The sequence below is a fragment of the Scleropages formosus genome, chromosome 10 (genome assembly GCF_900964775.1).
Source record: "Scleropages formosus chromosome 10, fSclFor1.1, whole genome shotgun sequence".
Taxonomy (NCBI): domain Eukaryota; kingdom Metazoa; phylum Chordata; class Actinopteri; order Osteoglossiformes; family Osteoglossidae; genus Scleropages; species Scleropages formosus.
Window position 1 is genome coordinate 21,585,695 of NC_041815.1, and position 71,436 is coordinate 21,657,130.

General features: G+C 41.8%; 4 protein-coding genes across 13 annotated transcripts in view; 1 reads left to right on the forward strand and 3 right to left on the reverse strand.

Annotated features, from left to right (window-relative positions):
* Positions 1-5,044: 5,044 nt before the first annotated feature.
* Positions 5,045-19,942, reverse strand: fxyd6 (FXYD domain containing ion transport regulator 6). Of its 10 annotated transcripts, none has more exons than XM_018748821.2 (9): positions 19,362-19,942; positions 10,962-11,015; positions 8,572-8,595; positions 8,114-8,149; positions 7,946-8,020; positions 7,712-7,748; positions 7,546-7,595; positions 7,071-7,113; positions 5,045-5,057 (listed from the first exon to the last, which is right to left on the reverse strand). In XM_018748821.2, the coding sequence occupies exons 2-8, from the start codon at positions 11,008-11,010 to the stop codon at positions 7,085-7,087; spliced, it is 300 nt and encodes a 99-aa protein (XP_018604337.1). In that variant the 5' UTR covers positions 11,011-11,015; positions 19,362-19,942; the 3' UTR covers positions 5,045-5,057; positions 7,071-7,084. The 10 variants fall into 10 exon arrangements, with proteins under 10 accessions (XP_018604337.1, XP_018604332.1, XP_018604329.1 ...); XM_018748816.2 differs by lacking the exon at positions 5,045-5,057 and adding an exon at positions 6,076-6,516; XM_018748813.2 differs by lacking the exon at positions 5,045-5,057 and adding an exon at positions 6,076-6,516 and having other exon boundaries at positions 7,058-7,113; positions 19,362-19,941.
* Positions 19,943-20,346: 404 nt separating this feature from the next.
* Positions 20,347-35,489, reverse strand: tmprss13a (transmembrane serine protease 13a). Its single transcript, XM_018748904.2, has 13 exons — positions 35,355-35,489; positions 30,910-31,075; positions 30,236-30,346; positions 29,787-30,050; positions 29,567-29,687; positions 29,269-29,364; positions 28,787-28,830; positions 26,980-27,142; positions 25,699-25,877; positions 25,433-25,531; positions 25,050-25,192; positions 24,791-24,946; positions 20,347-21,249 (listed from the first exon to the last, which is right to left on the reverse strand). Exons 1-13 carry the CDS (start codon positions 35,370-35,372, stop codon positions 21,235-21,237), a joined length of 1,575 nt encoding a protein of 524 aa, XP_018604420.1. The 5' UTR covers positions 35,373-35,489; the 3' UTR covers positions 20,347-21,234.
* A 4,076-nt stretch (positions 35,490-39,565) lies between these two features.
* Positions 39,566-51,058, reverse strand: LOC108932467 (transmembrane protease serine 13-like). Its single transcript, XM_018748905.2, has 13 exons — positions 50,880-51,058; positions 45,722-45,896; positions 45,120-45,230; positions 44,768-44,932; positions 44,470-44,593; positions 44,174-44,269; positions 43,985-44,028; positions 43,454-43,616; positions 42,361-42,539; positions 42,132-42,230; positions 41,608-41,750; positions 40,693-40,848; positions 39,566-40,406 (listed from the first exon to the last, which is right to left on the reverse strand). The coding sequence occupies exons 1-13, from the start codon at positions 50,895-50,897 to the stop codon at positions 40,392-40,394; spliced, it is 1,488 nt and encodes a 495-aa protein (XP_018604421.2). The 5' UTR covers positions 50,898-51,058; the 3' UTR covers positions 39,566-40,391.
* Positions 51,059-65,701: 14,643 nt separating this feature from the next.
* Positions 65,702-71,436, forward strand: part of il10ra (interleukin 10 receptor, alpha) — a 6,943-nt gene continuing 1,208 nt past the window's right edge. Inside the window, exons 1-6 of the mRNA XM_018748524.1 lie at positions 65,702-66,057; positions 68,073-68,193; positions 69,250-69,425; positions 69,724-69,866; positions 70,103-70,274; positions 70,964-71,082. Coding sequence (XP_018604040.1) covers positions 65,988-66,057; positions 68,073-68,193; positions 69,250-69,425; positions 69,724-69,866; positions 70,103-70,274; positions 70,964-71,082 — 801 coding nt within the window. The 5' untranslated portion in view covers positions 65,702-65,987. The remainder of the gene's footprint in view (positions 66,058-68,072; positions 68,194-69,249; positions 69,426-69,723; positions 69,867-70,102; positions 70,275-70,963; positions 71,083-71,436) is intronic.

The following is a 71,436-nucleotide window of genomic DNA, read 5'->3' on the forward strand; positions in this document are numbered from 1 at the left end:
TTTAATGCAGGAATAGTCTAAATAAATATTTACAGAATTATTATTTTATATGTTATGCATGCCATGTGTAAAGGTGTATGCATGCTAATTTATATGCAAACTGCTATCCATGGCATGTTTTTTCCTACATACAGTACACATTCAATTTTAAATGATTTGTTTTAAAATCGTTACCATCTGGGGTTAAATGGTGCCCCATTCACTCAATCAGTTTATTTAAACAGATAATTCCTTGCCAGATAAGAATTGATTGAGGGCACAAAGTTCAGAGAAGCCCAGTACATTGTACTGTATGTCTCAGTCACCACCCTAAGTGAGGGGGGGAGCCAACAGTGACTGTAGAAGAAAACATTATGCATATTGGTGTACATATTTATTTCAAAGAGGCAGAGGCATGGAGCCATTGTGGCAATAAAAACATAACAGTGCAGTGTGTTTGCATTTAACCACTCCTGTCGTTGATCTCACCTTGGATTTCCCACATCTGCGGATGGAGTTGCCTTTGAAGGAAGAAAGTCTTCATGAGAACTGTATGCTGAATTAATGAATACACCACTTAATGGCTTAATGTGCCCAAAAGCATTATGCATGCATCATTGTGGGCAATTCTGATTCTATATCACTTAAAAAAAATAAAATATTCTTGTTTCATTACTAATGTAGCCTCTTGGTTCAAACATAGATATAATGTATCATTATAGAATTCAACTTAACCCTGTGTCATGAGACATACATAAGACTTACCAGCCAGCAGGAGGATGGACAGGAATACAATGACGCCAGCAAAGATCAGGCCTCCAATGCGCAGAGTGTGATAGTCTGAAAGGCGCAGATATCACACACACACACACACACACACACACACAAGTTTTCTGTGTTTCCTGATAATCACTGTCTGCATCGCTCCCTCTATTGGTGGAATGAGCTTTTGTTTACTCAAGAGTTGTGTAACTTTGGGGAAAAAAAAAAAAGCTCTACCAAATGAATAAATGTAAAAGAAAATGCAGAAAACCAGCGCCATCTCCCAGGGTCAAGTCCCTACTCAACTGATGTCTTCGGTAAATGGTTAGTAAACATGTTAGTAATGATAACTACTGCTTAGTATTGGAATTTAAAGCAGTTACCCCATAATTTCTGGCCCAGTCATAAGCCTGTAAAGTATATAGTGCTATATTCTTGCATATGTACAAAAAAAGCATGTAAATATTGGGGAGAGGAGGTGTTTTTGTAGTATTTCAACTATCATACTGCAGGGTTTTGCTTCTATTGCGCTTCTTTCTTACCATACACAAAATCTGCATCAGGGTCGACCTCAGGAGCTGAGGAGACACGGATGGATGAGTGAGACACCAGAACCTCAGTAAAATACAAAGTCTCCTTCTAGTCATCAGTACTAGACATTATAAAACTAACATGAGGTGTGTACAGATGAGATTTATGCCCAGTCGTATCAGTTAGAGGCAACCACCAGACACGATTAGACTGTCTCGTTTCTCTGGGCTGTGAACCTTGACACACAGATAAAATTCTGTAATGGAATGTGAACTTTACTCCTTTGATGTAAAGGAAAAAAAAAAAAAAAAAAAAAAAAACCGTTTTCATCCAATGATCATGAGTTTGATGGTGGATACAGTCAGGGGTACTCCGGTGATTCCTCTTTGAAGAAGTAAACACGCCAGTTCAAACGTCTTCTCAGCTCAAAATGTCCGCATTTACAAAAATGTTTCAACGTTGTACTCCACAGATCCCATTTTTAGGCTCACAGTGAGAGCGTCGTCCAGGTTTCACTAATTCAACACTGGCGCAGACATGTCGCTCGAGCCACCTCTCACGTGCAGTTACAAGGAGTCATCAAAATCTCCACCAATCAAAAAAAAAAAAAAAAAAAAAAAAAAAAAAAAAAAAAAAACCTGGCGTTTACATATCGACCAATTACAATCGAGTATTTATCAGCCTCCATAGGCGGTCGGCGGCTTTCTGCGTCGAGAAACCCATTGATTCAAGATTATTTTGTGTGAGCTTTTTTTTTTTTTTTTTAAGCCTCCCTGACTCCAGTTAGGAAATTTAAACAAAACTGCTGCCAAAAGAACAAGTAAATCTTGTCCTTCGGGGGGGAACAAATGCGCGCGCGGGCGCGCGCGAGATCGGGCGGTATGCGGATGTTGACGGCGATAATTTTCCGCGCACGCGCGCTTCTGCGCGTTTTGTTGACTACATCAAAACAAATCGGACCTGAATGTCCTAGGCTAATGTGTCTTCTGAACTGAATTTTTTTTTTGTTTTGTTTTTAATATTCTATCATTTATATATGTCAGCACCAAAGCTTGCAAGAAAACCCGTTACAGAATAGTTTGCAAAAAAAAAAAAAAAGTCCCTGAGCCATTTCTTTCCCTCTAAGCTGAGGTAAAAGGTGGAACTGAATGGGCTTATTCTGCTCTTCCTTCAGAGACCCAGTGGACACATGGCCCCAAACTGTCCCTCAGCACTGGGGCTCTTGGGCTAGTGGGAAAGTGTAACAGAAGCTCACTGTTGTACTCCACTCAACTGAAGCCTGAAGGATTGTAGAGATAGATGGCCACAGCTTCTTCGCGGTCGGACTGCTCCGCAGCGCTCCGAACACCAGCCCTTACTTGTAGGAACTCCTCATGATTTCGACAAGATCCTTTCTCATGTCTCTAAAAATGTCTATAATCACCTTGTTTGCCAAGTTTTCAAAAGTTAAAGCATCAATCTTTTATCATGTTATGGTACCATTTTTTAAGAAAAAAAAAAAATCTGTTGCATAAAGTGAGAACTCCTGGAAAATATAGTGATGCTGAATGGTTAAACTTCTGGCTTCATGAACAACGGAGCGGACCAGAGCAAATCTCACTAAATAATAAAATGGAACTGTTCAAAACTGAAAAATAAAATCCTTCACTGCTCTAGAGGCACTAGCCAGAAATTAATTCAGGTCTAAAAACATCTTAATATGTTCAAAACCAAAGAGCTAATTTTCACACATTGTACAAAACAGCCTTACATTTTAATACATAAATAAATAAAAAAATCAGTCCAATCAACAATTTCCCATACAACTAAAAAGTAGCCTCTGCAAGGTTTTCTGTATCAATCAGAGACCCACTCCTAGACTCACCTCCTCCAGAAGACATGTTGATCCTCCTGTGTGGCTGCAAGGACAAAATAACTGTTATCAACAAGGTCCGCACCTCTGTCACAGTCTGTGTCTCTACTAGCCTGAGCAGCAGTAAAACAGCATTGCAGCCAGTCTGCAAAGCCACACCCCCTTCCCCACCCCAGCAGCCACACTTAATCATAGGCTTGGTGGTCCAATCCGGCTCAGGTGGGGTTTGGTAAAGCTGGGGGGAAGTGGAGCGTACCAGAAAGGAGATGTGCCCATAAATTATTTCGGAGAGCTGCCAGATCCCAGGTAAACTGCTATACATTTGATCATGTATATTATAGCAAACAACAATGTTGAGAAAGTTTCAGATTATTTTTCTGACGTCTTCTGTTTTTGGTAGATTATGCTTATGTTTCAAAGTTTTTACTTGTCATTTACATGCTGGAACACCCCTGAGCTGGACACACCCTAGTGTGTCGCAGACACCATTTCTGTTCATTAATAACGAGATCTGCATTGGGGTGAGGGATAGTTATGAATTTGACATTAACCGTGGAAAAGGAATCTCCTCCTCGTTCAATGATTACCTAATTGCAGTGCAAGAGAGTGGTGGTTTTCCACCATTTAGACCTGTTTCACAAGTCAAACACCAGGTGCAATTACTTGCTGTCAGAATTTCAATTGCCTACTCAATTTCAGACGGACACAATACTTCCTGCAGAAGCCGAGAACCGAAACGTCATTCCTTAGTAAGCATGTGGCCTTATCAAAGCGCATTGATCCGTTCGAGGCACATAGAAACACACATGGGTTTAAGCATTTTCATGTTCAGAACAGCTTACACCAGCTTTAAATCTTCAGACCTTTGATGCTCATTTGCATAAAACGACCATGTGTCATCAACCTTCTAAACAACAGATGTTTTTCCAACAGCCATACTTTCATTGGCAACTTGTTCGTTTGCACTTTTTCCATGTTTTCGGTAGCCTCTCCCTTGCTCTCCTTCCCCAAAATCTAATGTCTGTCTGGCAGAATTTATACCCCTGATTACTTAGAGCGAAGAAAATTGGATCTCTGTTTTCCAGAAATAATTAATTGGACATAAATAGAAATGTGAAATAAAAATGCAGAATTAAACTTTCACGTGCCAGCTCTGGGTATATCCCATTTTAATAAGCAGGGTAATTATAGCTGTGCCAGAGAGCTCTACACCTTCAGTCCCTGGGGGGTGCCGACAGGCCACGCCCCTCTGTCCTCTGGCTGATCATCAATATGCTGAAGAGTCTCAGACAAAAGCTTCACCAAGCCCTCCAATGGCTCCCCTTTCCTTTTTCAAGGATGGTTATGTAAGTGCTCTCTGTCTGTGTGTTTAACTGGCGCATACACATCTGGGAGTGTGCGAGACTGGTGAAAATAGAAGCAATGAAGACATTCACTGAGAAAATCAAATATTTCAGGAAATAAGGCAATCGGTTCTGGAAAAAAGCTGGAAAAATATTTACCCTAAATGTGCCAAAAGCTATTGCGTCTCCTTGCTTAGAAACCGGTGGCGTTCCATAAAATAACACTGTTGCCTGTAAGTCAGCTCATGTGGATTTTGACTAAGCACATTCAAAAAAGATTCCTGTCATATACTGCTATAATGTTCAACCTATAAGATCTTTGATGTTGCTGCTGAACATGATAATTGTTGCTATTTAATGAAGTCATACACTTAAAATCACCAAGAATGAGCCATCAACTTACCTGCACTGCTGGAAGATTTCTCTGTGGTCTGCTTGCCTGTCCTCCGCTCCGTGTGTGTGTGTTCAGAAGGGCAAGGCGGACGTGATGTCTCCCCACCCACCAATCCGCTCGCTTCCTCTGTACAGTAAATCCATCAACTCCAGCACTGCCATTCCCAGCGCAAATGTATTGCCCAATAAAGAATGACCTTCAACACCAATAAAATGATTTTGACCTTTAGAACAGTTGCTTTATGGGAACATAACAGGAAAATGTATTATTTAAATGTATTCATTAGTGTGCATGCTACATTTCCATCTGAAAGAAGCACAGTGTTGACTGTTGCTGCAGTTAGAACTGATTATTTGGCCATATTACTGTCTTGAGCTGGGCTTTTAAGTCACAACTGTTGATGCTACTTGATGAACAAATGGAAGTGCGAACATCTGTGCATCGTCTGGTTCACAATCACCAAATCACAAAGGCAAAAAACACAGGAATCACTGAAGTGGACATATTTTATTGTTTGTGGAAAGCACACAAACTGATATAAGATTTTTTTATGACAGCAGAACACACAGTAAATGAACATCAAAATATGGTCACTGCTTATAAGCTTAAATTCTAAGAATTTCTCAAAATCTCTGACTTCGTAATTTGATATACCTAACATTTCTTTTGCTACCGTTTTTGTTTTCCAGTTTCTAGTTCTATTATTAGGTTGTGTTCAGTGTGGGAGCTGTGATCATTCGTCAGTCACGCACAGACACACTTGCGTGCACACGTATTGTAAGACACGACTGCAGTGCTACAGCAATCTCATAAGTGGAAAGAGGATTTAAGCTATTGTGGATTTTCCGATTAAACAGGCTTTTTCTGCATCACGGACTGTCGGCATTTCGTTGGAAAGTCGCTCACTAAGTCTTTGCCTCCGAGACTGACAAAAATCTCTGCAAACATCTGTCCTCAGCATTCCATGTGGAGGCGGAGACACGAGGACTGGCGCGCCAATCGCAGCCTGGAGCATCATAAGCACCGGAACTGCATGCACCGCTACGTGTAGTACTGAAAACACAGACAAGCTTGTGTTCATGTCTGTTCCACTTTTCGTTTGGTTTGGCGCTATGACAGCTGAGTTATGTCATGAAGCATTGTGGCACACAAATATACACATATTGTAGACGCACGCACGCACGCACATCTGTATTATAGACGTGAATAGATAAACTTGTGTTCTTAGAAATATTTGTGGTTTTCATGTTGAATATATAATTTCATAATATTCTATATTGCAAAATATAACAATTCTGACAACCATAGAAGTGAGGGTAACTGACAAAAGTACAAAATCAAAAGTAGCTGGAAATTAAATCACACAGGAGGTTAATCACAGTAAGAGGGTTTGCGAGCCTGAAGGTGAGAGACACTCTACTACATTGTCACTGGCTAACAAGGCAAACTGCAGACACACTGACGCACAGGGCACAGACAGGCGAACACGGTCACTGGTCACGGGACAGGTAGCTAGTTTATTTACATGGTACGCCTCCTGCCACCTCCATCCCCTGTCCCTCCACTATCAATGCACCGGCATCATCATCATCATCATCATCATCATCAATCCTGGTTCGATGTCAGACATATGCAGATATGTGCAGATCTTCAGTCTGGAAGATGACAGGCAGACAGAGTAACCAGTGAGGTTTTGATGATCAGCTTGGTCTGATGGGAGCTGCTGTTAAACCGCTTCGACACCAGTGCCACACAAACACGTCGCCTTCACCAAATTAAAGGCAGAATGGGGTTGAAATGGATCTTTGTCAAGATTGCGAGAGCCAAAAACAACCAACAACAACAGACAGACAGAAGAGCAGAAATGACAGAAGAAAAGACCTCCCTCAGGTGTCTCAACGGAAGCCAGCGGACCTGTCATTTTCAGTGAATGAGCGTGTGGTATGCAGGTTAAGGTAGTTTACTTATTCACAGTATCAAGGTTGCAAATTTCTGCTTCAAAGTAAAGACACTTCAAGCTGAACAAATGGTTAAAGTGATACTGGAAGGAATGCTCGCTAAGCAAATTTTGATCGAAGCTCATGTTTACATTGGCTAAATTCAATTAGAGATGCGTAGAAAATTGGAGGATCCCTCCATTCTGAGGCTGGTGTGTAGTAAAACTGGGTAAAAAAAACAAACGCCCAGTGAACTTACTTGGTTTTCTCACCTGTAGCAGTCACTTCAGTTCTCAGCTTTAGGAGCCTCTTTTGCTACATGGGGAGAGAGAAATGTGATAAGAAAACTACCGTTTCTTTTGCTCTTGTTTGCATTCTGAAGCTCCTGTGCTCTTTTAAGAATTCACCTCAACTAATGCAGCTGAGTGAGAAGCTAAGTGGCTAAAAAAAAACACAGCAGATATGGCTGGACTACAAAGTAGTGCAAGAGGATTGATATAAGTACATGAATACAAACAGTTTGAACAACTGTGGGAGCACTACAAACTGTGACACCAGAATTAAGAGAGAAGCTTGGAGGTCTTTTGACAACGTGGACTTTGGAGGTTCCTCGTTTCACGTGCAATGTTCTTCAGACCGACAGGTGGGACATTTGTGTGTTTGCGTCTTCAGCCATGTAGGGACACCGAGCCACGGTTGGGGTGGAGGTTAGATGGAAGTTTGGAGAGAAAGACAGTGTACTCTCACCTTTAGAGATGATAAGGTTCTCTGCCTGAGCTTCTTCATCCCCAGGGGTCCTGAAACAAACAAGGGTGCGATTAAGGGACGAAGGATGAGGCTGATATTTATCAACGCCTGACAATAGGGGTGAAATGTGTTAGTATTTATTTGTATGTGGTGTTACAGATTATACCTGGGCTTCTGGTTGAAACTGCAGCGGCACCTCCGACCTAGAAAGGACACAGTGATTTTACATTCAAACTACTGGCTTACTCTGTTTTTGACAATAGGCTACAAATGTGTTGGAGTTATCAACTTTGTTGTGTTTTATTCATTAAACAAGCCCTTTAATCCATTTTAGTTTGGAGTTTTATTTTCACTCTTTAGATTTTGGTGTCTGTGAACGGAATTGAGGTGGGGTGCCTACTGAGGATGAGGAGGACCCCTAAGGCGAAGAGCACCACAGCGAACACCAACCCTCCAATCCGAAGGCTCTCATAATCTACAGCGGGGAGGGTGAGAAAACACACATAAACAGATTATCCTGTACACACAGACATCAATGCTGCATAAGTTTTAATATTCAGGCTCTTACCATAATCAAATGGATTCACCTCCTTTTCTTTTCCATCTGCTTAAGACAATCAAATACAAAAAGGAAAAATAAAATCAAACTTTGGAGTGGCTGCATGACTGACATAATTTACACTTCAAGACCTTGTATACGCATTCTGCTTTTTTAAGCAACGTTAGTTATAAAGTTGTTCGTCAACAAAAACATTGCACTATTTTTTTTTTTTTTTTTTTTTTTTTTTAACTTTTACAGCTGTGTTTCTCTACATTTATTTTCACATAATTCCTGTTTCCCTCCATATTTTTTCACGACCGTTCCCCTCTGTGCTCCAGTTTGCTCTCAACATGCTGTCCATGCTGTCCTGCTTCCTTTGATTCTGCCAAAACTACTAATCCCTCTGCCAATTCCGTGGCACATCACTTCACTGAGCTGTGAAACTCCCATCGTCCAACAGCAGCTGCCCAAAGACAAAAACTCACCCTGTGCGTTGGGATCAGAACGCGCTAAGAAAGAGGGAAAAGCAGAAAGTAAAATTTCACCATGTCAATCAAATCACCACATGATCAGGAATCAATGAGTTAAAAGTCATGTGACAAGTACACACATTTGACACACTTTCAGTGAAGACGGGACAAACAGAGGACACACATGAGATGTGACAATGGCATCACAGACTTTTAAACCGTGTAAGCACCTACATCTATAATGAAGCATACAACTGATTATTTATGCTGAATCCTTACTTTTGTGTCCTTGAGCAAAATTCACTTTCTGAATTGCTCTGGTGAAAATACAGTTTCTATGTTCTCTGTACCTCTAAGATACATTCATTACCAGATAAATATTATGTAATGACCATATCAGTTAGGTTAAATGAGATGGTGCAGTAAGTAGCTCTGGTGCCATACGTGTTCTGGGCTGCGGTTCTGAGTCTGGGTTTGAGTAGGGTTTCTTCCCACAGTTCAAAGGTATGTGTGGAAGAAGGCAATGGTAAACTACACCTAAACCCTCCCCTATCTTGAAAACCATGCAAGTGGTTAGCATGTCAACTTTCACTTGATGGCTCTTACCCTGGCTGTTTAAATTTTAAGTCACCTATATATATTTTAAAGGTATATCAACAAACCTTAACAACTGCTTGTCTCAAGCAGGGCTGCAGCCAGCCAGAGCCTACCCAGCAGCACAAGGCCAAAGGCAGAGGAACACACCCAGGACAGGAGACCAGTACATTGCAAAGCGCCCCAAGCAGGGCTTGAACCTCAGACCCACCACACAGGAGGCACTGGCCAAACCTGCTGCACCACCACACCCCCTGAAGGGATATCCTACATTCTAAAGCTATCCCACCGAAACATAAGAATATAATGGATTCAAATACATAATAAACACACACACACACACATTTTCAGAACCGCTTGTCCCATACGGGGTCACGGGGAACCGGAGCCTACCCGGCAACACAGGGCGTAAGGCCGGAGGGGGAGAGGACACACCCAGGACGGGACGCCAGTCCGTCGCAAGGCACCCCAAGCAGGACTTGAATCCCAGACCCACTGAAGAGCAGGACCCGGTCCAACCCACTGCGCCACCGCGCACCCACATAATAAACAAAGAATACTAATAATTTGGTACCTACCGAAAACCTCCAGCCTTTTTACGGCTTATATTTTACAGAACAGTACTGAATTGCACTGAAAATCCTTCTGGCGAAAACCTGGAGAACCAAGTGCTTTGTGTGTGGTCTTGCTAATGGCACAGAGTTTGCTTCTGTATACTTATGTCCCCTTCCTTAGAAAACATTTTCTCTTTATCATCATAATTAGCAGTTTTCCCCTACAGAATGTAAGCCCTTAACTACTAGATGAAGAGTTATGATTCCAACTCTGTGTCAGTCAAGCTCCTCATGTGTATTATGAATGACTTACAGCTTTAGATGAGCTCACCTGTAGCACTAGAAATGAGTGTCAACTGAACAAGAACCAAAGTTTCAGTTCAAGCACTAGTTTAGCCCTAAGTATAAATAAAGGCACCTGTACCACTGCCTATTGCCGTTCTTTGCTTTTCTCCTCCCCTTCCTCCGTGTCAATTAATCCATACCAACATCCCTCTCCAGGCCAATACACAATTTCCAAGCCTCGGATCCTTCTGCTCTAGTTCGCAATTTCACAATCTGGTTTGTATTTAATTCAGCTTAAAAGATCATTTGTTAGCAGTGTATATGAAGAAGAAAGAAAGTGAGAGAAACAGATAATGGCAGATAATGACTGGGTTTATCTATTAAACAAGCACACACACACACACACACACACACACACACACACACACACACACACACACACACACACACAAAGTAAAGCTGAACAACTAAACTCGAGTGGGGTTTACTGAAAACAGACATGAAAAGCAAATAGGGTAAAGAACTAAAATGCAGTATGTGTAACAGCACATAAATAATGCAAAGTGGATACACAAGGATAAGAATATAGGCAGACACAGATGGATTGAGGAAAAACAAATGTATTAACAGACTATTTAGCTTCCCCAGACTATTTAGTTCCCCACCAGACAAATTATTTGTTTTGCTTCCATTCATGAATCCCAGTGTTCATAGGATGACAACCATTACATAACTGTAAAGTGGAAACTGATTTCAAAATGTAATATTTTAGCCTTTCTCCTAACACCCATTCAAAACATACAGATGCTGCCATACAAACCAAACAAACACACAGGTGTACAACATCTGCAATACAAACAACCCTTAGGCTATGGACCAATAAAAAGAGGATGTCTGCCGTTGTCCTCAGAAATGCCCACACAATGTTCGCCTTCTCTCAGACGGCGACGTATGGGCAGCACTGGCACTTACCCACAACATATACTAGGAGAGAACAGAGGAAGAGCAGAACGGTTTCCATGGCAACTGCAAAGACGTAGAGAGCACAGAATTAGTAAGCTACATGTTTACCAGTTCATTCATTCACATGCACGGATGCAGAAAAACACCTACATCTATGCACATCCTTTCTTGAGGCGTTTATACTATTTGACAAGTCGACATTTGTTTTCTGTGCCATCTTTCCTGCTATGTTTCTGATTTCCAGCTGAGAGGATGGGTACTTGGCCTACTTCCATGTTTGTCACGTACCCGGTGTGCTATTATTGGACCTTTTTCCACACACACACACACACACACACACACACACACACACACACACCACTAAGAGTTAATTGTCATCATTGCGGTCCTTGTGGAAAAGAACATTTATCTTAAATTAATTTTAAGTTTTTTTTTTTAACCCTTGATTAGCACACTTATGGATAAGTCATAAAGGTCATAAAGAATGAACTGGGAAACAGATTATTTACAGCATGCAGATGAAGATGTCAGTCTCCGTCTGTTGACCGTGGATTCGTAAGGGATGATCTTCCGTAAGACACCGTTCATTGATTAGTGTTCCCTCATTGAGACCAATCATGAGTTCATGTTTGTTTACATTAATATAACATGTTTGCTGAAAGTACAGTTGCTGTACAATATCCCCACTGCATTATGCTCCAAGAAGAGAAAACATCAAGTCACAACCAGAGCCCAGTGTTGGAAACTGTCACAGGTTAGGGGTCACAAAATATTGAAACATCTTCAGGTGTGTTCTCTGATATTACTGTTATCCAAAGTGAATTACATGGCATGAGTAGACAACATACTCACTGCATCAATACACAACTTATAAATTTTGATAGTATACACTTTATCCAGCACAGTAAATGATTATAATCACTGGACTGATCAGCATTACTGGAGATGGCAACACCATCATGTCACCTTGTTATTCATTAAGCCTCTTAAGTTTCTCTTAACAGGTTAAATTGTGTTATACCTTTAATTTGCATAGCTTTTCAATTTACAGAAAAGTTAATGAAAACTATTCAGAAAAACTGGAACTAAAAGGACTGAGTAACAGCAGACAATGCAGATGACTTTTTTTGATCTTGCTCTTTTCTCTGCTTCGGAAAAGTGAGGGTCTCCCCCCCAACGAACATATTCCTTGCCCTACTTGCGCTGAGGTTGATCATTTATTGATGCTTTTTACAGGATGTTGTTATGACTATATTTAGCCAGTGAGCTGCTTTGCAACAAGGCACAAGCCAGATACTTTGGACTACTGCCCTTGTGGTCTAGCTCAACACTTCAGGACTGCTTCTTCAAGGTTTGGTGCTATAGATGTCAGTCAATTCTTCACAATAGTGACTTCAGGCTCAAAATTGATAAAGTTTAAATCTTTTTATTTTTTCCTTAAAGAAGAGGACATACATAATCAGCACTATTTATCAAATATTTTTAAGTTATGTGACCCATTGTAAGTAGTGTATCTAGCCTTGGTGAATAAGGTGTGTGGGTTGATAACACCACGTAGTATCCATTGTAAGACACTTTGGGAAAAAAGCATCTGCTAAATAAATAAATGTAAATGTAAGTTGATGAAGATGATTGTTGTACTTTGAAGTGCTAGCACTGTGGTTGCATTAGTCCTTGTATTGAGTGATCTAATTCTTAAAATTCATTGTTATTCTTTATTAAAACAAAACTTCAGTACTGAAATGTGAGACTCGTGCCTCTTCCTCCAAACACAAGACCCATCTGCTTTGGCTGCCATACGATCCTTGACCTTGGAAAGTGATCAATTGTTTTGAAACAAGTAGTACATACTTAGACTCCGTACAACCAAAGCAAACTAAATTAAGCAATAAGAAGACAGCAGCGGACTTCAGCAAGCCTACTTTTACTTCCATTTTGAGTCAATGGTTTCCTCTGCTCTGTGAAAAGAATCAAGCACAATTCAGTGACCTTGACTCTTGGAGAGTAGCTCAGTTTTCAGAGTAAAAAAAGTTAACAACAAATAGCAGCACCAGAAGGGCAGAAGAGTCACCGAAACCTTGTCGAGCATCCATGTGGTGCACGCATTCTCCTAACATCCCGTTCTCCACTCAGTGATAGTCCAGTGCAATGTGAGTTGACAAGGGTGTGTGTGCATGGATTTCATATAGTCACATCTGAATACTAGTTTATCAAACACTGTCTTCAAACAAAACTTTCAGGTTTATTTGTCTGAGAAGTTCTGCTCATGCAAATAAGAGTAATTCCTTAGACCTATACTTTAAGCCTTCAAAATAAATTTTTTTGCCCCTCCTTCCTTCTTCTAGAGTGGCTATATTTAGCAAACCATAATTCTCTCCATCCTACCTGACAATTATGTGTTAAAAATTCTGTGTAGGTCCAAAACATAGTCACTGTTAGTCCACAGAACTAAAATTGCTTTTCTGTAATCAGCTCTTGTCTCAATCTGTTCTGCTGTCACTATGTAGGACGTCCTTTTTTTAATATGCACATACACACACTGCCCTTTGTACTGCTTTTGAGAAAACACCAAAACCCCTAAAGCAGCCATATTGGTGTGAGATGCTGCAAAGCACAGCTGGAAGATTACTTGTTGGAAATACCACACATCCTGGCTCCATGAAACTCAAGCCTCCCACACTCCTGTAGGTCTACCCTTTGTCTACCCAAGCTATCATTCTGGCTTGAGAGCACATCATTATCTGTGATGGCGTTAGGGTTAAATATAGACAGAAAGAGAAAAGGAGACGGCAGCTTTGACAGCCGGGGACAAGGAGACTGTTACACCCCACAATGTCCTGATAATGGAAGAGATAACATTAATGAAGACACAAGCTTTGTCAGTGTTCACTGCCACCATGGGGCTACACTGAGCTATGCAAAAGAGAACTTTGCCTCAACACCTCAGACTAGGGGATCTGCACAAATTTGTCTTTATTCCAAATGTTCAATACCCCTAGGTGCTGACCCCATGTTCTAGAATGCCATTCAGTCTGTACTGAGACACTGCTCATATGCCTCTGTGTTGCAGCAAAATTTAAACTAGTAAATTGTCCAGCATTGGTTTATACCACATTTTTTCTCCACCAAAGTAGTGACAGCTGTAGAGAAATGGAAGTCCTAAAAAACATCCCACTAATAAGTATCAGTCCTTTCTAGCTGGCCTTTTACCCAACATGAGTGTGTTCAACCAGATCCTATTTATTTTATCTGCTGATGAGATGCCAAATCTTTCCCCAACAGCATCCGCTGGCAGAAATTCACTCTGGTTGGGACACGGTTAAAGCAATTTGACTTGCACACATCACACAGATGGAAATGACTTGTGATAGAAAGTGTGAAAGAAAGGGCTCCTCATTGGATCCTAGTCTGGAATATAAAGTACAGAGACCAAATTGAACAACAGTGACATGATAGCAAGAGAGTGCACTCCATTAGTGATGGGGGGGAGGGGTGTGCAGCTTCTAGCCCACCCAAAGCTCTCGTTCAATTTGAAATTTCAAACAGAGCAACCCATTTCAGTGTTCATGCTTCGATAACCATGCTAATGTAAATTTTAAAGCCAAAATTCTGAAACCTGTTATAAGAGAATTCAGAGCTGTTATTCCTGCAAGAACCTCAGGAGGAAGAACAAAGGACGGAAGGAACTCATGAAGACGTCATGTTATTATCAGGGGTCAGAAAGAAAATCACTTTATTGATCCAGAATACGCTTTGTCTCAGAACCCAGCTTCGATGAATGGCTACTGAGAGACTAGTGTCATGTTACCTATGAGATCTGGCCAGGTCTTCCTTGGCAGAATGCAGACAACACTCACAAGATCTGGAGCTGCTAAGTGCCCCTGAAGAAAATGAGCAAAATACCCTTAGCAGCAGACATTGAACAGCCAAGGATGTCATAGTGAAGACAACCTGGTTCACTCCGCTCAGCCCTTCCCTATTCTTTTGATCTATTTTATCTTTATCTGGAGTGTCAGGATTGCTGACTGTTCTGCAGCCACTCCCATTTTCTGAAAGGGATCTGGCTGACAGGCATTTTGAAGGCATGCCAAGGGGGCTGATGTATAACCAAAGCCCAGAGGATACTAGATAAATGACAGCTGTGCATGGAAGATGGGAGGAGAGTGAAATCCACCTTGGCTGAGATGCAAATGCATTTCGCTTTGCACACGCTGCAGGCATGCCATGCGGGAGACCAGTCACAAAAGCATGGAAACGTGCCTACTTAATAAAACCGGAGACCCTTTCCGTGAATTTTCCTCATGATTTTTTGCAGTATTTCAGTCTGAAAAGGCTGTTAACAGGACAGCGTCCAGTTTAATGCCTGCACACAAATGAACACCAATGAAAAAGGTGAGGAAGCTGAAAAGGCATCAATTAGGATGAAGCACATCAATAATGCTTCCGGATATAAAAAACCTTTTCACTGCAACAGCTGCTGTTGCTTTCTTTCAAACTGGTGCTGATGGGAGATAATGGTGTGAATGCTTGGTTTGAGAGAAGTGTTTTGTGCACTGAGGGGTGGGAACTGTGAGGGGGGGGGAGCTGCTCCAGCCATCTGCAAGCCCAAGGACACTGAACAGCCCTCCCCACAGAGTCATGTAAAAAGTCTCCTCACTGTGATTAGCATGCCAGAGGACACCATCACCTTTTCCAACACTTTACTTCTTCCCTTAATCTGCTTTCTTCTTAATTTATCCTTCATTTATTATTAGTAAACGTTTATGCACTTAGGGTAATGGTAAACGAGAGCCTATCTCATTAATGGAAACAATAGTCCATTGCAACAAGTACGAATATCCATACAGCAGCCTAGGGTGGGATCACAGGACACTACAATGGAAGTATACAGAGAAACACATGTACACATATGGAAAACATATGCACAAACATTTAATTATCATTTATTCATTTACCTGACATTTTTCTCCAATGGAATCTATGTTAAATGTTGTATAACAAGTTGCTAAAAATTGTTTGCCTATTTATATTGCTGGGTATTTTTTTTACTGGAGCAGTTCAGAGCAAGCACCTTTACAATGAGCTCTATAGAAAATGTGGGAATTCAAACCTGAGCCCTCTGAACACAAGGCATTGGCTCTAACCACTAAACCACATGCTACCTCATGCCCCTATTTACATAGCAGGGACATTAATAGTAGCATATTCATCTCAACAGGATTTGTGAAGACTTGAAGGAGGGAAACTCACTAAAGAATAATTATACATGCAAACGTTGGACAAAATGAGGCCAAATGTGAACTCTAAACCATGCAGCTGTGAGGCTACAATGACACCCACTCTTCCATCTATATTCACTGGGCATAGCAGGTCATTTTCCATGAAGTAGCCTTTTCTGTACTCTCAAACAATGCAAATTTCTAAAATATCACTGAAATTTTGCACAGAACTGCCCTACTTCCATGTACCCTGTATGTACACACATTTCTTTTTTCTTATATTCGCTCTTTCTTCTATTATGTACGATTTTTATCTATTAAAACTCTTTTGATTTGCACAAGTACCAATTTCACCTGAAGATGTTAATTAACTGGTCTTCTTTTAGATAATTTTAATGTCTGAACTATATTCGATATCTAGACAAAAGCGACTGACAAACATTATCTGAAAAGCACATAGCCTAACACTTGTATTCTGATTATATACGGGCCCTACAGCGCCACAGATAATGGCACTGCAGCCCTACTGTTTGCATCCTAATACCAGGCCTAGAGCTGCAGATATGCTCAGGTTACAGGGCTGCATTATGGATACACAAATCATACTCCAGGATTCTTGATCAAGCCTTATTCATCAAGGCGATAGCTCAGTTTCTAATGATATCGAGACACCTTTACAGGAAAAAAAGAGGAAAAAAAAAAAAAAAACACCTGGGATGTTAAGAAATTAGGTTTAATAGATGTTTTAACTAGACATTCTTTTTTTGTATATAAATTCTCTATTCTAGGCAATGATTTGAGAATGTTCACAAATATATTTTGTGTACTTTACACAATTCTCATTCTGTGCTTGTAAACACCATCTGGTGCTGTTGCAGTGTAGTTGCCACTAGTATCAAGAGAGTTTTATTTAACAGCAACATTTTTATTGCAGATTAGAGTCATCCCTCCCACTAATTCAGCTGGAGACCCTTCCCCCTCCTGGCTGTACAAAAAATGTAATCGTTTGACAAGACCTGTCAAAAACCCTCAATACTATCTATCATTAAGTATACTGTGGACAAGGGGGTGGGTGTGGGCTTCTTGCCTGCAGTGTGAATCAAACCTGTAGTAACACCAGAGATGGCTGCAGCTTTGGCTGGTCAGGGAATACATTTCTTGTGGCGTTTGCATCAGTTCCACACGCCACATGACAAAAGGCGATCGCTGCACCCCTACAGTTCAATATGTTTTGTGTCCTTATTTCTGATGCATGCTTATTTATGGTCACCGGTCTTTGCCTTATCGTTCCCATCCATTCCAAAAGCTGTATTCTCTTTTTCTCTGTACCTGCCTTTTTCTTCTCTTGAATCAATATAACAAAGCGCTGATTTCAACTGTGATGTTTGCAGTTAATGTCAGACAAATGTGAATAAACCATTAATTTTTCCATGTTTAAACACAGTGCAGCGTTTTATGACAGTGTATACTGTAGAGCTAATTGTCCATTCAGTAAAACTGCTTGGTTAACAAAGACCCTACATCCAATAATGTTCAAGTCGCCAAACAATAAAATGTACCGTTTCAAATATCATTTAGCTGTGTTTAGGTGACATTTCTCCCATTTTCTGTTTCAGGAAGAATTTGTATGCATAATTAAATGCAAACAAACTGGAAATCTAGGACATAATACAAGTCATCTTTTCTGGGGCAAACCCTAGACAACCACCCTTGGAATCACATGAAGGGTGAGTAACCATGACAACGAAGCGTGCAGCGAGCGCCTCGTTAGACGTGCCTTCGCCTGGTGCCTTCGCTCGTACTCCGGGGTGTTTCCATGGCAACCCGCTCAGTCACCTGACCGCCGAGCGCTATTTTTTAATCAGGGTTGGGAGCTCTACGCGAAATAACAATTAAAATTGGCAAAAATGAAACAGAATGTGAAAAAAACGTTACAGCCATACCCAAAAGTAGGATTAAACTGAAGCTGAAAGACCGAAAAGCTTTCCGAGATTTGAACCATCGTTCCCCTTAAGCGGATGATTTATTGATTATTCGTGAAAATTGAAACACGGTTCGTATTACATTGAATAAAACCTTTGTCTACACCGAGCATAACATTAATGAATAACTCCGTCCTTTAAACAATAAATTATACGATACTATGTGAAAAAAAATCCAGTCATATTTATTATGGTTAGCATGATAATAGATGTTTTTTGAAACCAAGTTTAAGCACGAACAATAACGTTTCGGAAGTCATTTTCTTCCGTTTATGTCGCTGGTCGCGCTGTCGTCGGAAAACAGTTTCGTCGCCTGCTGTTGTAAATCGTCACCCGCGACACGCGCCTCTCACGCGCCACGGCGCCAATTCGAGGTGCGCGTCACGAGCGCCCGCGCTCGCGCCCTACCTGTGGACTCGCTGGGTTGCCTACGATATAGACTGTAAGAAAACGCCGCTTACGAGTTGAAACTCACACCTTTTCACAACCCTAACTCTGCAATTAAAAAAAAAAACAAAACAACAGAGTTTTGATATTATTTTTCCTATTTGTCAATTTGAGAAATATAAAGCATCATCGTCATTGTCATGAAAAAAAACGAAGGTCCCAGGCAATCATCGCTTGTCCAAGTGAAGAGACACGACGCTACACAGCGGACACACCCTCCCCCCCCCCCCCCGCACACACACAGGGTGCATCTGCCCTTTCCTCCTCGAACACACCTGCTGAAATGCCACTTGACTGCCTTTAAAACGGTCAAACGCGACGGCCAAACAAAACCACAAATAAACAAAAGTACGGACTGCACGTGTTACGTCGTGGCACGAAACAACAGCAGCCACGGCACGTCAATTCCCCACAGATCATTTGTGGCCAGAGATGGGACACACACAATGACACAGTGTCACACAGGTCCTGAAAGAGCACTGATCATGTTGCTGCGGCCAGTAGCGTCAGTGAGGACAGCGCGGATGGTCCGATGCCGATGGTGGACTGAGAGACCCCAGTCACGACCCCTCAGGCTCACCTCCCCACGAAGACGCTCCCCTTCCACAGACAACCAGCTCCTTTGTTCCCTCCCTGCCACACACACTGACTGAGGACCAGACCACTTCAGGAATTTAACGATAAAAAGACGAGCACCAGGCAGGCAGGCAGACCGATCCAACAATGACACCAAACTGAAAACTGACAAGTTCCTTTCTTACCTTTTCGTTTCTTCCCGGTGTTTCGGGGACGTCAGAAAAGAGGCAATAAATTGAACTGTCAATTAACACACGCTTTCAGTTAAAGACGCACAGCTACGCAAATACGTGTCTTTTTTTGTGTGTGTGTGCGTGCGTTTGTTAATAGTGATGATGCTATGTTCTCAGGGTGTTCCTGCACTCCTGCCCTTGCGGTCCACGCCCGTCTCCTCCACAAGTTCTCTGTCTAGACTGGCTCCTCACGCGGGACTTAGAGACACGCGCGTCCCTTCACCACGAAATTAGAATAAGACCTTATGTTTGCTGGGGACAAGGGAAACAAAAAAAAGAAGAAAAAAAAAAAAAAAAAAAAAACAAAGTTGCGTTTTCTGCGAAGGTCCAAAAAAAAGACAAAAGTGTGGTCGTGCGCGTGCCCCCGTTCCCCCTCGTTCGCGTGTCACTCTTCATGCGCGCGCCTCCGTGCCTCCACGCGACTCTCTCTCACTCGCACCCTGAAACGCCCGCCTCGCGCGCTGATGGACAGACCGAGGTCGTCCGTGGATGGACACTTGAATTTCATCGGCGCCTTCTTAACTCAGGCAACAGGCGAGCGATTGGTTTCATTGGGCTGGACCTGATGATGATGATGATGTTGATGATTGATGTTCATGTTGATGATGATGACGACGCCATGGCATGAAGAATATAATATAATAATACCTATTATTGTACTTTGATATGCACTGATGTTGAGCATGTAGACATAGTATTCTATAAAAAAAATTATATTCTTGGTTCTTAAATTGAAAGGCCAATAAGATATATTGTGGGGCATAGCATAGGCTCATGATTTTCTATCGATGGTGAGTCAAAATATGTCACTGTTGAAATGATAATCATGTAGAGTAATTACATTGAGGTCCCTGTGTCAATGGAAATCATAGAATGATTATGACTGTAAGAGAAACAGAGGAAGAAAAGGGTCAGTCTGAACTTTGAAGTTGTTCCATTTAATGTTTCAAATTAAAAGATTGCAGAGATCCTGTGTCCCAAAGACAGTCAGAGTTTTGATTTACTGTGCCATATAAATCAAGAAACACAAATCACAAGTGCTTTTTTTCCCCCCCCATTATTTTTGGATTACCACACTATGAAAAGATGTAAATACCCCCCGTTACGGTACTCTGAGTTGTGCGGTACGAAGACACAACCTATATATTGGAAACATGCTCTTCCAGCAAAAGCAGAACTGACCACCAGACAAATATGAAACATCCTTACTATATAATGGTGCAACAGTTATAAAAATACATCTAAACAATTCAGGACTACCAATGACAGATCAGGAAAATCAATCAAGATTATATTCTATTAATTGAAAAAATTAGTTATATTTACAAAATGAGAAGATGTAAAAGTAGTCCCGAAAAGGGAACACAGTGTAGTTTGCAATTACTTTTAAAGAACAATGTGGATTCTGTAATACATCAGTATATCAGTACAGCTAAGAGCTGTACCGGAAGAGCGTGGTATTCTATCAATCTCAGCCCCTGCTCACACGAGCAAAACCTTTTTGGTTAATTTGATTCTGCACGATCCCTGTGGGATCAAATAAAGTTGTCCTCATTTTGCTCTGCAGAAGTTGGCAGTGCTGAAGTAGTGGTAGGAGGTAAGAAGGTCAGTGGTCCGTGGTGATGTGAGTGGACTACTATGACAGCAGAGAATCCCACAGTCCCAAGTTAACATGTTTGATGCTGAAGTCTCCTCTTCCCAGCAGATCATTCGTCCGCCTCGGTCCTTGTTCATTAGAATGGGCAAAATTCCAGGTTGGTGACCAGATGAGGGACTTGGATAGAACTCCCGAACAGTAAAAGATCTTCAGAAGGCTGAGGAGAGGTTATGGCCTCTCTTCCTGCGTAGAGGCAATGGCACAAAGAGCTAGAGTCAGAGCTTAAAACAGGACTTATTTTTATGGGACATGAATTGTGAAATGGGGAAAACTGGAAGATGACAAAAAGGCAAATATCTACAAAGATTTTTTTTTTCTTCAGGGAGTGTGCAGTACAGTATTATGATTTTATGTTTTGACGTAAAACATTACAAGCCTTCAAGACTCTGTTCAACCTCTTGATATTTCATTGTGAATAGGTGTTTTGTATGACTAATCACACTTCTAGCAGCTCTGCTGCCTGGAATATAATTTTTTAATGAAAATATTAAGAAAGTTAATGTGTGCTGTGTAATACCTAAAATTTTAAACCTATTTTACACGATATTTTAAGCAATTATTTGCCGAGATATCGACCTGCAACTTGCAGAGCTGAACACAGGTGACATAGGATAGCACTCATCTGAATGTAGCCTGTTGAGCAACATTCAGAATACACAGGAAAAGATGTTATACCCTGTGTGTATTTTTCAACGGCTGCAAACAAGGACCTAGTCCACCCACCATCCTAAAATCAGAGAACACCACCCAGCATAGCCAACATACATCTTCATGCCCTGAAACCGAGACACTTAACTGACCTAACCCACCTACCAAACCAAAACTAATACCACCAACCAAAATCCAAACCAATAAACCAGATTTAATGCACTAACAAATAATCAAACCAAGCCTAACCAACTAATACAAAACACCAAGCCACACCCACCAACAACACACCTAAAGCAAGCCTAACCCAACAAACCAGCCATCCAGCCAACCCACTAATAATAAATCAACCACCAAACCACACCCAGCAAATCCAAACCTACAGACCACAGCACAACCACCAACAGAAACCAACCAAGGCTACTCCCACCAACAAAGAAACTAACCAACAACCCACACAGACCAGGTCTAACATCAACTGAGAACCATCCACCCATACCACCAGCAAAACCAAGCCAACAAACCAAGCCTAATAACCAACCATCAAACACACCCACCAAAAAACGACATCTGATCCACCACCCAACCAAGGCTAACCACCAACACAAAAAACACCATCAACCAACCCCAACAAAGCCAACTCACCAGACCAAGCCTAACTCACCAGTCAAACCAACAAACCACACCAGCCAGGCACCAACATAAGTATTTCATTGAGGTTATCAAGTGGACACCTCCCTTCATCGGTGTTTTGTTGACTTAGGCCCACGACACCTCTGGAAGGCTCAACAGTGCAATCTGGCATCCCAGACGCACTCCCCTCCACACACGTTTGATACCCTTCACCCTCAACAATTACTGCAACCCCGCCAACTCAACCAGCTAAACCACAGCTCTATACATACCTTCTAACCTTACCTCCATACCTGCCACCAAACCAACTGCAACTGTGCCACTCCACAGATTTAAACTAACCTACTTAACAAGGCCACACCTCCTTAATTATCACCAGCTGCCTCTCATTACTCACCTGCCACTAACTTTCCAGCATCACACACCTCCCTCCAGCCTGTAACCCCAACTACCCTGTTCTCTTTTCAATCACTGACTTGCCTTGTCAGCTGCCTCAGATAGCTCCTTCACCGCTGCCTTTAACGAGCGGCCTCTAATCTCAAACTCTCTCAACAATACTGTAGCTGATTTAGCCACAAACCCTCTAACACCAACTTCTACTGGCCTCACATGAGCCCACCAACCACGGTCCCTTGCCTCTGCCACCAGATCAGCATACTTTAACCGCTTGTATGCCTCCCCAATAGCACTCTCGAACGGCACTGTTAACTCTACAAAGTACATGGTACGCTCACCCTCCGAATACAACACCACGTCCGGCCACAGTGAAATAACAGCAATGACCTGCAGAGCCTGAAGCTGCTTGCCCACGTCAGCCAACAGCTTCCAATCCCGTGCGTTACCCCACCTACCAGGACACGTCTGCCCTTGCATAGTGCGACTCTCTCCTACCCGCACAAAACCAATTGCTCTAGCTAACTTGCCAACAGGCAGAGAATTAACAATTTGCCGCTTACTCTCAAACACACCTGCTAAACATCTAAGAACTTGATTATGGCGCCAAGTATAGCGCCCCTGCCCTAAACTAACCTTACACCCTGACAAAATGTGCCTCCGGGTCACCACACCACCACACAACTTACAAGAACCATCGCTGCCCATTGCTTAACATTCTGTGGTGTTGGTAACACGTCTTAAGTTGCTCCTACAATAAACTTAAGGCGACTCGCCTCCAGCGCAACTTCCTGTTCTCCACACCTTCCCAGTTCACCCACTGACCCTGCTTCACCAATGCGATGTCCTTTGCACGCCTCACCTCCTCTTCCTGCCCTCGGACCTGCTCAACAACCAACCGGTGTCTGTCTCCCTCCGGGGCAGCACTCCACAACCAACGCGAATGGCCAGAGCCAAACCCTGCCTTCCCTCTCTGCACGTGCCCAACCACGTCCAACAACATCAATGCCCCTTTTGGTGCTCTGAACAGAGTCTCTGGGGTTCCACCCCCTACCTGTCCTCACTGACGGCACCGCCTAGGATAGCGCTCATCTGAATGTAGCCTGTTGAGCAACATCATAGATATTTCAGCTCCAAATCATAATGATTTATTGAGGAATACATTCCACGTCACAGTTCTCTTAGCCAGCTGAGGTCAACAAAAAAATCTAACAGAACTGGAACGTGAGCAATCTGAAAAACGGTCCGTTTTCTTCCTCGTAACAGAGGACAGTTTGATTTCAGGTCAATGCGTACACATAGAATTTAATCATTTATCTTTGCACTACCAGTTTTGCATTTCAGATTTCAGGTCTCCTGCAATGATTTGATAGAAAAGTGCTTTATGAGTGAATCTAAATTAGCAGCTCTTTAGAAGCAGTAACCAGTCCTATCACCCACAGTACTTCCTGAGATGAATTATTATATAAATAACTTCTTAAAAATAGTACACACTGGTTTGTTGAACTTATTATAATTTTTATAAGTCACTTCAGTTTTTGTCCCAGTAATCAAGGATCACACACACACACACTGACTGAAGCTGCTAGTCCCCAGCAGGGTCACAGCGAACCGGAGCCCAACCTGGCAACACAGGGTGCAAGGCTGGAAGGGGAGAAGACACACCCAGGATGGGACACCAGTCTGCCGTAAGGCACCCCAACTGGGAGTCAAACCCCAGACCCACCAGAAAGGAGGCACAGGCCTAAAGTGCCACGTTACCGCGCCCCCCGATCAAGGCTCACTTAACATAAATTTTTATTTCCACTGACTTCCCAAGTTTAGCTATTTACAGAGCCCTTAATATTCTACGACACCCCATTAATATTGTACTTCATGGTCTGATGCCTGATTCTACAAAAGCAGGAAACAATGTATAACGTTTGATCTGTGTCTTTCTACAAAGCTTTTTTGAATATGTGATTCACAATTTTGTGCTATAGCAGATTCCATTTTTTAATACTGGCAGCCCTATGTAAATGAAGGAATTTTTTGGCTTGGGGTCTCTTACCTCCATTTTTCCATAGATCCAAGACAGTAGAGATTCCACATTGCTATAGACTACTGGCTTATTCTTCTTCCCACAACCCTCACCCCAGCTGGTCACTCCCGCTAAGTACCAGCGCTGGCCAGGTCCAGGGCAGACCAGTGGACCTCCACTGTCTCCCTATAGAACCAGAAAGGATACAAATCCAAGCTTTAATCTGAGTGGTGTTTGACTGTGTGAGTAAATAGGGACAGGTACAGTATAGTGGTTGCAAAGCACTCACCGTACAGGCATCCCTGCCCCCATTGAGATCTCCAGCACACACCATGTTACTGGTGATCAGGCTGGGGTACACAGTGCTGCTGTTGCACACCTTGGAGTCAATGATGTTCACACTGACATCCATCATGAGAGTGGAGACCTTTTCTGTTGGGGGCAAAATCAGACCATCAAAACAAAGTCAGACTTCACCACTCAGCCATCATTATAAACTCAGCAGAATACTCGAGTAAGCAAAGCTGTAAACCAATTTTTCAAAAGCTTATTTTTTAAAAATTCTGCATAGTGGGTACAGTCTTCAGTTCACACTATGCGTTCCATATTCTGCTCTGATTTGTTTTTCTTCTTCCGCTTTCACTAAGCACTGCAACCGAAAAGCATTCAAACCTATTCCTTGCTCTGTGGTCCCAAAGCCAGAGGTCCAGCACTTTGTCCCAGGCGGGAATATTTGGTTGAAGGTAGGCAGACAAAGCGGTTGAATGTCCTCTGCAGATCGGATCACATGCACGTTAGAAAAATGGAAATGACCATACCACTTCGTGTCACTAAGAAAGCAGATCCTCCATGGAGAACCTGATGCTTGCAGAATATTCCAAAGAACATAGTGAGAGCATTTTATATCAACTGTTAGTGAGATGCAGAGATGTACTCACTTGAGAACGTCACTGGATCATTCAGTTTCACCAAGGCAATATCATAGTCATGAGTGTGGGAGTTATAGTTTTCATGTATCATGATCTTTGAAATAAAGTATGGAGGAGGAAGATTGCTCTGCGAGATCATTCCTCCATAAATTTTCCAGTTAGAGGAGTTGAGGGTGGAGGGGTTCGACCTGACATGATGAACAGATTTAAGCCAAGGGTCAGCAGTCACACTGAAATGAAAGGTCTAGGGAGAACAGCACACATAACACACCTTAATCATCCAATTAATTTGGACAAATAAAAAAGTATTTCGGTCACCTCTGTTTCATTTCCCCATATTTCAAAGACCTACTGTTTAGATTAAAATGATTGAAATCTGCAGTCTATTTATTGGTGTGATGTTGGCACAGCAAGTAGCGCTGCTGTCTCACAGAGCCTGAGTGGTGCTAGAGGACATGGGTTTTGTCCCTGCTCCGTCTGCGTGGAGTTTGCTTGTTCTCCCCTTGTCTGGGTGTTTTTCCTCCGGGTGCTCTGGTTTCCTCTCACAGTTCAAAGACATGCTGTTCAGGTTCACCCATAGTGTGTGAGTGTCACAGAGAGAGTGTGTTCCACTGATGTATGGATGAGTGACCCAGTGTAAGTAGTGTATCTAGCAGTGTAAGTCAATTGGTGAATAAGGTGTGTGGGCTCATAACACTACATAGAGTTCATTGGAAGTTGCTTTGGAGAAAAACATCTGCTAAACAAATAAATGTAAATACTGTCCTCAGAGAGTAAATGTGTATGAACAAGTGGGCAGCAGCAGACCTGCAAACTGATCATAGTGCACAATTCTTCATTGTTCATACTTTGTAATACTGGTTCCAGAAATAGTACAGATTTCTTCTTTCTGCATTTTTTTTGTTATTTATAGCTGTAAATTGACTTAAAAGTATTTTTTTAGCCTAGAATGCCCTGGCAAGGTGGGTGGCCACTGGCACTTGGACCCCCAGAGGTTTTTTTTTCATTGACTTTCAGTTGAGAGTTTTTTCTTCCTTTCCTCCATGGCCAGTAGTCTTACTTACAGCTTTAATAATTGCATGTATATTGTAGTAATTTAATGTAGAGCCAACTGTAAATTTGCCTCATACCTCTGTTCAGTACTCTGTGTCACTATGTGAGAAGAGAGCTCTAGAAAAATAAATTAAATTGATTTGAATTGAATTTTTACATTTTCATTTGCTTCTATTTAAAAAAAAAAAAGCATGTTAAGTCCATAACCCCTGGGTGGAAGTATATTTTGGCACTCACCCGGAGAAGCAATGAGCAGCTGTCACCACGAAATCTGGAGCCACCAAGGATCCTCCACATATGTGTGAGCCTAGGTAGTGCATGCTGAGCTGCCAGGGCCACTGGCCCAGCTGTGCCGGAGTGCCTCCTATGATACGGGAGCTGACCTCTTGCCTGCCGCAGTCTATGGATACCACAAAGGGACAGGACACACATAAGCAAGAGTCAAGCAGCTTTCCAAAAGTGCTTCAACAGGACCTCCCCAGCGACCGAACCATTGACTTTTGCTGCCTTCTACGCTATGTGAAGAGCGATGGCGGTCTTCCAGTCCCATTTTGTCCTGCCAGTGTTTGTTTTCACTTATCTCTAGTAATGTGATATTTTTATATTGTGATACAACCATCGAAAAATATTGCTTACATTATCTTAATAGACCATTTGTTGCCTCTCTTTGTCTAATAAGCACAAGGTGAGTTTAAGAAAGGGGGGCGTGGTGGGGCAGTGGGATTTGCCGGGTCCTGCTCTCTGGCGGGTCTGGGGTTCGAGTCCTGCTTGAGGTCCCTTGGGATGGAGTGGCATCCCGTCCTGGGTGTGTCCCCTCCCCCTCCAGCCTTGCACCCTGTGTTGCAGGGTTAGGCTCCGGTTTGCCGCAACCCCGCTCAGGACAAGCAGTTTCAGCCAGTGTGTGTGTGAATTTAAGAAAAAACTCTTTCTCTAGGGTACAACCGAAGTGTTTCAGAAACCTTAAGCAGCAATATCAAATTATGAACATGAGTGCTAAATATTTCATACAACCATTAGACTACTAGTTGTCAGAAAATATAGCACAGTGGTGCATTGCAGTAACTTGGTATAATTTACTCCTAACCTTCTCAACAGACTGAGCTTAAATACTGTGAATTAAAACACAGATCAGGAATTCAAACACAGATCAGGTCTCCCACAGTTAATTTAGCTGTTACAAATAATATAACTGATCTTTTTGACGTGTTCTATATTGACTTCAACAGTTGTTTTAGAAAGTTCGGTTGTAATTGTGGCTTCCAATGTGTTGTTTGCAGTTCTAGGAAGATATTCTCTATATACAGAGAATTTAAAAAAGCAGCATTATAAGAATCTGTAAAATGTTTTTGAATACACAGTTAAAACGTCTGTGATAGTATATCTATGTGCATGGAAGTGCACACATAACCTGGTCTAATAAAATATCAATGTTTTTGTAGCTAATGTACAAGAAATATGCTTTTCAATAAACTTATTATTTTATTTTGTGCTGAGAATGCCTCTGCACTCTGGAACTGACATCTGTACAGCTGATGAGGCTGTCTTTTAATTTTTCAGAATTAGTCTAACAGCACCTGGGTGGTGCGAGAGGCTGTGGGTTCGATCCCTGCTCAGTCTGTGTGGAGTTTGTATCTTCTCCCTGTGTCTGTGGTAGTTTCTTCCCGAAGTCCAAAGACATGCTGTTCAGGTTCCCCCATAGTGTGTGAGTGACAGAGAAAGTGTGTTCCACTGGTGTATGGATGAGTGACTCATTATAAGTAGTGTATCAAGCAGTCTAAGTCTTTGGGTGCTCTGGTTTCCTCCCATAGTCCAAAGACATGCTGTTCAAGTTCACCCATCGTGTGTGAGTGACACAGAGAGAGTGTGTTCCACTGATGTATGGATGAGTGACCCAGTGTACGTAGTGCATCTAGCAGTGTAAATCACCTTGGTGAATAAGGTGTGTGGGCTGGTAACACTACATATAGTCCATTGGAAGTCATTTTGGACAAAAGTGTCTGCTAAATAAATAAATGTAAATGTAATTAAAAAAAAATACTCTTACCAGTACACATCAAAGAGACAATCTGCTGGCCAGGGCATACAGGGCTACAGAAAAAATGGAAAAAAGATGGAATATGCTATGACATTATATCCTCAGTCCAGTATTTTCCATGTATGTCAGTCATCCAGTGTACAATAAATTCAAATTCAAGTGTAAACCTGTTGCACTCACCACATAAATGATTAAGTTATGCATGATGATGAGGATTTTATGTAAAAATACACACACACACACATTTTCAGAACTGCTTGTTCCATACAGGGTCGCAGGGAGCCAGAGCCTAACCCGGCAACACAGGGCATAAGGCCGGAGGGGGAGGGGACACACCCAGGATGGGACGCCAGTCCATCGCAAGGCACCCCAAGCAGGACTCGAACCCCAGACCCACTGGAGAGCAGGACCGTGGTTCAACCCACTGCGCCACCGCACCCCCCTGTAAAAATACAGATTTCTGTAAATGCGGACTGTGTCCAGGGATGTACCTGACTGTGCCTTGGCCCTGGATGAACTCTGAAGATACGTTGGTCACTATTATGCCACTTGTTACCTCACCATCTATTGGTGTGCTTTGGAAGCTCCTACAAAACACAGAGAGGCAATCGGATATTAAATCCAGTGGTCACCTACAGAGCAGAGAATAACTATGAGCTGAAGTTGAAGCTGTTATACAACAAAGAACACGTAAAGCAACAACTGAAGTATATAGCTACAGGAATTAGCTATAATAAATGAAGGAAGAAAGGAAGGAATTAGTATTTTGAAAATAAGCAGAATGTTTACTTTCTGAAGCCCATCTGAGCACAGGTCTTGTCAGCGAGAAATTGGCTCCAACCTTGGGCGCAGACAGGAAGAAAACTGTTGTTGATCCTGATCTGCAGGGCATCATTGGCCCCAAGCCTCACTGCAGTGGGAAAACAGAGATTGGGAATGCAAGGGACAAGGTGAGAAAGGGGAAAGAGGATTTCAAAAACTGTGCTTTTCTGCTTGCCCGCCTGCTTACCGCAGTCCATCTCATCGCTGCCCGAGGGGCAGTCCTGATACCCATCGCACTGTTCAGCCAAGTTGTCACAGGGGTCCTGAGCCAATGTTGTTAACAGCTGGCCTAATCGGTTGTGTCCATCTTCATGGCTTCCACCACCATCAGAGTAGGCTCCTTCATTATCATCTCCACCATGACCTTCACTGCCACCCCCACTGGTGCAGCCATCATCATGGTCTCCACCTGCACAGCCATTTCCACTGTGGCTCCTGGTGCCATAGTAAACTGATCCCAGAGACGGGATGGGTGGAGCAGAAGAGAATACCAGCAGGGGAATTTCAGATTCAATGGTATACACATATAAACAGACAATTAAAGAAAAGGAGAAGGAGAGAAAGAATTACAAGAATGTTACTAGGGGCACAGAGGTGTATTATAGAGATATGGTTATCTGTGAAGCAGCTGCTCACCTCCCAGCCCAATGGAGAGGCCAAGGATGATGACTACAACCAGGAGAATCCCAATTACCAGCAAACAGCATCTGCTTTTCCGGTAGGTCACCTTTGTCACGTGTATTGTGGCTGTCAAAGACAGATATAAATGAAATACAGAAGAATCACAGTCGAATACATCTAAGGAATTGTAACCATTTCTCTTTTTGGACATTTTCATGCAGCAGTTGCGGTTAAGTCAGTTCTATAAGCGTACAGCAGCAGTAGATTTGAATGTTATTCATTTATTCTGTAATTCTGTGTTAGTTTTTTGTAGTCGGTAAGTACCGGAAGCATAGAAGCACAGCAAATTCCTTGTGTGCATCAGCACACTTGGTCAATAAAACTCATTCTGATTCTAACTTTCAGGTTAAAAGTCCATGTCTTTAACCACCTGCACCATGTGCTGTAATTACTGTCACTAGAGGTGGTACCTTATTTACTGTCCAGACCAGTTTCCTGACCTTTATTTTCATCTTTTGGGAATGTCATTCATGTTAGTCATGTGAAGAAGGAATGAGAAGCTTGTGGAGGAGTGTCAGGCTGTGACATGAGAGCATAAGAGCATCAGAAGGCTGCAGATGTATAGTAAAGGTGAAGAGATGGAGTACAGCAACAGAGACAGGAAGGAGCCTAGAAGGCACTATGCTTACTAGATTTTTGGATGATTTCAGGTGCAGGCACTGGAGGGTCCTTCTGGGGAATGTAGTACGGTGGGCTGGGTAGGGGATTATCTCCTTTTCCGTAACGCACCTCATGGTTAGGCTGGAAGGGGGGCGGAGACTGCACAGCCTCGTAGTATGAAGGAGGGAGGTCTCCCTTTTAGAGGAAGTGAATGGTCATGAATACAAGCGCACTGTGAGAGACAAACTGTCAACAAGTGTTTCAAGGGGAAAAATTGTAGAGGAATTCATTACAAAACAAGTGTCTCATCCAAAACAGGAAGCCAAGCACATCTGGGGAGAAGGGGAATGAAGGGTGTCTGAGCTGGTGGCCAGTGATTCATAGGTAGGGGTCAGTAGGAACCTTGATGAACAGCTACCCACTGCCCTACCTTAACAGGTTAACGATGACTAGCGACTGGCGGTTGAAACCTCATCAGGGAGAACTTACTAAGGCAGCTGGCAGGAGAAGAGAGGGACGGTCTTAGGGGAAGTCTTGCAGTGAGCAGGTGGGCTTCCAAGGGTAGGCCCAGGTTGTTATTACAATGGTCATTTTTATTGCAATGTTTTTTTTTTGTCTGAGGTGGTGAGCATGGTGAATAATGAATTTACAGTGTTTATTAGGCATTTGGGACACAAATTACCTAGAAAAACATCCACGTAGCACATACTTTTCTCCTTGACTCTGTAATCCTTCATCCTATTGGTCCTCTGGCTCATTTATCCTAATAAGCCCCTCCCCAGCCTTCAGTTAATAATGGGAGTGTGGCCAAGGACACTCCATGTATTAAACACTGTTTAATCATTATCAGTGCTATATTAAGGGTGAATCCAGTATTTTGGCCTGCTGTCTGTGCATCTGTGTTTATTTGTATTGATATTTTTTACAGTATATTTTTTCCAGCCTGCCCATACTATGGCTTTGGGTCATGTGTTAATAATGGGGAACGTGTGATGGTTTTATGTTGCATTCAATGGAACGTTGAGTTGTCATGAGTTGTGTTTAGTTACAAAGAGGCAGTGTGTGAATCACGCAAACTTTAAATGTTTTATGTCTTCCCAAAAAGCACAATTTTCTGCTGCCTGCCTCTTTAGAAGCAGCAAACGCAGGACAATTTTTCCTTTTGAGATATTTATAAGCTTAACACACCTTGAAGGATTTAACATTTATTCATTTACCTGATACTTCTTTTCAAAGTGAATTACACTGTTAAGTTACCTTCAGCAATTTATCCATTTATACAGATGGGTAGTTTTTACCAGTACAGGTTAAGCTAAGTACACAGCTCAAGAGTACTACAGCAGTAGGTGACATTTAAGGGGGCAACTTTTGACTCCAAAGGAAGCAGCATTAACCACTGTGCTATTAGTTGCCCACTCTTTTCAATTAAAGGTTCAGTCAAAGGCAAGTAATTAATTCTATGAAGTAATTTAGCATCTCGGTGTAATATGAACCCAAACAGCTACCAACAGCACAACTTCCACTATCCCAAGGGCTCTGAGAGGTCAATGACATGAATGTAACCTGACTTGTCTGGTGAGTGTGGAAAGGAACGGGATAAAAATAGTATCAGTCAAATTAATCAGTTGAAATACTTTGACAAAGTATAGGTACAATAATTACTGTTGGTATGATGTTTGGCAGTTACTAAATTTATTTGAAAACAAATGCATTGTCACGATTCTGACAGTAATTCAAATATAGATTTTTAAATTTAGTCTTCCCCCACCTTATGAAGCCAATGCATTCCCAAAAACCCTTTAGAAGGTCCATTCTAATAACTCAAAGATGTAATTACCATTTGTTTCAAGGGGAAAAGATTTTATTTGTTTCTGAGCCCAAAAATCACACCCATTTATACTAAAATACTACCAAATTCCATTTAAAATTAACACAACTCCTTCAATAGCTAACATTAGTTACCACTACACAATGTAATAAGGCAGAAATCCTTCATTATTACTCTGTGATACTGCGTGGCTGTCTAACCACAGTCCTTCAGCTCTTTCATACCTTTTACATACTGTACAAATAATAACGCCTGGACTTCCTCAAGGTGATCCAGTTTCCTCCCACCATCCAAAGACATGTGTTTCAGGTAAACTGGTTGTTCTACACTGCCCATAATGTTTGAATTGCTGTGTGTCTATGACATTGTTCTGCTGCATAAATGTGTGAATGACTGTAGGGAATTCAGTGAACCCAACTTTTCAATTTCTTTTTATTAAGAAATCCCATATTTTCTGATAATATTTTGTGTCCATTGCAAGGTTTCAGATCCTACAAGCGTTCATATTCTCTCTCACATACACAAAGGGCAATTTAGAGACATCAGCTGACTTGTTTCTTGAGTATCCGTGAGAGCAATGGCTGAACTGACAGCTCTACTAGCTACGCCTCTATGAGCCTGAGAAACTTTTCTTTTCTCTACCAAGCCGACCTAAGAAACTCTTGGGCTGGTATTCACCCCAGCACCATCACACACAGTCCCCTCAGGTGCAAAACTGGGTACTTACATTACACAACTATTGACAGCTCATTCCCCACCTCTACCCCGGGAGAGCCCTTGACCAGTGAGCTCATTATTATTATTACATTAAGATATTATGGTTTCAAAAAGCAAATGTTACATTATTATTATATTAAGACTGTATACAGCACTAAGTTACTTAAGAATTATTTTATTTAAACATTCACAAACATAAAAGCCTATTTTGTGAAATAATGCCAGGCCACAGAAACAGTTATAACTGTGACTTTTCAAAAGCTGATAAAAAGTAAAATTGTATTCTTTTTAAATTCATTTCAACACTTAAATAATTAAAACTCAATACATCTTTCTCATCAAAAAAGAAAAAATGGTAACTGATGGAAAATTTTTATTGCTCAAAAGCCTATTCAGCTGCAACACAGTAAAATTGTTAATCATAATAACCTTTGATATATGGCTGTTAAATACTGACATAAACAAAGCACACATTTTTATATGTTCTTCTAGAAAAGCAATTCTTCAGTAGCATACTTTGCTTTATGCATGTCATGATAGCATTTAAAAAAAGAATGCATGCCAGCCTTCATTTGTTGCTAAGTAACAGGAAACCTAGCAATAGAGCAGATCAAACAACAAAACAAAGAAGGTGGATTAGGACAAACCATACTGCATTTAAAGCCAAAAACATATCTATGAATTGCCAGTCCTTTTTATTCTGGCTGACAGTGGCAGCCCTGGAGACCTTCTTTTTTGCCAGACAAGTTTCAGTATATTTAATTCTGTTATGCAGAAGTAATGTTTGTGTTTTCAGAAATGTGTTCCAGCTCAGTGCCTGCGGTGTTTCATACCTCACTGACGTAATGAGCACAGTCTATAGGATATAATAACAATGACTAATGGAAACGAGGCCATGGTAGAAAACATTATATATTGAAGGGGATCCATTTAAAGTGAGAATTATATATTTTATCCTACTGTATTAAATGAAACAGAGAACAAAGATATTGCACAGATGTGTAGAGGAAAGACAGCATATCTACAGTGTTGTTCCATGTCAGTGCTTCACTATGTAAAATCTTTCTTTTTAATTATGTTTGGAGTCAGTTCAGTTTACCGAGATGCACCAGACCAGTCAAATAATACAACCAGGAAAGAAAGAACACAATAAAGAAAATAAGATGAGAGTTTCTTGACCTCTGCAGCTGTTGGAATTATTGTTTCAAAAGCATAGTAGTTAAAGTTAAATTTGCACAATGCAAAAATATGTGCATGCTTTGTCATTCATCTAACTCCAGATTAATCAAAACTGGTTTTCTTGCTTTTTTAAGCTTAAAATAAATCAGATGCTGTAGTTGTGAAACTGGTTTAATACTGATCAAAAATAATTGTTTCTGATGTCAGACTTAATAACCCACCAGTCTTGTAATTCAAACAAATCTGAGGACTTTAGACAATAAAGCTGATGCTAAGAGCTAAAACAATTTAATTAATAGTTATATTAAAAAATTAGACCACTACCTTTTTTACAATGTGGTGTGCAAAACTTATGTATTTTTTAATTACAATTTCTTTAAAGTTTTTAATTACAAGACTGCAACTTAGATCTTCATTAATGTAAAGAAAGGAAACACATAACCTCAGATGTAAAGAAAAGTTTGTCAGACATCTCCTCAGCTCTGAATTGAACAAACCCTCCAAACTTTAAATCCATCCCAACAAGAGAAAGTATGTTCTACTTGTGCTTCTTAAAAGTTCCTTAGAAAAACAAGAAAGAAATTAATGAGACCAGTTATTTCTGATCAACTTTTAAGCCACAGTTCTGCATAGCAGCCAAATATACAACTTGATTAAATTTTGATTTTCCACATTTAAAATTTTATTGTGGCCAGTTCCAGTAGAAATGCGTATCAAGAAACCATGTCCAAGAGTGGCAATGGAACCTACCGGGTCGTACTGTGCCATGGGAACTTGAGGAACTGGGAGGTTAGGGAGTTGTGAACACACCTTCGATCACAGCGTTCTGGAGTCTGAAATGTCTTCACGCTGCTCTCTCAGTTCTGCCTGTCTCCATCTCATCAAATCCTCAGCAGAGGGGGAGGATCTTTAACTTCTCCTTTCTTTCTACTGCAGCTTCACTGCTCACGTGCCACCATCCTTACTGCCAGACCGGTTCCCCGGCGATCAAGATCCGAAACAGAATATTTTCAGTTTTTGGTGTGGCTCATGCGTCACAGTCCTGCTAATATTTCCTTCTGTAATCCTTTGCAAAATGAAACCTTTACCTTGACGAAAACTTGGCCACTACACTGTTGGGGTGTGTCCACCCAATTTACTGCAAAATGCGTATATACACTGCCATTGATATATATATCAGTGTAAACGTACATCTAAGCCCTGTTGTAAGGTGTTTCTTATGCAAACGTAGTATCAAGGTTGTTTGGAAACTACCTCACGTTCTTCTGGAAGCTGAATGTTGCAGAGCCCTGTTGCCTCTATGCTTGTAGAAGATGTTTTTTATGTCGTAGATGTACTGCAGATGTCAGCAATAGTAGAGTATGCCACACCAGCATCAAATTTCAAAGCCACTTGAACTTGTGATGGTGGTGGTAGGAGCAGGTTAAGCTGGACAGACCACAGTTTCATGTCTGTAGCAAAAGTCTCCTGGGGGACAGTCCTTTTGGGTATGTTGGTGTGGGGAAGACATGAGTCAGTTATATTTTTTGAAGCCAGAAAGGGATTGTTATGGGAAAGACTTTGTCTTGACAATGTATTTTATGTAATAGTTGTTTAGTAACTTTGTTGACCAACTGTAGAAAAATGGTGTTGGGTTTGTTTGATTGTGGATTTTAATATATTGTTTTAGTTGTGTATTATTGATAACTTTATCAAATAACGCTTGATAAAAAAAAAAAGTCTCTTGGGGGACCCCTAGCATTACCAGGGTGACATTGGAAATGTAATCTCTCCATTGTCCATTGTGTCTTGGGTCAACCCCAGGGGTCTTACAACAGTGCATGGTCGGTGTATGTCATCTGGAGGCATCCTGAGGCATTCTAACAAGATCCCCAAACCACCTCAACTGGCTCTTCCCAGTCTGTAGGAACTGCAGCTCAAATTGGCTCTTTTATTATTCCTAATCTCCCCACCCTCTCAGAGAGCTTGACCCCAGCACCTCGCAGAGGAACCTCATTTCTGAAGCTTGTATCCATAATCTTTTTTTTGAGTCATTACCTACACTTTGAAAGCATGAACAAGAATGAGAACATAATCCAAAGAGAAAAATTTACATGAATATAAAAGACATTCACAAAATCAAAGACTTCTAAGAATGTACAACACAGGTACTGGTACCACACCCAGATTTGGTTTACCAGGACCAACCCGTGGAGTCAAGATTAGGGGTGGTGTTGACCAACAAATTCACGGTGTTTGATTGACCTGCATATTCATGGATGATTGAGCCCAAAAAGACTACATAGGCCTCATGAACTCAACACCCAAAATAGCTGTTGAGTCGCCTAGCATAGAAAGGTCACATCTAAATGGCTTAGCAAAAAAATAAAATGGGAAACTAATCCGCAGACAGTTCAAATAGTTGTTTGCTACGATCTCTATATAGCTAACCTACCTGAAGGTAAACAAATTCAGTTGCAACAGATTATAATTAAATTTGCCAGCTGTTTTACTCTTTTTTTAATAATATGCTAATTAAATATGTAAATTATTCTTATTTTCAATAACCTTGTTTAATCTTGTATTGGTTTTATTCTCATTCAGTGTGTCACTCTGGTGAGAAGAGTGCCAAATGAAAATAAATTGAACTGTACTGAAATTGATGATAGTAAATAGCATGTACATGGTGTTGGACATAAGTAAAGGAAATCCAGTTTGCTGATTTTTTTCTTTTTTTAGCAATTTTTCACCTAGCTCCTGAGGGCTTTTTTTTTTTAACCCTCAGACAGTGAAAGGAATTCCAACCATTGTAAAAATGAAGGAAACAAAGGATGTTTCATTTGTTAAGTGTTTGGCTGCTGTGAATCTATAGCCTAGGCATATTGAAAGGACATTTCTTGGACAGGGAAACCTGTACTGCTTCCCTAAGGGCACTTATCACACATTCCACCACGGATCATACTTAAATAAGAAACAGGCCATGAATGTTGTTGACGTCATATCATGATCCACTGCAAGTCTTCATGATGCTGGAAAACCCAGAGATAGTTCTATAATAGCCAGGTGTAACAGTGGGATGAACTGTAAACTATTTTCAATACAATTGCTGCCTATCCAAATAATAATAAGTGGTTTTCTTTTTTGTCAGTACTGTACTGCTGTCAAGAAAGGTATAATTTATCTCCGTCTCCATCAGAACTGCAGAAACTCTGTTAACATTCAAGAATGGTCTGAAAACTCATCTTTTACGGACTCACTTCGCCCAAGATCTCTCCAGATCATGTATGGTGTGAATGTTCAGGCACCATAACTTTATGATCATCCCCAGATAACCCTTTACAGAGCCGCTACTCCTGTATTGTATTTAAATGTGTACCTTTTAATAATTTTTAAAAAAACTGTAGGATGATGATCAGGATTCGTCTACCCTGTGTTTTGTGCACCTACTCGAGCGATCAACATTGTTGCATCAAGTGAAAAGAAACAAACTAGGGTTACTTAAGAATCACATGTCTGCAGCCATGTCTCTTTCTCTTAATGTAATGCACAAATTGTATTTTGCTGAGATGTACGTCGCTTTGGAGAAAAGTGCCTGCTAAATGAATAAATGTAAATGTCTCAAACCTGCTTTCACCAATGGATGCAAATGCCAATATATTTTCCTGAATTTATTGTATAAGTACACAGGTTTTTGATCAAATTTTACTGATTTCCAAAGAAGTACACTTTGTAAATTTGCGTCAGTTTCTTTGCCACATCACAAGAGTTCATACAGTCAGATATTCCAGATTTTGTATCCATTTAGAATTTTTTCTAATTAGCTCAGCAATGTCCCCTTTGACAGATTTATCCCTGAGTAACTTCCGACGTGTGACAGAAGCTGCAGTGTTTCCCACGATACACCCAGAAAGAAATTAAATTATACTGAAAGTGAAACAGATTTAGATGTAAAATTTGAAGTTCATAAGCTAAGGTGTACAAGACTTAGCAGAATGGTTCACAACTTGATAATTTGTTACCACTGATTCTGTTTCCTGATCAAAACCTAGACATCTGCAACTCATACACACACACACGCACACACTGACTGAAGCTGCTCAACCCAAGCGGGCTCGCAGCAAGCCGGAGCCCAACCCAGCAACACAGGGGGCAGGGCTGGAGGGGGAGGGGACACACCCAGGAGGGGATGCCAGTCCATCACAAGGCACCCCAAGCAGGACTTGAACCCCAGACCCACCAGAGAGCAGGCACAGGTCAAACCCACTGCACCACCGCACCCCCCATAGAGCAGAAACTCATGATCAATTTTATGTTCAACTACTAATATTTTTAAAATTATAAGCATTCTTTCATTTTTCATAGTTCAGTCTTTAGCAGTTTCTCTAGTTATTCTCTATGTATTTCCTGTAGCTCCTATTTGTTTTCATACATTCTTTCTAAGCTTGTATGAATAAAGAAATTGGTGCTGACACTGCACTTGAAAATTTCCTATGAAAGGGCCTAGATAAGATTTGATCTAAAATATGAATTTGATTTAAAAAAGCAGGACAATTTCCCATGATGACTTGTGTTAAATAAGGATGAAATGTTCCGCAGGTTGAAGTTTCCAGCTCTGATCTTGGCAAACTTTTTGTTCCAGCTGAGCTTTTACTTAGACTGGACGGAGCTGTTTACTGAATGCACTACGCTATTTAAATAATGTCAAATCAAATGTGCTAGCCGAAGTTTTAAAAAATGTTGCTGTCTTGAATCACATTACAGGGAATGGCTTTAATAATGAAAAGACTGGCATGCTACTTTTTCTCCCTCAAAATGAGTAATACAATTATAATTGTTTTGATTGAATATATTATTATTATTATTATTATTATTATTATTATTGAGTTTTATATAGCACACTTTCCTGTTGTTAGTAACTAAGGCATTAATTAATCATACAGTCGAGTCTTCAGCAGTAATATATTTAATTTTGCTTAAGTTTTAAGAATGGTTGCATAAACTGGAATCTTTTTTTCTAGCACTGACTATAATAATTTTGATACAAAAATACAATTCTGTTTTATCTGATTGAAAAGTATACATAAATCCTTTGTCTGGTTCAATGCAGTTTGAATAAAACACTTTATTTAGTCAACAGCTCCCACCCGTTCAGTAAGGTGATTTTTTTTTTTTGTAGAATCAACAGCACAAAGATCAGCATTGGAACCTGCACAAAGGATAAAAATTAATACATTTTACAGTACAACCAGTTCAAAAGTCATCAAGGGAAATGGGGTTATTCTTTGGTCATGTCAAGTCTTTAGCTTTGAAAAATTATAAATACATGATGTATAGTGTACACAAAGACAGTGTGTGCTGTTCAGAATTCTATCCACAAAATTATGAATAGGGTGGAAGTTAATATTGCACAGTCAACACCATTTACTAGTTTAGGCAATGAGTACAAACAGAAAAAAATCACTCTTATTCTTGTGCAGAACATAGATGGTATATAGATGGCCCAATTTATATGAGGCACATTAAAGCTTTTGACCTTGTATCATAGTGGTTCTGAGGAACTGCAAGTGGTTCAACAGTTCCCTGGGCCTTAAGTGAACTAATCCTGGTTTGTAACAGCAGGAATGCACCAGTCCCAAGATAAAGTGCATAATATTCAAGCTTGCTGTTCCCAGAAGATGTTCATTTGTCCTCCAGGGTAAAATGTAGTTTCAATAGAATAGACATGTTTCAGGACTGAGGGTCAGATGAGGTTTGAGCTGGGTTAGAGCACCCATTGAGGGAAGAACCTTCAGAGCAGCTGAAGGGAGATTATGGCTTCTCTTCCTGGGGAGAGACAATAACAGGGATCTGTTCAATCTGTCACACTGGTGTCAGACTTTAGCAGTTCTGCAATGACTCTAAGAGGAAAAAAAGGGGTTTGGAGGAAAGCTGGCAAACTGAAAAAATGAAGACAGACGATGTAGATGTAAAATTCAGAATCATCTTTGGTACTTGTAAGAAATATTGTTGGAGCACTGGAGCTTGATGTACAACAATGATTTAAATGACTTATTTTATGCTGGAATGGCACAGTGTGTATGAGAGGAAGGTATGGGCACATATCACACACCTGCATTTGGCTATAGATCCAAGGCAATAGAGACACCACGTTACTGTAGACTCCTGGCTTGTTTTTTCGCCCACAGCCCATCCCCCAGCTAGTCACACCTGCCAAGTACCAGCGCTGGTCAGATCCTTGGCAGACCAGCGGACCTCCACTGTCTCCCTGTACAAAGAGATAAGGGTGATTCTGAATGGTTCTTCACCATAATGTCCACAAGGGGTCATGGTCACATCTATATACCTCCTATAGCACAACCTACTGGTCAGTGCTAAACCAACAGCTACAGTCATACTTTAATTCATATTATTCCATAATGCCCACATGGGACAGCAGGCAATGTGATGGTTAAGGAGATATTTTGGTATCCAGTGGCCAATTTAAATCCCACTGCCTACTGTGCTTAGGACAAGCATCTGAACAAAGCCCTTATCCTGCATTACTCCAGTAAAAAAACCTGTCTATACAAATGGGTCAAATATTGCAAGTTACTTTCAGTGAAACTCTGAGCTAAAGAAAGTGTCAGTAACTGATACTCCATAGTGTTATACTAACTCTAAATGGTCTGTTAGTCTGAAATTGTAGCAGTACAGTTTTACAGTATCCCTCAGGATGATCATATGTGCTGACTCATGCTTACCCTTGTTTTGCTCCTCTTAAAATAGAACTTGCGTATGCTTTGCTAATAATCATGTTAAATGCCACAATGTGATTTTTTTTTTTTCAGGATTCACAAATTCATTTCCAAATCTAGGAGGTTCACTGGAAAATATCTGGCATCCAAGATAATTCTTATGTAAAAACAACTGTACAAAAGAAGCTGCCATTGGCAAGCCAAAACAGGGTTTAGAAGCAAATCTTGGGTGAGACCATAGAGGTGCTCAATGGGTCCAGCAGAGCTATAGAGCAGTGAAGATCACGTACTTGACAAGAGTCCTTCCCTCCATTCAGGTCTCCGGCACACAACATGTGGGTGGTGATCATGCCTCCGTACACGATGTTGCTGTTGCACACCTGGGAGCTGATTATGTTCACAGCCACTTGCATCATTTTGATGGAGGCCTGTGCTGTACAGAACAGACACAGTTTAAGAAGATTATTGCTTTGTTACAAAAGATTCCATGTAGGGTCTGATTCCTTCAAGCTCATTCCTAACTTATGGAGAATGTTTACTAAATATTGTACAGCACATTGAAATAGGACGCAAGGTTCATCTTTGCGGAAAGGGCATTGTATCAAAATTTTATCTTCTTTTACACGTGTTTCAATAAATCTTTGATAACATGCTTTGGGTTTCCATTAGCACTGACTCTTACTTCATCCTTCTCTTTCTCACTACCCACAGTAATGTCTCTTTTCCATGATAGCCCAGAGATCTGCTTCTTCCTCTTCCTCTTCCTGATTCCCCCACTCTCTTCAGCTCCCTCCAGATTATGATGTTTACTAACCTGCTCCCTCCATTGTAGTGCCAAAGCCAGAAGTCCAGCACTGTATCCCAGGCATGAACACCTGGTTAAAGGCAGGAAGACAGACTGGCTGGACAGTACCTAAACACAAACATTGTGACAAAGAAATTGATCATGCCACATACAGACCCCTCACGAAAACTGTAATGTGTGCCAAACTGAAAAAAATGAGTGTACATTGCATCAGCTGGAGAATACACACTCTACTCACTTGAGAAGGCCACTGGTGCAGTGAGTTTCAACAAAGCAATATCATTGTCATTGGTGTCAGAGCTGTAGTTCTGATTTATGATTATTTTTGCAACATAGTATGGGGGAGGAAGGCTGTTCTGTGTGATGGTTCCTCCATATACTTCCCAATTTGTGGGATCAAGATAACTGGATGAGGACCTTAAGTGGGCAACATATGGAAGAAAAATGGAAGAAAAGAGTCATACAATTGAATAATTTGAATTTCACTAAATGAACTTCCTTCCAAGGTTTCTCTTCTTCATATTGTTCACGTTAATAGAAAACTTTATACCCTAAGTGAATGTGTGTATGTGTGCGCGTTCTGTCATAGACTACTGTCCTGCCCAAGAAGCTCAGTGTCTTAAGCACCACTCTTCCAAAATCGGCTCCAGATGACCTTAAGTGAACATGCAGAAATTGCAGATGGTCTGGGAAATTGAGTTGTGTTATGATCGCAGAGTTGTGAGTCATCTTAAGCCATCTTTCAGTCTACTGTTCCCTTTTCCCATCACTCATGAACAAGACCCAAAGACACTTGAACACCACCCAAAAAAACCCAGCAGCAAATTTCATCATCTGCGTGGACACTTAGTGTCGTCTCTGAAACACAGTTCTCATTTAAACTCCATCTACTCTGCCATGAAGACCTGCTTTGGTCCCCGGAGAAATATGTGAAAATTAAAGTATTTTCTTTCTCGTTTTGACATTGTAAAGTTAGCTCATGCTTTTATCATTTACCAGCAGGCTTTATTACTGCAGCTTATTGTTGTTCAGCAATCCAGTTTGCATGATTTCCCCCTACAACTGGTCTAAACCACAGCAATCAGAATTGTCACCAGCACTAAAAAATATTGTTGTTACTCTAATTCATTATTTTGTATGCTGGCTGCATGTGTCATACAGATGCAATTTCAAAACACTTCTTACAAAGTACTCAGGTAGCCACTAGCACTTAGATGTCCAGAGGTTTATTTTTTTCCCTCTTTTTGCTGTTGCAAATTTTCTGTTTTCTTCTCCTTGGCTCCCTGTTTTGAGCCTCAAAAGCCTACATAGCAGCACATCTTTGCACCGACCTGGGGAAGCAGTGAGCAGCTGTCACCACGAAATCTGGAGCCACCAAGGACCCTCCACACATGTGTGAGCCTAGGTAGTGCATGCTGAGCTGCCAGGGCCACTGGCCCAGCTGTGCCGGAGTGCCTCCTATGATACGGGAGTTGACCTGTGGCCTGCCGCAGTCTATGAATAGCACAGAGGGACAGGACAGAGTCAGAAAAAACAGAAACAAGAATTTTAGCCCAAGGTCACAAAGTAAATTATTATATGTAGAATATAGTTTTAACATTCAATCATAATTAGGAAATTAACAAGGATTGTAATTTGATATGGTAAGACTCTTCTGGAGAACTACATGGGCAGATGTAAATATTCAAAACTTTATAAACAGCAATCCATTTGTAATACAATTAAAATTAAGTGAATAAACAGCTAAATGACATATTTGTTATACATGAAAGTAAAGAGGAATGTTATAGAAAGTAAACCTCTGTTCTGTACTACAGGCTTTTGAGGAATTGATAAATGCCCCATGTAAAGACAGTCCTTACCAGTGCACTGCAACGAGATGGTCTGTTGATTAGGACATGAGGCACTGTGCAAAAAAATACATTGAATACGCAAATATAGACTTCTGTGTGCTTTACATAAAGCAATGCTGCATTTTAGAGACAAACTGATATGTATATGCACTTCTGAAGGTGTGTACAGTATGAGCTTTCAGGTGCCCAAGGTCCTACCTGAGGGCCACGTGTCCTTGAATAAAGTTTGAAGGGTTGTTGGTCACTGTGAAAGCTGGAGATTCTTCACCTTGGATGTCTGTACTCTGGTAACTCCTGCAAAAGACAAGCACACACACACAGATAAAATAAACAGGCGCATTTTCTTATGCATGTGCACCAACTACAGTTGGTGCCAGCAGGTGGCAGTCAGAATTAACAGAAACTCTTTTTTTTTTTTAACTAGAAAAAGCCATGTAAAGCTAGTAATATCCCATCTCTAAAGGTTGAAAACTGACCACGAACAGAATATTTACTTTCTAAAACCAAGCTGAGCGCAGGTCTGATCGGCAAAACTCTGGACCCATCCTTGGGCACAGACAGGGAGGAAACTGTTGTTGGAGGTCCTGATCTGGAGGGAACCGTTGACTCCAAACCTCACTGTGATGTAGAGGAGCCCGGGGTCAGCAAGGGGCAAGGTGACAATGGGGAGAGAGGGAAAGGGTTTCGTTAGGTTCAGGATTACTTTTAAAATGCTGAGTAATCCATATAGAGGGCGGCATGCAGATGTCCATGTCTACCAGCTCTCACCCCATTGCTGGTCTTTCCACTTACCACAGTCTGTCTCATCGCTGCCAAGCAGGCAGTTCTGCTTCCCATCACACAGGACTGTGGTGTTGGGACACGAGTCCCACGTCTCTGAGTTTAGTTGGTATGAAGATGGGGGGCCGCCATCCCCACTGTCAGATGCAGATGTCATCCACCTGGAGCTGTAGTGTACTACACTCAGAGAAGCAGGGTAAATTAAAAGCAGCAATGGACAGAGATACAAAGACAGTCAATATCAAGTAGGAGGAAAAGAGGAGGAGATGGAGGTACAAAGAAGGAGAGACAAGAGTGTTACTATAAAGAGACAAGGTTTTACTGCAGGTCAAAAAGCTTGTATGGATGTGGAGCAGTTCCTTACATCCCACCCAGATGGCGATGGCGAGCAGGGCAAGAAAGATGAGGGTCCCTCCCGATCCCCCGAAACAGCGGGCCTTGTTTCTGAATGATGATGCCTCCCTCTGTGTGGAAGCTAGGAAAAGACAAGCAGAACCTGCGTGAAACATACCATGACCTTAAAATTTCCAAAGCATGCTGTCCCACAGTGTTGAGGAAATACAGCCCAATACGGGCATCCAGTTGCAGGACTTCTCCACGTAACATTACAGACAGTTTCTGCTGCTATCATTCACTCATTCAGCTGATGCTTTTGTCCAAAGCCACTTACATGTTAGGTTTATGTATTAAGTTAGAATAATTTACCCATTCATATAGCTGGGTTAGGGTTATGAGAGTAATTAAATGACTTGCTCAAGGGTGCGACAGAAGGAGTGGGGATTTGAACCTGGATCTGACCCATATGAGGTGAGGACACTAACCACTAAACTACCTGCTCTTCTATATGCCAGCTATGGTGCTACAGTTTATATTTTGCTCAGGTCAATGTTCTTGTAGTTTATTCTGGTCCTTCTGGATACATCAGCAATACTCTTGGAGGTTGCACTTAGAAGTCAAGGTGCTTACGAGGGTTTTCCTGGGTGATGATCGGCGGCGGCACGGGCTGGATTTGCTGGTTAATGTAATAGGGTTGGCTGGATATGCCTGCATTTCCCCCCATTCCATAAACAGCTTCCTCGTAGGATTGCAGCGGTGGCTGGGGATCCAATGCCACAGTGTAGTATGGAGGCGGGGGGTCTTTCTGCCAGAGAAAATCACTGTGAGAAACGTCACCTAGTCTCTCAAAACCTACAATATACTTTTACAACAAGTACTATTTAAAAACATAACAGAGCTTTAAAGGTTGTGTAACCATAAAGCATGTGGTGTGGAGATGGGCAGCAGGACAAAAAACCGAGGGTGATGCGTTCTGTACTCTTCAGATTATGAGCACGTCCCTGATAGCGTTCAGTAGGTGCAACAAAGCGTTTATATTTCAGCATCATTATTTGTCTATTGAGTTCACATTTCTTTCCAAAGACACTTGCACTGTTAAGATACTACTTACAATTACTCGCTTCAGTTCTTGTCAGAGTCACGGCAGTACAGAACCTATCCCAGGATCACTGGGTGCTAGGCTAGAACGGGCTCACCCCAGGTGGGACGTCAGTCCCTTGCACGGTAACCTACACACACACCCACACAACAGACAATTTCGAGTTACCAATTAACCTGAAAGGTGTGTCTTTGAACTCTAGGAGGAAAACACACTGAGACAAAGGGAGAAGATGCAGTCTTGACGCACTATGCTAGATTCCCGCCTCTACCTATATGGCCCAGATGATTTTCAGGCTACACTCAATCTACACCCAAACAGCCGAAGCTCCTTACTGTGCTGCCATACATGCAATTAGTAGCATCAAAACACTGGGTAAATTTTACTGCATCAACTGAGGGTACATGCCTTGTTCAAGGGCATTGCAGTGGTGATGGGATTCAAACCTGGGTCCTTCAAGCACATGGGCAGCAAAAAGTTGAATGAGAAAGATATGGAATTGTAACTTTAGAGTTGTTACTCCAAGTCCTTTTATTTTACCATTGTGGAAAGTACAGTATGAAAAATCTTCCATTATACGTCATATATTCAACTAGTTACAGAAGAAAAATGCTGCTCAACTGTATTGCTTTTCACCATAATGAAACCACTCATAGTGTCACGCCCACGAACTCGGCGACAAGCAACACCGGCAGCTAATCAGGCAGCCTGGACCTTAGGAAGCTGCTGAACCTTGCTTCAGCCTCGTGACTCACTTGCACTCCTAGCAATTGCTCCTCGTCCTGCTCCTCGTGATTAACTCCCTGGTCTGCCTCGACTCCTTGCCTGTCTTTGAATTACACCTCTCCGATTCTCCTTTCGGACTACGTGCGCACATCGGTTACCCTTGACTGCCTCCTCGACCATGTCTTACGGATCGCCCCTTGAACCAGCTTCCCCTGCTCCGCGCTTGGGTTTGACGCACCCGCCCCGGGGAAACACCGTGACACATAGAAGACTGTGATTTTCCATCTTATTTACTACATAACCGGTCCAAATTTATAAAAGCAAAATTCTTACTATGGTGATAGAGGGAGTGTGCGATGTTTAGTGTTGTATTCTATTCAAAGATATAAAATGAGGCTTTATGCACTTAGAATGTGTTAAAGAAATTTCCCAATGCTCTCTTACTAGTACCAAATTTCTGCAAATTAACACTTATTTTTGGGCCTCTGGGACACTTTGCAAACCATTGCCAAAGTCTGGGATTTTGCGGCCTTGTCCTTTGAAAACCCTGTGAGTGATTGTTTTCGTCGCATCTGAGCTCTTAATTAACGTGCTTCTATAGCTGTTGATTGAATGACTCATACAACAGAAATCCTGTTGAACCAAACTTATAGGTGGAGGACTTAATGTGTTATATCAGTTCTTCCAAATAAAGCTGGGTTTGGTCTGTTGAAGGTGCGTCAAAAAAATAACAGTGTGGACATTATTAAATACATTTATTAGTCTGAGACACTAATATATCAGGAATTCTTTTCATTAATCAGGTATTAAAAACAATTTCCAGGCTTTCTCGATCTTTTCACCATTTCAGGTATTCCACCAATTATTAATTAACATTACCTGAATTGTTGTATGTATCCAGTTAACAACACAGTCAAGCATAATGACACACAATCTATCCTCGCAATCCGTGTGTTCAGTGTTCGCAGGTCCACTCATTCACTTGAAATAAAGTGTAACTCATTTATCACCAGCCACGGACACCTCGTGGCTATTCAAGGCCATGCACAGCAGGCAACGAATTTTTAGACGCCTACGGCGCACCGTCACAGATGGGTTCCAGTAAAGACAGACTGCCTCCACGTTCTCGTGACTTTCATATTAACACGTGTGTTTGTCGAGCATCTTATGATCCACGTTTATGCAGTTTTACACAGTTTTTGCTTATTTATTTTAATTAAAAATGGGAAGCCTAATGCAAGAGTGAGTGAAAGTATGCTGGCAAGTGTGCCCAAGTGAAAAAAAGGCTGTAGTGAGTCTCACTGATAAAATACTGGCGTTAGGTAAACTGTGTTCTGGGATGTCTGTAGCATCCGTAGGCTCTGAAATCAGTGTTACTGAATCCACAATTTGGTGATCCAGAATGAGGAGAAAGATTTTACTATTCCACAGAGAACGGTGCATAAAATACATTTATAAAATGAACTATATAATAAGTAAGCTGTGTTTTACATGAAGGGTACACAATATAACGAGTTTAACCCCCTTTCCTTATAGGATCAATGGGTCCATACTTGTGTTTTCCGTATTTACAAAGTTTTCTAGGAACCTAACCCCCATGAATAGTGAAGCCTGAGTGTATTTCCTGGAATGGATAAAACTAGTATACAGAGAGGGTCTACCAGTAGCAAGGTTTAAAACCCCACGTAAGACCTGAAGAACACATTCTTATATATATTTATTCATTTAGCAGACACTTTTCTCCAAAGCAACTTCCAGTGTCAAGCAACTGACAGTTATTTACCAATTTATACAACTGGGTCATTTTACTGGAGCAAGTGAAGGTAAGTACCTGGCTCAAGGGTACTGCTGCTACAAGTGAGACTCAAACTTATGATCTTTAGGTCCAAAAACAGCAAATTTAACCTTTATGCTACCAGCTGCCCTCGTTTGAACCTACAGCTAAATGACTGAATTTTGAGAAAGCAGGTATTTAATTTTGTGAAGTAAAGATGAGTTCTTTTGTAATGTGAACCATAAATTATTGTGCCTCTTGCTCCTCCCTCATGGGCTGAACACAATACCTGTGTTCTGAAAAATGCAAGAGTCAATCATTCACATTGTATTTGTCTGATGCATTTCTTCAAAACAGGTTACAAAGTTTAAATACCTACATTTAATTACCCTTTTGTACAGCCTGGTAATTTTTACCAGAGCAACTGAGAGTAGGTATCTTACTCAAAGGTACTTCAGGAGGTGGAATTTGAACCTGTAACCTGTGAGTCCAAAGGCACCACCTTCCACCTCTAGTAGTCCAACAAATGTATATATTATACTGCGTAAGATGCTCCCTTCCGGGTTTTGAATTTTCTCATGAAGAGAGAAACAACAGTAGCCTTCATTGTGTTTCACCTGAGTGATAACCATTGCACGTGTGAGGTCAACACCCACAGCTGACCATTGCAAGACAGAATGAGCCATTGTTCCTGGAAAGAGGATGAGCTGAATGCAACCCATCTCGTATGGCAAGTAGGGGACAGGCAAAGTAAATGCTCACAAACTGCAGTTGTCACAGTTATCACCATACTGGTTTGGTTTGATTTAAGACAATATACTGCATATTTGCATGAACTGGATTTCGTAAGGCTGGATCCACATATTTAAACTTTTTTTTTTCAATAAAGTTTTTAAATTAATCCTGGGTGAAAAGCAACAGAGGGGGCAGAGGTGTATCCCATTGGCCAAGGTGGAGTAGTGACTCCTGTTTTTGATTCACCAGCATCATAAATAAGGCAAACAAAATCTTAGAAAAAACTGTGACTATCTGAACATTATGGAAGGAAAGTGAAGACAAAAAATTTCCACATTCTGAAATTGCACAGAGAAACGAACGAGACGGCGCTTGAAAATATGATGAAATTGTCCTGAAAACAAAGGCGACTGATGTCATATCCTCTTTTTGTAATTCTTCAGAACCAAAGTGAAGCAACTGAAACTGAATCAAAGTCAAATAGACTGCTTCTGTTATAATTCTGGGCAGGCCGTGGGAGCGCAGTGGGTTTGGCCAGGACGTGCCATGCAATGGGTCTGGGGTTTGAGCCCTGGTTGGGGTGCCTTGCAGCAGACTGGCATCCCCTCTGGGGTGCCTCCTTGTGCCCTGTGTTGCCAGGTCAGGCTCCGGTTCACCACAACCCCACTTGGGACAAACGGTTTTAGACAACATGTCCATGTGTGCTATAATTTACAATATGTCTTTATATAGAGGCCCTTTCTCGATGTGGTAAACCAAAAATCTTTCCACCCCTTAATCGAGAGTCCACAACTAATCAAGATTGGTGGCCATAAGTGGTAATCAACACATCGCCATGCATCAGTGTCATCTTCTATTTTGAGATTCTGAGATTTCTGAGATAAAGATTTAATATTTATTAAGATATTTATTTATGTTTATTTTTATAGAGCGCTCTTCTCATGCAGTGACACAGAACGCTTTAACACAGGCATACAGCAAGAAAAATTGATACAAACAAGGAAGACGGTCAACTAATGGCTACCATAATGAAGAACTTATTATAGAGCTATAAGTATACCTACTGGCCACCAGGGAAAGGTCCCTAGAGATTTTAGGACCCAATCAATAAAATCTCTTTGAAAAACCATCTCAAAAGACAAAAAAAACACTCTTCACATTTTCCTCACCACTTTAAAAGTCAAACGGGGATTTGTGTTTCACACCATTATTTCCGAGTTCTGCACTGTATCTCCTGCAATATATATAGTCTTTCATAACACAGACCTTTGAGAAAAGTTATCAAATTGAAGTCACATTTACAAATCTAAGCATTAATTCTGCATAAACGCCAGCAGATAAACCTCGAGGTGCCCATAACTAATCGAAACAGGTGTCTTGCGAAAGAGTTCTCTGCATACAGAAAACAAGGCCCAAAAACACACTGCTCGGCATAAGGTGGCGACGGAACGTACCGGATCATATTGTGCCATGGGAGCTCAAGGAATTGAGAGGTCAGGGAGCAGTCCTATCGCAAGCAGCTGTGAATGAACCTGTGCCTTGGAGGAGAAATCATAGCGTGCTGGAGCCGAAAGTGACCCCACTCTGTCCTCCTTGCTCTGCCTACTTGTGGCCCTCGTCTCTGTCTCCGACACAGGTGGGAGTGCCTTTCATCTCCCCCCCTTCTTGTTTTCTCATTCCCACGTGGTGCAAAAACTGCAAAAACCTGCTGTTGTCAAACCGGTTCCTCAACTGACACAGGCTGCCTGCATTGAGACTTACTCCTGGTAGGATGGGTAACCCATGAAGGTGAAACTCCAAAGTCCTGGGTGTGGAAGTATTAAAGCTGTCTGACGTCAACCATCTCTGTTATGCCCAACACAGAGGTTCGAACAGATGGGAGAAATTTCAAAACAAGCAGCCTTAAAGCATGTACTGTATATTATGGGGATCAAGTCCTTCTATGTTAAAACAGCCACTGTGAATTAGTGATTCCACCCCCAACACCATTGTTCATTTGTTTGCTTGTATCTCATCTATATTTGTTTTCATCATGCTGTTTTTTAAACCTTTGCCTAGTTATTTAGTTATTTTGAACTCTGCCTTTCCCAGTTTTATTTGTTATTTTATTCTGGAGGTTCCACCTGTGGTCTCTAAGTTTGGGGTGAGCTGAGAAAATTATGTTTGTTGTTTGTTGTTTTCCAAAATAGATCGGAAAAAAAAAATAACAGCAGTAGATTATTGACTATTGAAATTGTTTTCTAATATTTTGGCATAGCAAAATTAAATTATTGACCCCCCCCAACTGTTAAGGCCCTGATTTTATTGTTTTCTTAGTCCATTCTTGCTCAGCTCCTATTTCTGTCCAACAGTTAGCCTTATACCCCACGGACACATTGAAACCCACATTTTTTGTGTCTCATCTCCTGAGAGCACTCAGGACAACAGCCATGTGTTTTTCTCCCAGCTACAGTTCCATTTGTAGCCCTGTCATTCAAATCATTTTGAGGTGCAAATATCTGCACACACCTGGACAAAGGTAATATGTAAAAGAGAGGACATAAGAAACCAAGGACACTGCAAAAGCCTTTATAAACTGACCTAAAATGTGAGCTTTTGTTTTTTGTTTTGCTTGACTTCTTGTCTCACAGGAGAATGTCTTTCTGATCACTTCCAACATGGACTGTGAAAACTTGCGTGTTATCTTCTGCTTTCCCAATGACTGAGAAATCTACAACACAGGCATGTTTAGAGTCCCTCTAGTTATAGTGCCATTTTCACTGTTTAAAAGTATATAATACATTTATATAAGAAAGTTAAATCCAAAAGCAGAGTTTTTTCCCAGTACATCAATTGTCTATGTTTTAGTCACGAGTCCATTATTTCAGTGCTGCTGAGTTTTTAAGTATTTTTAGAAACAGTAAGCAAAAGACGTAGAAGAAAACTCCTGTCACTGGATCAGAAAGTGAAGAATGTCAATTGCTGTTGCAGTTCTGAAAGTCCTGTAACTGTTAACAGTTCATTTCATGTAAGGAGTTTTCTCTTAAGTTCGACAACAGTGGAAAGTTTGATGTCAGTTAATGTGATGACAGGACAGCCAGTAATGTAGTGATTAGAGCTGCTGTCTTTGCACCCGAAGGTCGGCGATTCGGTCCCCACTTCTGGCTGTAGTACCCTTCATCAAGGTACTTAACTGGAATTGCTCTAGTATCTTTGCCCAGTTGCATGAATGGGTAATTAATTATGAGTCAGTTTGGAGGAAAGTGTCATCTAAACGAATAAAGGTGGATGACCGGTCACTGAAGAGTTCAAATCTCGTCTGCCTGCTTCTAAATTTTGTAGAATGGAATAAAGTATTTCAGTGGGTTTAGAATTGTGTGTCCAAAGATCATTTCCTGTAACTTTTCAGACAAATTTCATAATCATAATAATATTCTAACAAATCACTGTGAAGTTTAAAACCCTTTTTTCGCATTGAGGTTGGACTGCAGACCTTTCTGGTTCTCAGTGTTTTGAGAAGTTCGTGAGTCTCCTCTCATCCAATCAGTTTTGTCACCTTTGGCTTTTATCCTTTTTAATGTGTTTCTCATGGTGACAGTGGCCATTTGTTCACTTGACTATTCTGTGTGTAGATCATGGATTATTCTTGGTTTTCAGTAGGGTATTGGTTCCACATGACTCTCATCAATCAATCCGTCACTTCAACTGAAGGTCAATCTAAATGGAATGGATTGTGGCAGGACCAACCAACAGTAAAAATATCTGAATTCTACTTCTGGTTAAAACACACTTATTCCACTTTTATGGGGTAGGCAAAAGGAAGAAGCCCAAGTATTCAGCTTTCAAAATACTCTTTGTTTTCGGAACACAGTGCATGCGCTGAATTTTCCTACTCAAAAATGGAGAGGTAACTTTATGAAGTTCATCACAGTGGTGTCTTCATGCGATCTTTTTTTTTTTTTTCTCTCTGTTTGTGACCCCTCCTGAGTTTTATAGAAATGATTCACAGGAAGCCAGAAAGAAAAAAAACAATTCAAAAAAGATGATGATGAGTAATACAGGCCTGTCACACAGAAGCTGTGGTTAGAATACTGAGGAGCGTTAAAGTTCACCCATTATCGACTTAGTCGAAAACAATTATTGACCCGCTGGATCAGAAGGCTGCTCTGGTACCGTTAATGGCAGGATGAACACAGGTATCTTCATGGGTCTAGTGTCTTTAAGAGCATAACTCTTTGGTTTGGTTTTGGTTTCTTCTGCAGTCAAATGATGCAATTTCCTTGGTTTAGTCATTTTGACATTTTTTTTGTCGCTTTCTCCCCACAGACTTTGTGCCTTGTGATCTTCTAATGGGTGCACATTATAATCCAGATCACTCTTACTTGGACATTAAGCTTCTGTTCTTTGGTTCAGCTCAAAAACAGGCTTGAACACATCCAGAATAAAAAAACTGAATACACTGAAGACTTTGCACTGCCAGTATAGAGTGTGTATCCTAAAGTAATGCATTTATTAAAGTACTATTTGTTATACCTATTTACGTATACTTAGTCCTGCTGCTCACTTTCCTCTAAATGATCTTATTTTTTGTGTCGTATTTATTGTATTTTGTTGACATGTTATACTTTATGCTTGCTTTTACATTATAATTATTACTTTCATGTTTCAGCTGTCATTTTTTGTGCTAATTTTGAAAGAATCAATAAGCACCATGTCAAATTCCTTGCACATGCAAATGTAATTATTAAATAAAATAGAGTTGTCTTTCAAACCCCTTTTGTGGCTTATTCAAAACTGGCAAATTGGAGAATTACAGTCCAGATTTATAACAGGTGGAGGCCCAAGAAAAGGGGACAGAGGTGTTGGATTGATGTTACAATAACCATGACAGCACATCCCTAGGGGCTCTGAGTGGCCAATGGTCCCACTTTTCCCAGAGTATGTATGAAACTGCTGAGTTAGAGTTTATGATCCACCAGGTCAAAGAGGCAGCTTTCTTGCAGAACAACTTCACAGGATGTGCATCTGAGGTCAGCAAGGCAAATAAATAAGGCATACAGGTGTGTGTTTAAAAGGAAGGTTGTCTCCTCAGGGATGAAAGCTTCTGCTTTTGTGCATTTGAATGGTTTCACACACCAGTGCACATCCCCAGAGCTCTACTCAGGAAGAGGGAGCCACCACACATGTGAAGTAACAGTCATGTGCATTGCGTCGCCGGCAAGGCGACTTGGAGAGACACACATAGGTTGACTCACGTCAACCGCAAGGGGAAACTAACGATTCATTCAGCGACACAGGACAATTTCATTCAGCTGTTTAAATTCAACCTCTTCCCCATTTTACTACTGTAGCCATACTCGAGATCTACAACATTTTTGCATAACATTAGATTAAATGTAAAAGGCTAACTGCTGAAACAGGTGCAATACTATTCTTTGTTATCACATATTGTGAATTCAACTTGCATTTCCGTATTTTTAATCTCTGATTTAAAGATGATCTCAAGCTCACACATAAATAGAAACATTACAGGCCTCCAGGAAGAGATACCTAGCAGGGCGTCATTCTCACTTCCATATTCAAGTAAAAAATAGATATAAAGAAAAGGACTAAACCTCTGAAACTGAACGAAGATTCTGGCTTTAAGTACCCAAGTGTTTTTTTTTTTCTTCTACATGTAAATTTTCTGATTTATTAATCCACATGGGTGTATTTTTCTGTTCTGCACTTCCTAAAAAACCAAAACAGTAATTGATCTGAGTTGTTAGCATGTAGGATTCCCAGGCAAAACTTTGCCTCTGACTAGCAGGTTAGACAGCAATCATGAAGCTTATTTTTCAGAGCTGGATGATGATGGTCAAGCCATCACGCTGATATGAACTCTGATATGAGCAACTACTGGTGTGCTTTGCAAGGCAAGGGAGGAAGAGAAGTGGTCTGCCCACGCCTTTTTCCATGCTCGTCAAGCAGTTCAAGAGCAGCGAAGCACCGACTTTACTTGCTGTACCTCCACATCCCCAGATGCAGGGTTCCTCCCCATAATTAATCATTAAAATACTGGCTGAATGTATTTTTGGATGTCATCTTTTTCAACAGTCCTCGGCAAGCTGAACAATGCAGCACCGGGCAGCACTACAACAATTTTGCAAATATGGAAAAACAACAAGTGTAAATAGTCTTTCACTTAAGTGAGAATTGCTCTTGTTTGGTCGGGTGGGGGGGTTAAAGGATACAAGTATTTGGCAGGACCACTCTTCATTGTAAACTCCTTATAGTGAAAAAGAATAAAAAATGAATGACAAAAAAGAATGAAGTCAAAGTGTCTGTCAGGCCCCCAGCAGTGCCTTCTGAGGACCGGCCGAGTCCACCTGCATAACATCGAGGAAGTAAAAGGGAACTCAGCTGCAGAATCTTCCAGAGACACATGCCTTTTCTTGCAATCTCTCTCTTTTAGTTTTTCATTCATATCAGTATTGTCTATTGCTCTGGTTCTCAACCTTGTTCTGAATTTCAGCTCTGTTCTCCGTTTCTGGCTCAAGTTTCGACCACCGGCTCCAACCTTGAATACAACTTGAACCACTGCATTGATCACGTCTCGGCTTACAGCAAAAGGGCACCTACCCCAACTTCATCATCCTTGGGGTCCCGGCATCACGCACAACATCCGGCATCTCCATGCCACACCTCTTCACGATCCACTGCAACCCCTGGTTCACCTCAATAACCTCTGCCTCTCACCTTTCCCGAATGTCTTGTGTGACAGTGTCATTGTCTGCAAACTCTGCCTCGTCCTCTCCTTTCCACCTGGTTCGTCAGACATCTCCGCATGCATTGCTACCTGCCTGTCAGACATCTCTTCATGGATGTCTGATCACCACCTCCAACTCAAACTCTCCAAAACAGGGATTCTTTACCTTCCAGCTGGCCCATCCTCCCGTCACGATCTATCAGTAAAACTGGACAACGCACTCATTTCGCCTACCTCCTTGGCTAAGACTCTTGGAGTGACGACTGACACGAGTCTGCACACTGAAGCCACAACCCGGTCCTGCAGATACATCCTGCATAATATTCGTAGGATCCGTCCCTACCTCACAACTGATCCTGCCCAACTATTTTTCCAGGCCATGGTGACTTCCCGACTGGACTACTGTAACTCTCTCCTGCGTGGACTTCCTTCTAATGCCATCAAACCTCTGCAGCTTCTTCAGAATGCTGTTGCACGAGTTGTGTTTGATTTGCCAAAGCGTTCCCACGTATCTCCTCTTCTCATTTCTCTGCACTAGCTTCCTATAGCTGCCCGAATCAAATTCAAGACCCTGGTTATTGTCTACAAATGTAACAATAGAACTGCTCCTAGCCATTTTCAAGACTTGATCAACCGCTACACCCCAGCCAGACCCCTTCGCTTGTCTACGTCTGCTCGCGTGGTGGTCCCGCGCAAAAAAGGTATGACTCGGAGGTTCTCAGTTCTAGCTCCGTTGTGGTGGGACAACCTTCCCCTCTCATTCAGAACTGCTGAAACTCTGTCTACATTCAGGAAGGGTCTGAAAACTTACCTTTTCTGGACCCATTTCGCCCAAGATCTCTCCAGCTCATGTACAGTGTAAATGTTCATGCACTGTAACTTCATGAACAGCACTGGATATAGCCTTTATTCAGCCACTACTCTGGCATTGTATTTGCTTGCTTGTGGGTCTTATAATATTTAAAAAAAAAAAGAAATTGGTAGGAGGGTATCAGGATCTGGGAGGGGTGGTGGCGCGGTGGTTCAGTGGGTTGGACTGGGTCCTCCTCCCTAGTGGGTCTGGGGTTCAAGTCCCGCTGGGGGTACCTTGCGGCGGACTGGTGTCCCATCCTGGGTGTGTCCCCTCCCTTTCTGGCCATGCGCCCTGTTTTGCCGCGTAGGCTCCGGTTCCCCGCGACCCCGTATGGGACGAGCGGTTCAGAAAGTGTGTGTGTGTAGGTGGTGGTGCGGTGGGTTGGACCAGGTCCTGCTTTCCGGTGGGTCTGGGGTTCGAGTCCCGCTTGGGGTGTCTTGTGACAGACTGGTGTCCTGTCCTAGGTGTGACCCCTCCCCCTCCAGCCTTACATCCTGTGTTGCCAGGTGGGCTCTGGCTCCCTGTATGGGACAAGCAGTTCAGATGTGTGTGTATCAGGATTTGTCTATCCTGTGTTTTATGTACCTACTTGAACAATGAACCTTGATGCAGCAACTGGTAGGTAACAAATTAGGTTTACTTGAGTCACTTGTCTGCAGCTATGTCTCTTTCTCTTAATATAATGGATAAACTGTACTTTTGCTGAGATGTACGTCGCTTTGGACAAAAGCATCTGCTAAATGAATAAATGTAAATGTAAATGTAAACTCCAGAATTTGTCCATTTGAAATTTTTAGGAAAAGATACAAGCATGCCGAGAGAGTGCAAGGGTGTGAGTGTGGGTGTGGGTGTGGGATGGTGCAACAGGCTTGGCCAGGTCCTGCTTTCTGGTAGGTCTGGGGTTCAAGTCCCACTTGGGGTGCCTTGTGATGGACTGGCATCTCGTCCTGGGTGTGTCTCCTCCCCCTCTGGTCCTGTGGCCTGTGCTCCTGGATTAGGCTCCAGCTTGCTCTGACCCCACTTTGGATAAGTGGTTTCAGACATTGTGTGTGTGTACGTGTGTATAAGAATGCTCCTTGTTGTATGACTCACTGGTTAATTCTAAATGTCATAGACAAGTGGTCTGCTGCCACTGTCCTGCATGAGCTAGATAAATGAGGGAGGGAATTAAAACTGAGAAATTAGTTCAGAGTGAGTCTGCTGGAGTTTCACAATTGCTCCCTGCTGCTATATTTATCCACCCCTGAGAGAAAGAAATTCACAGTTTCATAAAACCACAAAAATAACACGGAACCCATGAAAACAACTGCCAGAAATTCATTAAAAAACATCACTCTATTAAGTGCTCTTCTGGAACTTCCTGACTGCAAACTTTATCATCAGCTAATTTCGAAGATGCCTTTAGTGGTCCTTCATCATGATCATTTAAAGAAATATTGCTTCAAAATCTTTACATTGCTATGTGCCACACAACGGCTCAACAGGCAGTGCTGCTTACTCACTGTGCCTGGGTTGTGTTCACACTAGTAGTTCAGTGGTTTCAGAGCCCCTTCCCTTTAGACCTGAAGGGTGCAGGTCTGAATCCCACCCCTGGTTTTCATGTCCTTGAGCAAAGTACTTACCCTAAATTGCTCTTAGCTGTATAAATGGCTAAATCAGTTTAAAGCACCTAAATGTTATGAATCGCTTTGGAGACGAGCATCAGCTAAATGAATGAATGATTGTGTGAGATTTGCACATTTCCATGCAGGTTTCTTCCCACAGTTAAAAAAACATGCTGTAGCTGTGTGAACTCCTGTTAGAAGAACTGATGTCTTTAGCTTCTCAAAGCCTGGTGTTTTCTACTCACAAAGGGAAGGTCGGGAAGGTAGGGAAGGTAGGGAAGGTAGGGAAGGTAGGGCAGTGGGACAGATGGGTGTCGAAGATACACTTGAGGAATGCTGGGCCTTTGTTGACCATGCAAATGTTTGGTACCTCCTGAAGGGGAGGGAACTCTACATGTGGGAGGTGCACCACAAGCACGATAAAGCGCCGCCAGTGTACGGTAAATCTCAGTGGATTTGTTCTTGTACCACATACAGAGTAAGAGATCAGCTTCATGTCATTGTTCAATAACCTCTTCTAATTAGCTGGAGAAATGCAGACCTTTTCTTGTTCACTCTTCTGGCATGGAATAAGAGAGGGCTTCTTGCCAATCAGGCAGTCATACTAACTGCTCTGTTTTCCTGTGGTATTAGAGTAATTTAAAGGATTAAACCAAGACTGATCCAAGTAATACTGTATCAGGAATGTCTGTATCCTTTGAGACCGCACAATGCTGACCCCTCAAAAGGGGAACATTAAAGAAAAAATATTCACGTTAGAACAGGGGGGTGCGGTGGTGCAGTGGGTTGGACAGGGTCCTGCTCTTCAGTGGGTCTGGGGTTCGAGTCCCGCTTGGGGTGCCTTGTGACAGACTGGCGTCCCGTCCTGGGTGTGTCCCCTCCCCCTCCGGCCTTACGCCCTCTGTTGCCGGGTAGGCTTCGTGACCCCGTATGGGATGAGCAGTTCTGAAAATGTGTGTATTTACATTAGAAAGAAGTATAAATTTTGCTTAGTCCCAACTATTGTTTCAACAGGGTGTTCCTGAACAGGGGGAAGGAAACCGGCACTGTTTGTGTGTGTGTGTGTGTGTGTGTCTGTATGGAAAGGCTGTTGTTTCATAGTAAAATCATCCTGTTCAATTAATGCAGTGTGCATTATAGCCTTTTAAGCTGCCAGCCTGAGTTTGAACTCTTACAGGAGACATCAAAAAACTTTCATATATCATAATTTGAAGCTCAGGCCATGTATATAGCTCTCCGGGTGGTATACAGATGAGTGGCACAGCAAGTCGTGCTGCTGTCTCACAGCACCTGGAGAGTGCAAGAGGATGTGGGTTCGGTCCCCACTCAGTCGCTGTAGAGTTTGTATGTTGTTCCCATGTCTGTGGTGGTTTCCTCCCACAGTCCAAAGAAAGCTGTTCAGGTTCACCCATAGTGTGTGAGTGGCCGAGAGAGTGTATTCCACTGAGGTATGGATGAGGGACCCAGTGTAAGTAGTGTATCTAGCAGTGTAAGTCACCGCGGTGAATAAGGTGTGTGGGCTGGTAACACTACATAGAGTTCATTGGAAGCTGCTTTGGAGAAAATCATCTGCTAAATAAATGTAAGATCCCACCCTTATCTGCATGTCCTCCAGATTACCTTGAAAGCCAGATACTTCTTCACACATAATATAGTGATTAAATCTTCTTTCCAAATGGATCAACGTCCTGCTTATTAATATCTCTAACGAGGTGGGTGAGTTTCTGTATGAATAAAGATGGCAAAGATTTTAACAGCTTTTGCCCACAGAAAACTTTTGGATGACGGAAAACAGGTTAATCATATCAGCGCCAGTGACAATAAAGGGAAAAGCCATTTGCAACATTTTGTGTTCCCCATGTTAGAACTACAAAGTTAAGAAGTACCTCAACGTAAATGACGATGACGGCACATCTGAAATATCTGTTCTGATTTTATGATATCTTTTATGTGGAAAGCGAGTGCAGCTTCCGATAGTGCAGAAATCTGATATAGCATACAGAAAAATCCACACAGACGTCAAGCTGTGAATAATGTAATGCACATCTTAGTGAACCACACACACACACACACACACACACACACACATTTTCTGAACCGCTTGTCCCATATGGGGTCGCGGGGAACCGGAGCCTAACCTGGCAACTCAGGGCGTAAGGCCGGAGGGGGAGGGACACACCCAGGACGGGACGCCAGTCTGTTGCAAGGCACCCCAAGCGGGACTCAAACCCCAGACCCACCGGAGAGCAGGACGCGGGCCAACCCGCTGTGCCACCGCACCTCCCTCTTAGCGAACCATTTACCATGAAAAATATGACACAGGGATAACCTTACAATTTGTCTTATTATTTCAGTTCATTTTATTAATTTGTGTGTTTGTTTATTTATTGTTTATTGTTTGCAATTATATGGGGGTGCGGTGGCGCAGTGGGTTGGACCACAGTCCTGCTTTCCGGTGGGTCTGGGGTTCGAGTCCCGCTTGGGGTGCCTTGCGACGGACTGGCGTCCCGTCCTGGGTGTGTCCCCTTCCCCCTCCAGCCTTGCGCCCTGTGTTACCGGGTAGGCTCTGGTTCCCCGCGACCCCGTATGGGACAAGCGGTTCTGAAAATGTGTGTGTGTGTGTGTGTTTGCAGTTATGAGATTACATTGATTTTTCTATAGTGCTAGAATATCTTGAACATACAGCGCTGAATGTCATATTTTAGATCTCTGATCATGTTTGTTCCTATTAAAGGTTTTGATATTATCCCTGGGGGTGCAGTGGCACAGTGGGTTTGGCTAATGCGGGTCTGGGGTCCAATCCCTGTTTGGGGTGCCTTACGGCAGACTGGCAACCCATCCAGGGTGTATCCCTTGCACCCTGTGTTGCTGAGTAGGCTCCAGCTCATTGTGGTCCTGTTTGGGACAAGCAGTTATAGACATTGGCTGGTTAGTTGGATATTAACACTGTTTCTCAATACATTTAAAGCAATCTATGAACTCCACGAAGTCTTGGTAAAATACACACTGCTATTTTACTTTCTTATGTTGCATTCATGGTTGTGATCAGAGCTGTTTTACCATGCTGTTGTATGCTTTCTTTTACAAGACGTGTTAAAGTTTCTGTGCTGATTTTGGTATGTTATTAACTGTCAAGAAATCAGGCAGCTTCCAACTAAGTGGAACCCCACCAACATTCATCCTGCACTGGGCAGCCAGGAATAAAAAACCTTTGTGGTCCTGGAAAACCTTCTTCAGAGAATCAAGGGCAATGTGGTACCTGGCAATCGCAGCACTGGAAAAGTCCCGCCGTCAACCTGTGAGCAGAAAGAGCAGAGCTTGTGTCATCAGAGCCCCCAGCTTCTCTGATAACCTTTACGGCTGTGCAGAGTGGGGACTGCTGTCGATGTCATGTGGTCTTCGTTTACTCACTAGCTACTTTATCACGTCATCCTTTGTAAAACACACGCGCAGCCTGAAACCGCTTGTCCCGAGCCTGATCTGGTAGAGTGGGGCGCTGGCCTGGAGGGGTGAGGGGACACAACTCCAGTTCGTCACAAGGCACGCCAAGCAGGGCTCGAGCCCCAGACCAAACAGGAAATGGGACCTGGCCAAGACCACTGTGCCACCACACCCTCCTCTGTAAAGCAAATCCACTGAAATAACCATGTCATTGTAAGGGCAATGAAAACCAGTATTCTGGTTTCAACATTCTCAGCAGATGTTTGACATGGAAGAGCCAAGTTTGCCTCATGAAACAGCCTTGGGTGAGGAGACTGAAGGGCACACATTGCTAGAAAGCCTATCCTACTCTGTGCCTATGAGTGTCTGTTCAGATGGAGGAAACCAAAGAAAAGCAATCAGGTTCAGACTTCCATAAGGTTCTTTCTTTCAAAGCAGCTCTTCACACTTCTGCTCGATGATGACTCCTCACTTCCCCTCATGAAAGCTGCAGTACACACATACATTTGTCATGTGCAAACAAATCAAGGTCATGTTCCAGAACAAACAAAACCTTGTTCATGAACATAAAATAATGTTTGCAGTTTTTTTATTCTTCCTCTGCTTCTTGACATGCAACCGCCTGCTACTGTTCGGTAAACTCAACAAAGCAGATAAAACTGGTGAAGTTTCATAATCAAAGAAGTTTTCAGAAAAGATTCACATGGAAAGTTTTATACTTCCCCTGCAAGAACAAGTGGTCAAACCAAAGCCAAGTTCTTTATTCTGAAAGTAAAAATGAGTCACATATCTTGGGTCACATACCCTGTTCAGAACATCCTACATGCACTCTTGGTTTGTGATATACTAACTGCTGGATCAACAACCTCCTCCAAATGGCGAAGTACCATTAATTCAGTGAGCTTCAAAACAAAGGAAGAATCAATATTTGCCGAAAGCAGGCCCTCAGCATGAATAAGAAACACTAAAAGGCTCTAAAAGCTTTTATTATACAGACAATATTGACAATTGGTTAAATGAGTCTTATTAGAAGTGATTTACATTTATTCATTTAGCAGACGCTTTTCTCCAAAGTGACGTACATCTCAGAGAAAATATAATTTGAGCATTAAATTAGGAGAGAGACATAGCTGCAGACACGCGATTCTTAAATAAACCTAGTTTGTTTCTTTCCACTTTATGCACTGATGTTCATTCCTTGAGTAGGTGCACAAAACTCAGGATAGACTAATCCTGATCATCTTCCTACAATTTCTTCTTAAATTTTTTCAAAAAGGTACACATTTATTTACATTTACAGTTACATTAATTTTTATAACAGACGCTTTTCTCAAAAGAAATGAACCAATGAACTCTATGTAGTGTTATTAGCTCACACACCTTATTCATCAACTTACACTGTTAGATACATTACTTACACTGGGTCACTCATCCATACATCAGTGGAACACACTCTCTCTGTGACACTCACACACTACGGGTGAACAGCATATCTTTGGATTGTAAATATTTACATACAATGCAGGAGTAGCGGCTGTGTAAAGGCCTATCTGGGGATGATCATAAAGTTACTATGCATGAACATTTACACCATACATAAGCTTGAGAGATGTTGGGCGAAGTGAGTCTGGAATAGGTGAATTTTCAGGCCCTTCTTGAATGTAGACAGAGTTTCAGCAGTTCTGAGTGAGAGGGGGAGGTCATTCTACAGAACCAGAACCAAGAACCTTTGCAATTTCAGCTGGATATGTGGCAGGCCTGTGCACCATTTTGGAAATTTTTTAAGTTATGTGAAAATTGTAAAGCTCTTTTAAGGATTATGGAAATATGCAAGTAACATAACACTACTAACTAGTCTTTAAGACTAATAACTAGTCTTAAACCAGTCAAACATTGTGTTATTTCTGCATGATTATGCAGTAATTGTTTTTATGTTGACATTATACAATCTCCCCAAAACATCTCCTTTATCTGGGCAGAGATGTAGTTGGATGGTTTCACTTTGACAGTTTCATATCCTTAATGAAAATTGCAACGGTAGATGTTATTAGGTTATTTTTCACATGAAAGCTGAAGATAACACAAAAGCAAAAAGTCATAAGATTAGGATGAGGTATTTGGCTTTCGTTTATATAAACAAAATTCTGTAGCATTTTGGAGAAAAAGAGTTTTTTGGCAGCATTTTTTGTCATACGTCTGGCAAAATGTTGTGTTTAACGGTGACCAATAGAGCCTCATGCTAAATGGATAAATGAAGATCCAGGTAGTTTCAGAATGAATTTGTTAAGCAGGCCATAGAGACCAGTTGTACACAACCCGAGATAAACCGTATTTTAGTTAATTTATTCAATCAACTGGAAATAAAATAAAGTATCTGTGTTTTAAAACTGGACACTGGTTATATATTAAATAGCAAAATATTTCTGTATACATTTAATACAACTGTAAATCCAGAATGGGCAGTACGGTTCTGCAGTGCGTAGTGTCAGTGCCTCACACCTTCTCAACGTGGGCTTGAATCTAGCTCGTTGTGCAAATCATGTTCAGCTATGCTCTGCCCGTATTTGCATTAGCTCCCTCCCTGTGCTTCTCTTTTCATTCCACGGTCCAAAGATATGTGTTTCATATGAGCTGTTGACTGTGAATTGCCCTTAGTGTGCGTATGTGTGAGTGAATAAGTGTGTGTGTCACATCACTCTGCTATGTAAATGTGTGGACAATTGCAAGGAGTTCAGTGCAGTGCATTTAAAGTTATTAGTCACCTTCGAGAGGGCATGGGGGTGCGGTGGTGTGGTGGGTCTGGAGTTCAAGTCCTGTTTGCGGTGTCTTGCGATGGACTGGCGTCCTGTCCAGGGTGTGTCCCCTTACCCTGTGTTGCTGGGTTAGGCTCCGGTTTGCCGTGACCCCACTTGGGACAAGCAGCTGTAGACATTGTGTGTGTGTGTGTGTGTGTGTGTGAGTCACCTTCAAGAAAGGTCTCAGCTGTGTTATGGCTGAAATATGTACGTTGTACATTGCTTGGAGAAAAGTGTCTGCTAAATGAACAAATGCAGAATTGCATTGTAACTATTCACCAAAGGAAACATTCACCAAGTAGGTGCTTGCTACCGAACTGTAAATGAAAGCAGAAATTAATAATCAACACAAAGCACTTTCGGCTTATTCTCTGTTCTCTGCTGAATCCACTAAGTGATTTTGGTTGTACTTTCAAATCCCCAAACCAATGTCACACACTGCAGACAGGGCACAACGGGCAGTATAGAGAAATTCCAAAGCCATAAGCGCAAGGCTACTGGACTCAAAACCTTGCTTGTAACTAAAGCATGATCCTGACTCTCAAGAGGAAAGAAAGGGTGCCGACAGCATACCTACAGGCCCCTGGGGACAAATAAGGTGCGGGCAAGGAAAAGCGGCTGTGCAGTGTAAAGGGAGACATATAGATTTGTCGCACAGTTACGAACGTGCATATATTCATATGCTCACAGAGAAGAGGGAAATATTTGCATGATATGTCAAAGTGCCATGTGAGAGAGAGAGAGAGAGAGAGAGAGAGAGAGAAAGCTAGAGAGAGAGCGGTAATGCTTTCGAGCAGGAAGCCCATGCCTTACAGAGAGTGACGGGGGGGAAGTGGGAGTACCAGTGACTGCCAAAGACAAGAAAAGACAGCACTCAGAGAGGAACAAGACATATTTTCAGTTAACCTCACATCTACAGGTCGTATCTGAGCTGCACAACATCCGCTCTTCAGCTTCATCCAAATGAAGGACCTCGGGCTTCTCTCGCACAGTTTGGAGCTGGGTTCTCACTGAGCAGCTCTCTCCTTTCGAGTGGTATGGACTGCAGAACCTGCTCCAGTTCGCAGTACGCGTGTGCGCCTTTAACGGAGAAGACAGGAATCAGCCGTAGATGAGAAGCGAAGGGCAATGATGCTCCATTTATGAAGATGGATTACAGATATTTCACTTGCACACTTTTTTCCTTCATACAGCTTGCTGTCTGTGTAAAAGGTAAGATCCAGTTCTAGAGTTTTTTTTACTTTCCAACATCTTTAATTTGCTCAACTGAGTTAATAGATACGCGGAACCTTGTCGTTATAAAGGTTAATGGAGACCAACAGTGTTGAGTTGTATGTATTGTTGATTTTTTATTTAATCTAAACTAACTAAAGTATACTGAGGGGGGTGCGGTGGCGCAGTGGGTTGGACCGGGTCCTGCTCTCTGGTGGGTCTGGGGTTCGCGTCCCACTTGGGGTGCCTTGCGACAGACTGGCATCCTGTCCCGGATGTGTCCCCTCCAGCCTTACACCCTGCGTTGCCGGGTTAGGCTCCAGCTCCTCGCGACCTCGTATAGGACAAGCGGTTTAGACGATGTGTATAAATAAAGTATTATACTGGGCAGAGAGGTGCGAGAATGAGATTGTGATGTAGGATATCCGAATCATTGTGTGATACGGTACTTTTTATTTGAATTAGATATTTTTGTTATTGGAATTGGTGGATTTTCTTGCTAGTGTCCCCACAAAGTATCAATCATTAACCTTCCATTAATGAACAACTAATCCCTCATATGTTACAAGGACAGAAACTGAATAGCTGTAGGTTTCAAAAACAAAAGTAAAAGCAAGAAAAATTTTAAGAATAAATCAAGAAATGATCTGTTATACATGCATATTTGCACTTTGTGTGTTATATATAATTCCAGTCAGATGGGATATATTAAGAAAAGGGACATTTTAGACTTTATCATTATAGATCTGGTGTAACACCTTCGTGAAAGCACTTTGTTGAATTAATCATTCAACAAAGTCTATTTGTTAAAAAATCTTGACATTTCCCAGGGAAGGTGGGATGATTTTTATTACCATCATGGAATTCACCAACATAAGTAACATTATCAAAACTTTTCTAGAAAAAGCTGACCATTGAGATGAGTGTCACTGAGAGAACTGTGGAATAGCCCACAATGTCATGGTTTTGGGAGGCATGAAAAAGAAGCTGGAAAATCCAATACTCCAGCTTCCCTTTTTTTAGTGGCACAGTCCTCCAGCTTACAATCGTGAGAAAATAAATGGCTTTTATCCTTATTAAAGGTATGGGCATCATTCTGAAAAAATACGCTGAAAACTGATTATTGGATATTAAACACCGTATTTATAGTTTGTCAGTGGTGAATGCTAATTTGGTTTTTTTTGAGTGACAGAAGCGGAAATACCTCATAAATGTCCAGAGACATACAGGGATGTATGTAAATGTAGAACATGAAAATTTCACAGAGATTGTTTTGTGATACCGTATTTGTCCCAGGGGGGTGCGGTGGTGTGGTGGTGTGGCAGGTTTGGCCAGGTCCTGCTCTCTGTTGGGTCTGGAGTTCAAGTCCTGCTGTGGGTGTCTTTTGACTCACTGGCGTCCCTTCATGGGGTTCTCCCCTCCCCCTCCAGCCTTCCGCCCTGTGTTGCTGGGTTAGGCTCCAGCTCACCGTGACCCCACTTCGGACAAGCGGTTTCAGAGTGTGTGTGCGTGTGTGTGTGTCCAGCTGCATTACAAATGGCTTTCTTATTGTTTTATTTTGTATAATAATCTGAATCTCACATCTAAGTATTCAAAATGCAAAAGCCTTGAAACACAGCAAGGTCAATATTTACCATAAAATCACACACACACACACACACACACACACGCACACACACACATTTTCAGAACCGCTTGTTCCATACGGGGTCACGGGGAACCGGAGCCTACCCGGTGACACAGGGCATAAGGCCGGAGGGGGAGGGGACACACCCAGGACGGGACGCCAGTCCGTCGCAAGGCACCCCAAGTGGGACTCGAACCCCAGACCCACCAGAGAGCAGGACTGCGGCCCAACCCACTGCGCCACCACGCCCCCACCATAAAATCATTTTTTAGATAATTTGCTACTGTATTCTCCCAGACACTACAATGAGGGTTCTCCTAGACCTTTAAATCCTCAAACCTTAGGGCACGAGTGGGCTCAATGGTTTGACTTTGTCTTTGTCTTTCAGGTCTGAATAAAACCAATCACCTTAAGGTGACCACGGCCATATGGGATGGAAAAGTGACACTTCGCTGGGAAGCTCCTGAATGGGCCCAACCACACTCTAAATATGAAGTTCAGTTTACAAAGTTAGTATCTGCCTGCCACTCTCACCCCTACCACCATATTTGTTTAATTCTTGAGTGTCAATCGTTCTTAGTTTAACTGAATGATAAAAATCTTATTTATTTATTTATTTTCTTATTTCTTTGAAATTTAATTTATTTATACCACAGGAACAAGATAATATACAGGTTGAGACAATTCATTGAGGGATTGCAAATATGTCCTCATACATACAATATATCAAAAGGTAACAACATATCTCAAGTGTGATTATGTAGTACATTTTAATAACTTCTAGAAGGGTGCCCAAATATTCCAGAATTCTCACGCAAAATCAAATGTCAATTTTTTTGGTGGACGAAGTTCCTGGTGTGGAGCACAACATTAAAATATGTTTCCTTAGCAACTATGTAACAGGAGCCAGCCTACACACCATAGCATCATCAAATGCTAAAGGGACTGTTTGTAGCATAGTGATTAGACCACATGGCTTTGGACTCAAAGGTCGTATGTTTGAATTTCACCTCCAGCTGCAGTACCCTTGAGCAAGGTACTTACCATAAATTGCTCCTGTAAATTTACCCAGTTATCTAAATGGGTAAATAATTGCAGGTAGATTAACAATGTAAGTTGCTTTGGAAAGAAGCATCAGCTAAATGAATAAATTTAAAAAAAGAGTTTGGGTTTTTGTTTAACAAGAGAATAGATGGAGACTAATCAGACCTTTTGTTAAAGGATTTTGGAATGGTTGCATGAACCACAGTCCAGTACAGTTGTATCTTTTCACATTCCAACAATAAATGCCTCAAAGTGTCCAGAGAGGTTTTGCATTTACAGTTCAGCTAAGATGACACATCCTGTAGAGACGCAATGGAGTGAAGTAGATTCTGTAGGTTTAGAGCATCATGAGGACAGAGTGAAGCAATGGAAAGTGGAAGGCCTGTCAAGAGGATTAGGACATCTGTCTTGTAACAGCTGGCTTGTGGTTAAAGACTCGTCATGGATTTGTATAAGAGGGAAACCACAGACTTATGTTACTCAGCAAAAATTAAAGGTATTGCGTGTGTTCTGATGTTCAGGAACACGGCACAATTCCAATGGGCGGCGATACAAAGCTGCAGCGTACCGCAGAAGACGGAGTGTGACCTCAGTGAGATCATCAACATGACAGCGTCTCTTTACTGGATCCGGGTCCGATTGTCCACAGGGCAGAATGTCTCTTCTTGGTCTAAAGTACGGGTTAGCCTCAGAGAGGGTGAGCATCCAAAGTCCTGAAAAGTCTTGATTTTTGGAAATGTAAATGTACTATTTATTGCTCCTACCACCTTTTCCAGCTCTCATCCATGTGCCATTTTTTCCTCTTATTTTACCACTTATCCTATTTTCTCTCTCTAAGGTATAGTACCGTGTTTTTCCCTTTGCTCCACTGCAAATGTTAACCTTTCCTCATCCAGCTTTTCTAATCAACCTACTTTGTGTTTTCTCCTGATTCAGCTCTTTGTCTCCTCTATTGGTACTGTTTCTCATCACTTTCTCCCTATTTCTTTTCCTAGGTAAGCTGCTGCCTCCCACCTTTTCACTGTCAGGAAATTCCTCGTCCTTGAATATCAGAATTAAAACTAAACCAGTCCTTCGTGAAATCTTCAAGTTTGGACTCAACTACCAGATCTACTTAAAAGAAAAAGGCAACGACAAGGTATGTTATAAACATTATTGTGACCGATACCATCGTGGGCGATTCCGTTCTCTTGTCTTACCACTCTCCAGTGTCTAAGTCTATGTCTCTGACCTTTAAGCTACTTACCATTTTGGAGCAAAAGTAACACAAAAGTAAATTTGGTTTTTAATTAACTTCTATTATGAAACAAGTTAGCGATCCAAGGATCAAGAATGATGTTCATGGTGTTTGGTCATGCATTGCTGGATCCGCAGGTGGTGCAGAATAAGACATGGCAGTGGCCGGATGATGAGGAGGGGTCAGATGTGAACTTTGACTTCCTGCAGTGGGGACAGGAGTACTGTGTCTGTTCACGAGTGGAAGACCGAGCAAGTTCGGTCAGCAGCGCGCTGTCATCGGAGCAGTGTCTCCTTCTGCCAACACCAGGTACGACACCTGCCTGCTCTCATCCACACCCCCATTTTTGTCTTCGGTGCCTGAAACCTTTTTGATGTCACATGACAATACTCCGTCAGTATGTAAGGCACATTGGTGTCTCAGATTTCAGACATCTATCACAGTCTGTAATGCAGAAGTACGTAACTGAACAATGTGGGCCGTGTTGGTTTTTGTTGTATTTCCACATTCCTGTAAACGTGCTGTTGAACCAAGTGTCCGTATTTTCAAGCGTATATCTCTAGGCGCCATCCGGTCGATGTCGACGCATGGTGACTCCGTGGATAGTTGTCCCAAGTTGTGTTTGGGTTTCAGTCAAACAACTAATCGTTGACAGAGTTGCATCCATAGGTGTTGTCAGTGTATAAATCTATCACATTGCCAGTCTTTTACATTGACCTTTGACCCTGCCAGACATGATGTCCTTTTCTAACGGTCTGTCTCCTTGCATATTGCGTCTGAAGTACTAAATTCAACATGTCGCTTTTCAAGTATGTGCCGGGGAACTTTATCCATTCCAGTCCTGGAAGGACCAAGCCTTTCAAGTGTGTGGCTGGTGTAAAAGAGCAAATAATTTAAAACTTCAGGGCTTTGTCATCCCAGAGCTGGAATTACTTGGCTGAAGTTTCCAGTTTCCTTAGCACTGCACCTTAACTGATGTTCTCCGCTCCTCCTGGCAGAGTGGTACTCATTCATGGTGCTGGCATTCGTGGTCCTGTGTGTTCTGGGAGTCCTGGTGCTGCTGGTCCTCTTTCTACGTTGCTTCCTGTGCCGGCCAGAGAAACTGCCTATCGTGCTGGTGAGTCAGCCCGCAAATATCTAGATGTATCATCATACTATAACAACCATATGACGATATTTGCAGTGGTACCATATTAAAACCTTGAAATGAATTACCTGATGTTTTTAAACAGTTGGGTATTCTTTGAAAGCGGAACAAATTAATAGAAAAGAGAGAGGAAGCTTAGCAACTGAATGTCAACTGAGATACGATCTACTTCTCTTTTCTTACAAAAGCCAAGCAGAGAGGGGAAAACACAGAATATATAGTAAAATGTTAAGTGAAAAAGTCACCTATGAGATGAACCACAACCAATTTCAGTTTCGTTGACATTAAAAAAGAATATATTTTGTTTTTCCTTCTCTTTTTCAC

Excerpts from the sequence above, each read along its gene's own strand:
- fxyd6 (XM_018748821.2), bottom strand. The coding sequence starts at position 11,010 with ATGGAAACCGTTCTGCTCTTCCTCTGTTCTCTCCTAGTATATGTTGTG. Across the intron at positions 8,596-10,961 it reads TCTCCTAGTATATGTTGTGG|CGCGTTCTGATCCCAACGCA; the intron begins GTAAGTGCCAGT and ends CCTCTTTCTTAG. Across the intron at positions 8,150-8,571 it reads TTCTGATCCCAACGCACAGG|ATGGAAAAGAAAAGGAGGTG; the intron begins GTGAGTTTTTGT and ends TGTCTTAAGCAG.
- tmprss13a (XM_018748904.2), bottom strand. Across the intron at positions 30,051-30,235 it reads CCTCTCCATTGGGCTGGGAG|TTTACTATGGCACCAGGAGC; the intron begins GTGAGCAGCTGC and ends CTCTGGGATCAG. Across the intron at positions 25,878-26,979 it reads GCTGCTCATTGCTTCTCCGG|GTCGAACCCCTCCACCCTCA; the intron begins GTGAGTGCCAAA and ends TCATCATGTCAG.
- LOC108932467 (XM_018748905.2), bottom strand. Across the intron at positions 44,933-45,119 it reads CATCGCCATCTGGGTGGGAT|TACACTACAGCTCCAGGTGG; the intron begins GTAAGGAACTGC and ends CTCTGAGTGTAG. Across the intron at positions 44,029-44,173 it reads CAAGGACACGTGGCCCTCAG|TGCCTCATGTCCTAATCAAC; the intron begins GTAGGACCTTGG and ends TTTTTTGCACAG.